Genomic DNA, 71805 nt, shown 5'->3' with positions numbered 1-71805 from the left:
TTGTGGAATTGGCAAAGTGATATTTGGAAGCCCATAGAGGGCTATGGTGAAAAAGGAAATATCCTCAGATGAAATCTGGAAAGAAGCTTTCTGAGAAACTGCTTAGTGTTCTGTTAATTCATCTCACAGAGTTACATCTGTATTTCGTGGATCTCTTTGCTAGCCTTATTTCTGTGGAATCTGAGAACAGATATTTCGGATACCTTTGGAGACTATAGGGCCAAAGGAAATATCCTCCGATAACAAAGAGAAAGAAGCTTTCTGAGAAACTCCTTTGTGTTCTGTGAAATCATCTCACAGAGTTACAGCTTTCCCCTCAAGAAGCCTTTCGCTAAGACAGTTCTTGTGGAATTGGCAAAGTGATATGTGGATGCCCATAGAGGGCTATGGTGAAAAAGGAAATATCCTCAGATGAAATCTGGAAAGAAGCTTTCTGAGATACTGCTTAGTGTTCTGTTAATTCATCTCACAGAGTTACATCTGTATTTCGTGGATCTCTTTGCTAGCCTTATTTCTGTGGAATCTGAGAACAGATATTTCGGATCCCTTTGGAGACTATATGGCCAAAGTAAATATCCTCCGATAACAAAGAGAAAGAAGCTTTCTGAGAAACTTCTTTGTGTTCTGTGAAATCATCTCACAGAGTTACAGCTTTCCCCTCAAGAAGCCTTTCGCTAAGACAGTTCTTGTGGAATTGGCAAAGTGATATTTGGAAGCCCATAGAGGGCTATGGTGAAAAAGGAAATATCCTCAGATGAAATCTGGAAAGAAGCTTTCTGAGAAACTGCTTAGTGTTCTGTTAATTCATCTCACAGAGTTACATCTGTATTTCGTGGATCTCTTTGCTACCCTTATTTCGGTGGAATCTGAGAACAGGTATTTCGGTTCCTTTTGGAGACTATAGGGCCAAAGGAAATATCCTCCGATAACAAAGAGAAAGAAGCTTTCTGAGAAACTTCTTTGTGTTCTGTGAAATCATCTCACAGAGTTACAGCTTTCCCCTCAAGAAGCCTTTCGCTAAGACAGTTCTTGTGGAATTGGCAAAGTGATATTTGGAAGCCCATAGAGTTCTATGGTGAAAAGGGAAATATCCTCAGATGAAATCTGGAAAGAAGCTTTCTGAGAAACTGCTTTGTGTTCTGTTAATTCATCTCACAGAGTTACATCTGTATTTCGTGGATCTCTTTGCTAGCCTTATTTCTGTGGAATCTGAGAACAGATATTTCGGATCCCTTTGGAGACTATAGGGCCAAAGGAAATATCCTCCGATAACAAAGAGAAAGAAGCTTTCTGAGAAACTTCTTTGTGTTCTGTGAAATCATCTCACAGAGTTACAGCTTTCCCCTCAAGAAGCCTTTCGCTAAGACAGTTCTTGTGGAATTGGCAAAGTGATATTTGGAAGCCCAAGGAGGGCTATGGTGAAAAAGGAAATATCCTCAGATGAAATCTGGAAAGAAGCTTTCTGAGAAACTGCTTAGTGTTCTGTTAATTCATCTCACAGAGTTACATCTGTATTTCGTGGATCTCTTTGCTAGCCTTATTTCTGTGGAATCTGAGAACAGATATTTCGGATCCCTTTGGAGACTATAGGGCCAAAGGAAATATCCTCCGACAACAAAGAGAAAGAAGCTTTCTGAGAAACTACTTTGTGTTCTGTGAAATCATCTCACAGAGTTACAGCTTTCCCCTCAAGAAGCCTTTCGCTAAGACAGTTCTTGTGGAATTGGCAAAGTGATATTTGGAAGCCCATAGAGGGCTAGGGTGAAAAAGGAAATATCCTCAGATGAAATCTGGAAAGAAGCTTTCTGAGAAACTGCTTAGTGTTCCGTTAATTCATCTTCCAGAGTTACATCTGTATTTCGTGGATCTCTTTGCTAGCCTTATTTCTGTGGAATCTGAGAACAGATAATTCGGATCCCTTTGGAGACTATAGGGCCAAAGGAAATATCCTCCGATAACAAAGAGAAAGAAGCTTTCTGAGAAACTTCTTTGTGTTCTGTGAAATCATCTCACAGATTTACAGCTTTCCCCTCAAGAAGCCATTCGCTAAGTCAGTTCTTGTAGATTTGGCAAAGTGATATTTGGAAGCCCATAGAGGGCTATGGAGAAAAAGGAAATATCCTCAGATGAAATCTGGAAAGAAGCTTTCTGAGAAACTGCTTAGTGTTCTGTTAATTCATCTCACAGAGTTACATCTGTATTTCGTGGATCTCTTTGCTAGCCTTATTTCTGTGGAATCTGAGAACAGATATTTCGGATCCCTTTGGAGACTATAGGGCCAAAGGAAATATCCTCCGATAACAAACAGAAAGAAGCTTTCTGAGAAACTTCTTTGTGTTCTGTGAAATCATCTCACAGAGTTACAGCTTTCCCCTCAAGAAGCCTTTCGCTAAGACAGTTCTTGTGGAATTGGCAAAGTGATATTTGGAAGCCCTTAGAGGGCTATGGTGAAAAAGGAAATATCCTCAGATGAAATCTGGAAAGAAACTTTCTGAGAAACTGCTAAGTGTTCTGTTAATTCATCTCACAGAGTTACATCTGTATTTCGTGGATCTCTTTGCTAGCCTTATTTCTGTGGAATCTGAGAACAGATATTTCGGTTCCCTTTGGAGACTATAGGGCCAAAGGAAATATCCTCCGATAACAAAGAGAAAGAAGCTTTCTGAGAAACTTCTTTGTGTTCTGTGAAATCATCTCACAGAGTTACAGCTTTCCCCTCAAGAAGCCTTTCGCTAAGACAGTTCTTGTGGAATTGGCAAAGTGATATTTGGAAGCCCATAGAGGGCTATGGTGAAAAAGGAAATATCCTCAGATGAAATCTGGAAAGAAGTTTCTGAGAAACTGCTTAGTGTTCTGTTAATTCATCTCACAGAGTTACATCTGTATTTCGTGGATATCTTTGCTAGCCTTATTTCTGTGGAATCTGAGAACAGATATTTCGGTTCCCTTTGGAGACTATAGGGCCAAAGGAAATATCCTCCGATAACAAAGAGAAAGAAGCTTTCTGAGAAACTTCTTTGTGTTCTGTGAAATCATCTCACAGAGTTACAGCTTTCCCCTCAAGAAGCCTTTCGCTAAGACAGTTCTTGTGGAATTGGCAAAGTGATATTTGGAAGCCCATAGAGGGCTATGGTGAAAAAGGAAATATCCTCAGATGAAATCTGGAAAGAAGCTTTCTGAGAAACTGCTTAGTGTTCTGTTAATTCATCTCACAGAGTTACATCTGTATTTCGTGGATCTCTTTGCTAGCCTTATTTCTGTGGAATCTGAGAACAGGTATTTCGGTTCCTTTTGGAGACTATAGGGCCAAAGGAAATATCCTCCGATAACAAAGAGAAAGAAGCTTTCTGAGAAACTTCTTTGTGTTCTGTGAAATCATCTCACAGAGTTACAGCTTTCCCCTCAAGAAGCCTTTCGCTAAGACAGTTCTTGTGGAATTGGCAAAGTGATATTTGGAAGCCCAAGGAGGGCTATGGTGAAAAAAGAAATATCCTGAGATGAAATCTGGAAAGAAGCTTTCTGAGAAACTGCTTAGTGTTCTGTTAATTCATCTCACAGAGTTACATCTGTATTTCGTGGATCTCTTTGCTAGCCTTATTTCTGTGGAATCTGAGAACAGATATTTCGGATCCCTTTGGAGACTATAGGGCCAAAGGAAATATCCTCCGACAACAAAGAGAAAGAAGCTTACTGAGAAACTTCTTTGTGTTCTGTGAAATCATCTCACAGAGTTACAGCTTTCCCCTCAAGAAGCCTTTCGCTAAGACAGTTCTTGTGGAATTGGCAAAGTGATATTTGGAAGCCCATAGAGGGCTATGGTGAAAAAGGAAATATCCTCAGATGAAATCTGGAAAGAAGCTTTCTGAGAAACTGCTTAGTGTTCCGTTAATTCATCTTCCAGAGTTACATCTGTATTTCGTGGATCTCTTTGCTAGCCTTATTTCTGTGGAATCTGAGAACAGATAATTCGGATCCCTTTGGAGACTATAGGGCCAAAGGAAATATCCTCCGATAACAAAGAGAAAGAAGCTTTCTGAGAAACTTCTTTGTGTTCTGTGAAATCATCTCACAGATTTACAGCTTTCCCCTCAAGAAGCCATTCGCTAAGTCAGTTCTTGTAGATTTGGCAAAGTGATATTTGGAAGCCCATAGAGGGCTATGGTGCAAAAGGAAATATCCTCAGATGAAATCTGGAAGGAAGCTTTCTGAGAAACTGCTTAGTGTTCTGTTAATTCATCTCACAGAGTTACATCTGTATTTCGTGGATCTCTTTGCTAGCCTTACTTCTGTGGAATCTGAGAACAGATATTTGGGATCCCTTTGGAGACTACAGGGCCAAAGGAAATATCCTCCGATAACAAAGAGAAAGAAGCTTTCTGAGAAACTTCTTTGTGTTCTGTGAAATCATCTCACAGAGTTACAGCTTTCCCCTCAAGAAGCCTTTCGCTAAGACAGTTCTTGTGGAATTGGCAAAGTGATATTTGGAAGCCCTTAGAGGGCTATGGTGAAAAAGGAAATATCCTCAGATGAAATCTGGAAAGAAACTTTCTGAGAAACTGCTAAGTGTTCTGTTAATTCATCTCACAGAGTTACATCTGTATTTCGTGGATCTCTTTGCTAGCCTTATTTCTGTGGAATCTGAGAACAGATATTTCGGTTCCCTTTGGAGACTATAGGGCCAAAGGAAATATCCTCCGATAACAAAGAGAAAGAAGCTTTCTGAGAAACTTCTTTGTGTTCTGTGAAATCATCTCACAGAGTTACAGCTTTCCCCTCAAGAAGCCTTTCGCTAAGACAGTTCTTGTGGAATTGGCAAAGTGATATTTGGAAGCCCATAGAGGGCTATGGTGAAAAAAAAATATCCTCAGATGAAATCTGGAAAGAAGTTTCTGAGAAACTGCTTAGTGTTCTGTTAATTCATCTCACAGAGTTACATCTGTATTTCGTGGATATCTTTGCTAGCCTTATTTCTGTGGAATCTGAGAACAGATATTTCGGATCCCTTTGGAGACTATAGGGCCAAAGGAAATATCCTCCGATAACAAAGAGAAAGAAGCTTTCTGAGAAACTTCTTTGTGTTCTGTGAAATCATCTCACAGAGTTACAGCTTTCCCCTCAAGAAGCCTTTCGCTAAGACAGTTCTTGTGGAATTGGCAAAGTGATATTTGGAAGCCCATAGAGGGCTATGGTGAAAAAGGAAATATCCTCAGATGAAATCTGGAAAGAAGCTTTCTGAGAAACTGCTTAGTGTTCTGTTAATTCATCTCACAGAGTTACATCTGTATTTCGTGGATCTCTTTGCTAGCCTTATTTCTGTGGAATCTGAGAACAGGTATTTCGGTTCCTTTTGGAGACTATAGGGCCAAAGGAAATATCCTCCGATAACAAAGAGAAAGAAGCTTTCTGAGAAACTTCTTTGTGTTCTGTGAAATCATCTCACAGAGTTACAGCTTTCCCCTCAAGAAGCCTTTCGCTAAGACAGTTCTTGTGGAATTGGCAAAGTGATATTTGGAAGCCCAAGGAGGGCTATGGTGAAAAAAGAAATATCCTGAGATGAAATCTGGAAAGAAGCTTTCTGAGAAACTGCTTAGTGTTCTGTTAATTCATCTCACAGAGTTACATCTGTATTTCGTGGATCTCTTTGCTAGCCTTATTTCTGTGGAATCTGAGAACAGATATTTCGGATCCCTTTGGAGACTATAGGGCCAAAGGAAATATCCTCCGACAACAAAGAGAAAGAAGCTTACTGAGAAACTTCTTTGTGTTCTGTGAAATCATCTCACAGAGTTACAGCTTTCCCCTCAAGAAGCCTTTCGCTAAGACAGTTCTTGTGGAATTGGCAAAGTGATATTTGGAAGCCCATAGAGGGCTATGGTGAAAAAGGAAATATCCTCAGATGAAATCTGGAAAGAAGCTTTCTGAGAAACTGCTTAGTGTTCCGTTAATTCATCTTCCAGAGTTACATCTGTATTTCGTGGATCTCTTTGCTAGCCTTATTTCTGTGGAATCTGAGAACAGATAATTCGGATCCCTTTGGAGACTATAGGGCCAAAGGAAATATCCTCCGATAACAAAGAGAAAGAAGCTTTCTGAGAAACTTCTTTGTGTTCTGTGAAATCATCTCACAGATTTACAGCTTTCCCCTCAAGAAGCCATTCGCTAAGTCAGTTCTTGTAGATTTGGCAAAGTGATATTTGGAAGCCCATAGAGGGCTATGGTGAAAAAGGAAATATCCTCAGATGAAATCTGGAAAGAAGCTTTCTGAGAAACTGCTTAGTGTTCTGTTAATTCATCTCACAGAGTTACATCTGTATTTCGTGGATCTCTTTGCTAGCCTTACTTCTGTGGAATCTGAGAACAGATATTTGGGATCCCTTTGGAGACTACAGGGCCAAAGGAAATATCCTCCGATAACAAAGAGAAAGAAGCTTTCTGAGAAACTTCTTTGTGTTCTGTGAAATCATCTCACAGAGTTACAGCTTTCCCCTCAAGAAGCCTTTCGCTAAGACAGTTCTTGTGGAATTGGCAAAGTGATATTTGGAAGCCCATAGAGGGCTATGGTGAAAAAGGAAATATCCTCAGATGAAATCTGGAAAGAAGCTTTCTGAGAAACTGCTTAGTGTTCTGTTAATTCATCTCACAGAGTTACATCTGTATTTCGTGGATCTCTTTGCTAGCCTTATTTCTGTGGAATCTGAGAACAGATATTTCGGATACCTTTGGAGACTATAGGGCCAAAGGAAATATCCTCCGATAACAAAGAGAAAGAAGCTTTCTGAGAAACTCCTTTGTGTTCTGTGAAATCATCTCACAGAGTTACAGCTTTCCCCTCAAGAAGCCTTTCGCTAAGACAGTTCTTGTGGAATTGGCAAAGTGATATGTGGATGCCCATAGAGGGCTATGGTGAAAAAGGAAATATCCTCAGATGAAATCTGGAAAGAAGCTTTCTGAGAAACTGCTTAGTGTTCTGTTAATTCATCTCACAGAGTTACATCTGTATTTCGTGGATCTCTTTGCTAGCCTTATTTCTGTGGAATCTGAGAACAGATATTTCGGATCCCTTTGGAGACTATATGGCCAAAGTAAATATCCTCCGATAACAAAGAGAAAGAAGCTTTCTGAGAAACTTCTTTGTGTTCTGTGAAATCATCTCACAGAGTTACAGCTTTCCCCTCAAGAAGCCTTTCGCTAAGACAGTTCTTGTGGAATTGGCAAAGTGATATTTGGAAGCCCATAGAGGGCTATGGTGAAAAAGGAAATATCCTCAGATGAAATCTGGAAAGAAGCTTTCTGAGAAACTGCTTAGTGTTCTGTTAATTCATCTCACAGAGTTACATCTGTATTTCGTGGATCTCTTTGCTACCCTTATTTCGGTGGAATCTGAGAACAGGTATTTCGGTTCCTTTTGGAGACTATAGGGCCAAAGGAAATATCCTCCGATAACAAAGAGAAAGAAGCTTTCTGAGAAACTTCTTTGTGTTCTGTGAAATCATCTCACAGAGTTACAGCTTTCCCCTCAAGAAGCCTTTCGCTAAGACAGTTCTTGTGGAATTGGCAAAGTGATATTTGGAAGCCCATAGAGGGCTATGGTGAAAAGGGAAATATCCTCAGATGAAATCTGGAAAGAAGCTTTCTGAGAAACTGCTTTGTGTTCTGTTAATTCATCTCACAGAGTTACATCTGTATTTCGTGGATCTCTTTGCTAGCCTTATTTCTGTGGAATCTGAGAACAGATATTTCGGATCCCTTTGGAGACTATAGGGCCAAAGGAAATATCCTCCGATAACAAAGAGAAAGAAGCTTTCTGAGAAACTTCTTTGTGTTCTGTGAAATCATCTCACAGAGTTACAGCTTTCCCCTCAAGAAGCCTTTCGCTAAGACAGTTCTTGTGGAATTGGCAAAGTGATATTTGGAAGCCCAAGGAGGGCTATGGTGAAAAAGGAAATATCCTCAGATGAAATCTGGAAAGAAGCTTTCTGAGAAACTGCTTAGTGTTCTGTTAATTCATCTCACAGAGTTACATCTGTATTTCGTGGATCTCTTTGCTAGCCTTATTTCTGTGGAATCTGAGAACAGATATTTCGGATCCCTTTGGAGACTATAGGGCCAAAGGAAATATCCTCCGACAACAAAGAGAAAGAAGCTTTCTGAGAAACTTCTTTGTGTTCTGTGAAATCATCTCACAGAGTTACAGCTTTCCCCTCAAGAAGCCTTTCGCTAAGACAGTTCTTGTGGAATTGGCAAAGTGATATTTGGAAGCCCATAGAGGGCTATGGTGAAAAAGGAAATATCCTCAGATGAAATCTGGAAAGAAGCTTTCTGAGAAACTGCTTAGTGTTCTGTTAATTCATCTCACAGAGTTACATCTGTATTTCGTGGATCTCTTTGCTAGCCTTATTTATGTGGAATCTGAGAACAGATATTTCGGATCCCTTTGGAGACTATAGGGCCAAAGGAAATATCCTCCGATAACAAAGAGAAAGAAGATTTCTGAGAAACTTCTTTGTGTTCTGTGAAATCATCTCACAGAGTTACATCTTTCCCCTCAAGAAGCCTTTCGCTAAGACAGTTCTTGTGGAATTGGCAAAGTGATATTTGGAAGCCGATAGAGGGCTATGGTGAAAAAGGAAATATCCTCAGATGAAATCTGGAAAGAAGCTTTCTGAGAAACTGCTTAGTGTTCTGTTAATTCATCTCACAGAGTTACATCTGTATTTCGTGGATCTCTTTGCTAGCCTTATTTCTGTGGAATCTGAGAACAGATATTTCGGTTCCCTTTGGAGCCTATAGGGCCAAAGGAAATATCCTCCGATAACAAAGAGAAAGAAGCTTTCTGAGAAACTTCTTTGTGTTCTGTGAAATCATCTCACAGAGTTACAGCTTTCCCCTCAAGAAGCCTTTCGCTAAGACAGTTCTTGTGGAATTGGCAAAGTGATATTTGGAAGCCCATAGAGGGCTATGGTGAAAAAGGAAATATCCTCAGATGAAATCTGGAAAGAAGCTTTCTGAGAAACTGCTTAGTGTTCTGTTAATTCATCTCACAGAGTTACATCTGTATTTCGTGGATCTCTTTGCTAGCCTTATTTCTGTGGAATCTGAGAACAGATATTTCGGATACCTTTGGAGACTATAGGGCCAAAGGAAATATCCTCCGATAACAAAGAGAAAGAAGCTTTCTGAGAAACTCCTTTGTGTTCTGTGAAATCATCTCACAGAGTTACAGCTTTCCCCTCAAGAAGCCTTTCGCTAAGACAGTTCTTGTGGAATTGGCAAAGTGATATGTGGATGCCCATAGAGGGCTATGGTGAAAAAGGAAATATCCTCAGATGAAATCTGGAAAGAAGCTTTCTGAGAAACTGCTTAGTGTTCTGTTAATTCATCTCACAGAGTTACATCTGTATTTCGTGGATCTCTTTGCTAGCCTTATTTCTGTGGAATCTGAGAACAGATATTTCGGATCCCTTTGGAGACTATATGGCCAAAGTAAATATCCTCCGATAACAAAGAGAAAGAAGCTTTCTGAGAAACTTCTTTGTGTTCTGTGAAATCATCTCACAGAGTTACAGCTTTCCCCTCAAGAAGCCTTTCGCTAAGACAGTTCTTGTGGAATTGGCAAAGTGATATTTGGAAGCCCATAGAGGGCTATGGTGAAAAAGGAAATATCCTCAGATGAAATCTGGAAAGAAGCTTTCTGAGAAACTGCTTAGTGTTCTGTTAATTCATCTCACAGAGTTACATCTGTATTTCGTGGATCTCTTTGCTACCCTTATTTCGGTGGAATCTGAGAACAGGTATTTCGGTTCCTTTTGGAGACTATAGGGCCAAAGGAAATATCCTCCGATAACAAAGAGAAAGAAGCTTTCTGAGAAACTTCTTTGTGTTCTGTGAAATCATCTCACAGAGTTACAGCTTTCCCCTCAAGAAGCCTTTCGCTAAGACAGTTCTTGTGGAATTGGCAAAGTGATATTTGGAAGCCCATAGAGTTCTATGGTGAAAAGGGAAATATCCTCAGATGAAATCTGGAAAGAATCTTTCTGAGAAACTGCTTTGTGTTCTGTTAATTCATCTCACAGAGTTACATCTGTATTTCGTGGATCTCTTTGCTAGCCTTATTTCTGTGGAATCTGAGAACAGATATTTCGGATCCCTTTGGAGACTATAGGGCCAAAGGAAATATCCTCCGATAACAAAGAGAAAGAAGCTTTCTGAGAAACTTCTTTGTGTTCTGTGAAATCATCTCACAGAGTTACAGCTTTCCCCTCAAGAAGCCTTTCGCTAAGACAGTTCTTGTGGAATTGGCAAAGTGATATTTGGAAGCCCAAGGAGGGCTATGGTGAAAAAGGAAATATCCTCAGATGAAATCTGGAAAGAAGCTTTCTGAGAAACTGCTTAGTGTTCTGTTAATTCATCTCACAGAGTTACATCTGTATTTCGTGGATCTCTTTGCTAGCCTTATTTCTGTGGAAACTGAGAACAGATATTTCGGATCCCTTTGGAGACTATAGGGCCAAAGGAAATATCCTCCAACAACAAAGAGAAAGAAGCTTTCTGAGAAACTTCTTTGTGTTCTGTGAAATCATCTCACAGAGTTACAGCTTTCCCCTCAAGAAGCCTTTCGCTAAGACAGTTCTTGTGGAATTGGCAAAGTGATATTTGGAAGCCCATAGAGGGCTAGGGTGAAAAAGGAAATATCCTCAGATGAAATCTGGAAAGAAGCTTTCTGAGAAACTGCTTAGTGTTCCGTTAATTCATCTTCCAGAGTTACATCTGTATTTCGTGGATCTCTTTGCTAGCCTTATTTCTGTGGAATCTGAGAACAGATAATTCGGATCCCTTTGGAGACTATAGGGCCAAAGGAAATATCCTCCGATAACAAAGAGAAAGAAGCTTTCTGAGAAACTTCTTTGTGTTCTGTGAAATCATCTCACAGATTTACAGCTTTCCCCTCAAGAAGCCATTCGCTAAGTCAGTTCTTGTAGATTTGGCAAAGTGATATTTGGAAGCCCATAGAGGGCTATGGAGAAAAAGGAAATATCCTCAGATGAAATCTGGAAAGAAGCTTTCTGAGAAACTGCTTAGTGTTCTGTTAATTCATCTCACAGAGTTACATCTGTATTTCGTGGATCTCTTTGCTAGCCTTATTTCTGTGGAATCTGAGAACAGATATTTCGGTTCCCTTTGGAGACTATAGGGCCAAAGGAAATATCCTCCGATAACAAAGAGAAAGAAGCTTTCTGAGAAACTTCTTTGTGTTCTGTGAAATCATCTCACAGAGTTACAGCTTTCCCCTCAAGAAGCCTTTCGCTAAGACAGTTCTTGTGGAATTGGCAAAGTGATATTTGGAAGCCCATAGAGGGCTATGGTGAAAAAGGAAATATCCTCAGATGAAATCTGGAAAGAAGTTTCTGAGAAACTGCTTAGTGTTCTGTTAATTCATCTCACAGAGTTACATCTGTATTTCGTGGATATCTTTGCTAGCCTTATTTCTGTGGAATCTGAGAACAGATATTTCGGATCCCTTTGGAGACTATAGGGCCAAAGGAAATATCCTCCGATAACAAAGAGAAAGAAGCTTTCTGAGAAACTTCTTTGTGTTCTGTGAAATCATCTCACAGAGTTACAGCTTTCCCCTCAAGAAGCCTTTCGCTAAGACAGTTCTTGTGGAATTGGCAAAGTGATATTTGGAAGCCCATAGAGGGCTATGGTGAAAAAGGAAATATCCTCAGATGAAATCTGGAAAGAAGCTTTCTGAGAAACTGCTTAGTGTTCTGTTAATTCATCTCACAGAGTTACATCTGTATTTCGTGGATCTCTTTGCTAGCCTTATTTCTGTGGAATCTGAGAACAGGTATTTCGGTTCCTTTTGGAGACTATAGGGCCAAAGGAAATATCCTCCGATAACAAAGAGAAAGAAGCTTTCTGAGAAACTTCTTTGTGTTCTGTGAAATCATCTCACAGAGTTACAGCTTTCCCCTCAAGAAGCCTTTCGCTAAGACAGTTCTTGTGGAATTGGCAAAGTGATATTTGGAAGCCCATAGAGGGCTATGGTGAAAAAGGAAATATCCTCAGATTAAATCTGGAAAGAAGCTTTCTGAGAAACTGCTTAGTGTTCTGTTAATTCATCTCACAGAGTTACATCTGTATTTCGTGGATCTCTTTGCTAGCCTTATTTCTGTGGAATCTGAGAACAGATATTTCGGATCCCTTTGGAGACTATAGGGCCAAAGGAAATATCCTCCGATAACAAAGAGAAAGAAGCTTTTTGAGAAACTTCTTTGTGTTCTGTGAAATCATCTCACAGAGTTACAGCTTTCCCCTCAAGAAGCCTTTCGCTAAGACAGTTCTTGTGGAATTGGCAAAGTGATATTTGGAAGCCCATAGAGGGCTATGGTGAAAAAGGAAATATCCTCAGATGAAATCTGGAAAGAAGCTTTCTGAGAAACTGCTAAGTGTTCTGTTAATTCATCTCACAGAGTTACATCTGTATTTCGTGGATCTCTTTGCTAGCCTTATTTCTGTGGAATCTGAGAACAGATATTTCGGATCCCTTTGGAGACTATAGGGCCAAAGGAAATATCCTCCGATAACAAAGAGAAAGAAGCTTTCTGAGAAACTTCTTCGTGTTCTGTGCAATCATCTCACAGAGTTACAGCTTTCCCCTCAAGAAGCCTTTCGCTAAGACAGTTCTTGTGGAATTGGCAAAGTGATATTTGGAAGCCCATAGAGGGCTATGGTGAAAAAGGAAATATCCTCAGATGAAATCTGGAAAGAAACTTTCTGAGAAACTGCTAAGTGTTCTGTTAATTCATCTCACAGAGTTACATCTGTATTTCGTGGATCTCTTTGCTAGCCTTATTTCTGTGGAATCTGAGAACAGATATTTCGGTTCCCTTTGGAGACTATAGGGCCAAAGGAAATATCCTCCGATAACAAAGAGAAAGAAGCTTTCTGAGAAACTTCTTTGTGTTCTGTGAAATCATCTCACAGAGTTACAGCTTTCCCCTCAAGAAGCCTTTCGCTAAGACAGTTCTTGTGGAATTGGCAAAGTGATATTTGGAAGCCCATAGAGGGCTATGGTGAAAAAGGAAATATCCTCAGATGAAATCTGGAAAGAAGTTTCTGAGAAACTGCTTAGTGTTCTGTTAATTCATCTCACAGAATTACATCTGTATTTCGTGGATATCTTTGCTAGCCTTATTTCTGTGGAATCTGAGAACAGATATTTCGGTTCCCTTTGGAGACTATAGGGCCAAAGGAAATATCCTCCGATAACAAAGAGAAAGAAGCTTTCTGAGAAACTTCTTTGTGTTCTGTGAAATCATCTCACAGAGTTACAGCTTTCCCCTCAAGAAGCCTTTCGCTAAGACAGTTCTTGTGGAATTGGCAAAGTGATATTTGGAAGCCCATAGAGGGCTATGGTGAAAAAGGAAATATCCTCAGATGAAATCTGGAAAGAAGTTTCTGAGAAACTGCTTAGTGTTCTGTTAATTCATCTCACAGAATTACATCTGTATTTCGTGGATCTCTTTGCTAGCCTTATTTCTGTGGAATCTGAGAACAGATATTTCGGATCCCTTTGGAGACTATAGGGCCAAAGGAAATATCCTCCGATAACAAAGAGAAAGAAGCTTTCTGAGAAACTTCTTTGTGTTCTGTGAAATCATCTCACAGAGTTACAGCTTTCCCCTCAAGAAGCCTTTCGCTAAGACAGTTCTTGTGGAATTGGCAAAGTGATATTTGGAAGCCCATAGAGGGCTATGGTGAAAAAGGAAATATCCTCAGATGAAATCTGGAAAGAAGCTTTCTGAGAAACTGCTTAGTGTTCTGTTAATTCATCTCACAGAGTTACATCTGTATTTCGTGGATCTCTTTGCTAGCCTTATTTCTGTGGAATCTGAGAACAGGTATTTCGGTTCCTTTTGGAGACTATAGGGCCAAAGGAAATATCCTCCGATAACAAAGAGAAAGAAGCTTTCTGAGAAACTTCTTTGTGTTCTGTGAAATCATCTCACAGAGTTACAGCTTTCCCCTCAAGAAGCCTTTCGCTAAGACAGTTCTTGTGGAATTGGCAAAGTGATATTTGGAAGCCCATAGAGGGCTATGGTGAAAAAGGAAATATCCTCAGATGAAATCTGGAAAGAAGCTTTCTGAGAAACTGCTTAGTGTTCTGTTAATTCATCTCACAGAGTTACATCTGTATTTCGTGGATCTCTTTGCTAGCCTTATTTCTGTGGAATCTGAGAACAGATATTTCGGATCCCTTTGGAGACTATAGGGCCAAAGGAAATATCCTCCGATAACAAAGAGAAAGAAGCTTTCTGAGAAACTCCTTTGTGTTCTGTGAAATCATCTCACAGAGTTACAGCTTTCCCCTCAAGAAGCCTTTCGCTAAGACAGTTCTTGTGGAATTGGCAAAGTGATATGTGGATGCCCATAGAGGGCTATGGTGAAAAAGGAAATGTCCTCAGATGAAATCTGGAAAGAAGCTTTCTGAGAAACTGCTTAGTGTTCTGTTAATTCATCTCACAGAGTTACATCTGTATTTCGTGGATCTCTTTGCTAGCCTTATTTCTGTGGAATCTGAGAACAGATATTTCGGATCCCTTTGGAGACTATATGGCCAAAGTAAATATCCTCCGATAACAAAGAGAAAGAAGCTTTCTGAGAAACTTCTTTGTGTTCTGTGAAATCATCTCACAGAGTTACAGCTTTCCCCTCCAGAAGCCTTTCGCTAAGACAGTTCTTGTGGAATTGGCAACGTGATATTTGGAAGCCCATAGAGGGCTATGGTGAAAAAGGAAATATCCTCAGATGAAATCTGGAAAGAAGCTTTCTGAGAAACTGCTTAGTGTTCTGTTAATTCATCTCACAGAGTTACATCTGTATTTCGTGGATCTCTTTGCTAGCCTTATTTCTGTGGAATCTGAGAACAGATATTTCGGATCCCTTTGGAGACTATAGGGCCAAAGGAAATATCCTCCGATAACAAAGAGAAAGAAGCTTTCTGAGAAACTTCTTTGTGTTCTGTGAAATCATCTCACAGAGTTACAGCTTTCCCCTCAAGAAGCCTTTCGCTAAGACAGTTCTTGTGGAATTGGCAAAGTGATATTTGGAAGCCCATAGAGGGCTATGGTGAAAAAGGAAATATCCTCAGATGAAATCTGGAAAGAAGCTTTCTGAGAAACTGCTAAGTGTTCTGTTAATTCATCTCACAGAGTTACATCTGTATTTCGTGGATCTCTTTGCTAGCCTTATTTCTGTGGAATCTGAGAACAGATATTTCGGATCCCTTTGGAGACTATAGGGCCAAAGGAAATATCCTGCGATAACAAAGAGAAAGAAGCTTTCTGAGAAACTTCTTTGTGTTCTGTGAAATCATCTCACAGAGTTACAGCTTTCCCCTCAAGAAGCCTTTCGCTAAGACAGTTCTTGTGGAATTGGCAAAGTGATATTTGGAACCCCTAGAGGGTTATGGTGAAAAAGGAAATATCCTCAGATGAAATCTGGAAAGAAGCTTTCTGAGAAACTGCTAAGTGTTCTGTTAATTCATCTCACAGAGTTACATCTGTATTTCGTGGATCTCTTTGATAGCCTTATTTCTGTGGAATCTGAAAACAGATATTTCGGTTCCCTTTGGAGCCTATAGGGCGAAAGGAAATATCCTCCGATAACAAAGAGAAAGAAGCTTTCTGAGAAACTTCTTTGTGTTCTGTGAAATCATCTCACAGAGTTACAGCTTTCCCCTCAAGAAGCCTTTCGCTAAGACAGTTCTTGTGGAATTGACAAAGTGATATTTGGAAGCCCAAGGAGGGCTATGGTGAAAAAGGAAATATCCTCAGATGAAATCTGGAAAGAAGCTTTCTGAGAAACTGCTTAGTGTTCTGTTAATTCATCTCACAGAGTTACATCTGTATTTCGTGGATCTCTTTGCTAGCCTTATTTCTGTGGAATCTGAGAACAGATATTTCGGATCCCTTTGGAGACTATAGGGCCAAAGGAAATATCCTCCGACAACAAAGAGAAAGAAGCTTACTGAGAAACTTCTTTGTGTTCTGTGAAATCATCTCACAGAGTTACAGCTTTCCCCTCAAGAAGCCTTTCGCTAAGACAGTTCTTGTGGAATTGGCAAAGTGATATTTGGAAGCCCTTAGAGGGCTATGGTGAAAAAGGAAATATCCTCAGATGAAATCTGGAAAGAAGCTTTCTGAGAAACTGCTTAGTGTTCCGTTAATTCATCTTCCAGAGTTACATCTGTATTTCGTGGATCTCTTTGCTAGCCTTATTTCTGTGGAATATGAGAACAGATAATTCGGATCCCTTTGGAGACTATAGGGCCAAAGGAAATATCCTCCGATAACAAAGAGAAAGAAGCTTTCTGAGAAACTTCTTTGTGTTCTGTGAAATCATCTCACAGATTTACAGCTTTCCCCTCAAGAAGCCATTCGCTAAGTCAGTTCTTGTAGATTTGGCAAAGTGATATTTGGAAGCCCATAGAGGGCTATGGTGAAGAAGGAAATATCCTCAGATGAAATCTGGAAAGAAGCTTTCTGAGAAACTGCTTAGTGTTCTGTTAATTCATCTCACAGAGTTACATCTGTATTTCGTGGATCTCTTTGCTAGCCTTATTTCTGTGGAATCTGAGAACAGATATTTCGGATCCCTTTGGAGACTATAGGGCCAAAGGAAATATCCTCCGATAACAAACAGAAAGAAGCTTTCTGAGAAACTTCTTTGTGTTCTGTGAAATCACCTCACAGAGTTACAGCTTTCCCCTCAAGAAGCCTTTCGCTAAGACAGTTCTTGTGGAATTGGCAAAGTGATATTTGGAAGCCCAAGGAGGGCTATGGTGAAAAAGGAAATATCCTCAGATGAAATCTGGAAAGAAGCTTTCTGAGAAACTGCTTAGTGTTCTGTTAATTCATCTCACAGAGTTACATCTGTATTTCGTGGATCTCTTTGCTAGCCTTATTTCTGTGGAATCTGAGAACAGATATTTCGGATCCCTTTGGAGACTATAGGGCCAAAGGAAATATCCTCCGATAACAAAGAGAAAGAAGCTTTCTGAGAAACTTCTTTGTGTTCTGTGAAATCATCTCACAGAGTTACAGCTTTCCCCTCAAGAAGCCTTTCGCTAAGACAGTTCTTGTGGAATTGGCAAAGTGATATTTGGAAGCCCATAGAGGGCTATGGTGAAAAAGGAAATATCCTCAGATGAAATCTGGAAAGAAGCTTTCTGAGAAACTGCTAAGTGTTCTGTTAATTCATCTCACAGAGTTACATCTGTATTTCGTGGATCTCTTTGCTAGCCTTATTTCTGTGGAATCTGAGAACAGATATTTCGGATCCCTTTGGAGACTATAGGGCCAAAGGAAATATCCTGCGATAACAAAGAGAAAGAAGCTTTCTGAGAAACTTCTTTGTGTTCTGTGAAATCATCTCACAGAGTTACAGCTTTCCCCTCAAGAAGCCTTTCGCTAAGACAGTTCTTGTGGAATTGGCAAAGTGATATTTGGAAGCCCATAGAGGGCTATGGTGAAAAAGGAAATATCCTCAGATGAAATCTGGAAAGAAGCTTTCTGAGAAACTGCTAAGTGTTCTGTTAATTCATCTCACAGAGTTACATCTGTATTTCGTGGATCTCTTTGATAGCCTTCTTTCTGTTGAATCTGAAAACAGATATTTCGGTTCCCTTTGGAGCCTATAGGGCGAAAGGAAATATCCTCCGATAACAAAGAGAAAGAAGCTTTCTGAGAAACTTCTTTGTGTTCTGTGAAATCATCTCACAGAGTTACAGCTTTCCCCTCAAGAAGCCTTTCGCTAAGACAGTTCTTGTGGAATTGGCAAAGTGATATTTGGAAGCCCAAGGAGGGCTATGGTGAAAAAGGAAATATCCTCAGATGAAATCTGGAAAGAAGCTTTCTGAGAAACTGCTTAGTGTTCTGTTAATTCATCTCACAGAGTTACATCTGTATTTCGTGGATCTCTTTGCTAGCCTTATTTCTGTGGAATCTGAGAACAGATATTTCGGATCCCTTTGGAGACTATAGGGCCAAAGGAAATATCCTCCGACAACAAAGAGAAAGAAGCTTACTGAGAAACTTCTTTGTGTTCTGTGAAATCATCTCACAGAGTTACAGCTTTCCCCTCAAGAAGCCTTTCGCTAAGACAGTTCTTGTGGAATTGGCAAAGTGATATTTGGAAGCCCATAGAGGGCTATGGTGAAAAAGGAAATATCCTCAGATGAAATCTGGAAAGAAGCTTTCTGAGAAACTGCTTAGTGTTCCGTTAATTCATCTTCCAGAGTTACATCTGTATTTCGTGGATCTCTTTGCTAGCCTTATTTCTGTGGAATCTGAGAACAGATAATTCGGATCCCTTTGGAGACTATAGGGCCAAAGGAAATATCCTCCGATAACAAAGAGAAAGAAGCTTTCTGAGAAACTTCTTTGTGTTCTGTGAAATCATCTCACAGATTTACAGCTTTCCCCTCAAGAAGCCATTCGCTAAGTCAGTTCTTGTAGATTTGGCAAAGTGATATTTGGAAGCCCATAGAGGGCTATGGTGAAAAAGGAAATATCCTCAGATGAAATCTGGAAAGAAGCTTTCTGAGAAACTGCTTAGTGTTCTGTTAATTCATCTCACAGAGTCACATCTGTATTTCGTGGATCTCTTTGCTAGCCTTATTTCTGTGGAATCTGAGAACAGATATTTCGGATCCCTTTGGAGACTATAGGGCCAAAGGAAATATCCTCCGATAACAAAGAGAAAGAAGCTTTCTGAGAAACTTCTTTGTGTTCTGTGAAATCATCTCACAGAGTTACAGCTTTCCCCTCAAGAAGCCTTTCGCTAAGACAGTTCTTGTGGAATTGGCAAAGTGATATTTGGAAGCCCAAGGAGGGCTATGGTGAAAAAGGAAATATCCTGAGATGAAATCTGGAAAGAAGCTTTCTGAGAAACTGCTTAGTGTTCTGTTAATTCATCTCACAGAGTTACATCTGTATTTCGTGGATCTCTTTGCTAGCCTTATTTCTGTGGAATCTGAGAACAGATATTTCGGATCCCTTTGGAGACTATAGGGCCAAAGGAAATATCCTCCGATAACAAAGAGAAAGAAGCTTTCTGAGAAACTTCTTTGTGTTCTGTGAAATCATCTCACAGAGTTACAGCTTTCCCCTCAAGAAGCTTTTCGCTAAGACAGTTCTTGTGGAATTGGCAAAGTGATATTTGGAAGCCCATAGAGGGCTATGGTGAAAAAGGAAATATCCTCAGATGAAATCTGGAAAGAAGCTTTCTGAGAAACTGCTTAGTGTTCTGTTAATTCATCTCAGAGAGTTACATCTGTATTTCGTGGATCTCTTTGCTAGCCTTATTTCTGTGGAATCTGAGAACAGATATTTCGGATCCCTTTGGAGACTATAGGGCCAAAGGAAATATTCTCCGATAACAAAGAGAAAGAAGCTTTTTGAGAAACTTCTTTGTGTTCTGTGAAATCATCTCACAGATTTACAGCTTTCCCCTCAAGAAGACTTTCGCTAAGTCAGTTCTTGTAGATTTGGCAAAGTGATATTTGGAAGCCCATAGAGGGCTATGGTGAAAAAGGAAATATCCTCCGATGAAATCTGGAAAGAAGCTTTCTGAGAAACTGCTTAGTGTTCTGTTAATTCATCTCACAGAGTTACATCTGTATTTCGTGGATCTCTTTGCTAGCCTTATTTCTGTGGAATCTGAGAACAGATATTTCGGATCCCTTTGGAGACTATAGGGCCAAAGGAAATATCCTCCGATAACAAAGAGAAAGAAGCTCTCTGAGAAACTTCTTTGTGTTCTGTGAAATCATCTCACAGAGTTACAGCTTTCCCCTCAAGAAGCCTTTCGCTAAGACAGTTCTTGTGGAATTGGCAAAGTGATATTTGGAAGCCCATAGAGGGCTATGGTGAAAAAGGAAATATCCACAGATGAAATCTGGAAAGAAACTTTCTGAGAAACTGCTAAGTGTTCTGTTAATTCATCTCACAGAGTTACATCTGTATTTCGTGGATCCCTTTGCTAGCCTTATTTCTGTGGAATCTGAGAACAGATATTTCGGATCACTTTGGAGACGATAGGGCCAAAGGAAATATCCTCCGATAACGAAGAGAAAGAAGCTTTCTGAGAAACTTCTTTGTGTTCTGTGAAATCATCTCACAGAGTTACAGCTTTCCCCTCAAGAAGCCTTTCACTAAGACAGTTCTTGTGGAATTGGCAAAGTGATATTTGGAAGCCCATAGAGGGTATGGTGAAAAAGGAAATATCCTCAGATGAAATCTGGAAAGAAGCTTTCTGAGAAACTGCTTAGTGTTCTGTTAATTCATCTCACAGAGTTACATCTGTATTTCGTGGATCTCTTTGCTACCCTTATTTCTGTGGAATCTGAGAACAGATATTTCGGTTCCCTTTGGAGACTATAGGGCCAAAGGAAATATCCTCCGATAACAAAGAGAAAGAAGCTTTCTGAGAAACTTCTTTGTGTTCTGTGAAATCATCCCACAGAGTTACAGCTTTCCCCTCAAGAAGCCTTTCGCTAAGACAGTTCTTGTGGAATTGGCAAAGTGATATTTGGAAGCCCATAGAGGGCTATGGTGAAAAAGGAAATATCCTCAGATGAAATCTGGAAAGAAGGTTTCTGAGAAACTGCTTAGTGTTCTGTTAATTCATCTCACAGAGTTACATCTGTATTTCGTGGATCTCTTTGCTAGCCTTATTTCTGTGGAATCTGAGAACAGATATTTCTGATCCCTGTGGAGACTATATGGCCAAAGGAAATATCCTCCGATAACAAAGAGAAAGAAGCTTTCTGAGAAACTTCTTTGTGTTCTGTGAAATCATCTCACAGAGTTACAGCTTTCACCTCAAGAAGCCTTTCGCTAAGACAGTTCTTGTAGATTTGGCAAAGTGATATTTGGAAGCCCATAGAGGACTATGGTGAAAAAGGAAATATCCTCAGATGAAATCTGGAAAGAAGCTTTCTGAGAAACTGCTTAGTGTTCTGTTAATTCATCTCACAGAGTTACATCTGTATTTCGTGGATCTCTTTGCTAGCCTTATTGCTGTGGAATCTGAGAACAGATATTTCGGATCCCTTTGGAGACTATAGGGCCAAAGGAAATATCCTCCGATAACAAAGAGAAAGAAGCTCTCTGAGAAACTTCTTTGTGTTCTGTGAAATCATATCACAGATTTACAGCTTTCCCCTCAAGAAGCCTTTCGCTAAGACAGTTCTTGTGGAATTGGCAAAGTGATATTTGGAAGCCCATAGAGGGCTATGGTGAAAAAGGAAATATCCTCAGATGAAATCTGGAAAGAAGCTTTCTGAGAAACTTCTTAGTGTTCTGTTAATTCATCTCACTGAGTTACATCTGTATTTCGTGGATCTCTTTGCTAGCCTTATTTCTGTGGAATCTGAGAACAGATATTTCGGTTCCCTTTGGAGACTATAGGGCCAAAGGAAATATCCTCCGATAACAAAGAGAAAGAAGCTTTCTGAGAAACTTCTTTGTGTTCTGTGAAATCATCTCACAGAGTTACAGCTTTCCCCTCAAGAAGCCTTTCGCTAAGACAGTTCTTGTGGAATTGGCAAAGTGATATTTGGAAGCCCAAGGAGGGCTATGGTGAAAAAGGAAATATCCACAGATGAAATCTGGAAAGAAGCTTTCTGAGAAACTACTTAGTGTTCTGTTAATTCATCTCACAGAGTTACATCTGTATTTCGTGGATCTCTTTGCTAGCCTTATTTCTGTGGAATCTGAGAACAGATATTTCGGATCCCTTTGGAGACTATAGGGCCAAAGGAAATATCCTCCGACAACAAAGAGAAAGAAGCTTACTGAGAAACTTCTTTGTGTTCTGTGAAATCATCTCACAGAGTTACAGCTTTCCCCTCAAGAAGCCTTTCGCTAAGACAGTTCTTGTGGAATTGGCAAAGTGATATTTGGAAGCCCATAGAGGGCTATCGTGAAAAAGGAAATATCCTCAGATGAATTCTGGAAAGAAGCTTTCTGAGAAACTGCTTAGTGTTCCGTTAATTCATCTTCCAGAGTTACATCTGTATTTCGTGGATCTCTTTGCTAGCCTTATTTCTGTGGAATCTGAGAACAGATAATTCAGATCCCTTTGGAGACTATAGGGCCAAAGGAAATATCCTCCGATAACAAAGAGAAAGAAGCTTTCTGAGAAACTTCTTTGTGTTCTGTGAAATCATCTCACAGATTTACAGCTTTCCCCTCAAGAAGCCATTCGCTAAGTCAGTTCTTGTAGATTTGGCATAGTGATATTTGGAAGCCCATAGAGGGCTATGGTGAAAAAGGAAATATCCTCAGATGAAATCTGGAAAGAAGCTTTCTGAGAAACTGCTTAGTGTTCTGTTAATTCATCTCACAGAGTTACATCTGTATTTCGTGGATCTCTTTGCTAGCCTTATTTCTGTGGAATCTGAGAACAGATATTTCGGATCCCTTTGGAGACTATAGGGCCAAAGGAAATATCCTCCGATAACAAAGAGAAAGAAGCTTTCTGAGAAACTTCTTTGTGTTCTGTGAAATCATCTCACAGAGTTACAGCTTTCCCCTCAAGAAGCCTTTCGCTAAGACAGTTCTTGTGGAATTGGCAAAGTGATATTTGGAAGCCCAAGGAGGGCTATGGTGAAAAAGGAAATATCCTCAGATGAAATCTGGAAAGAAGCTTTCTGAGAAACTGCTTAGTGTTCTGTTAATTCATCTCACAGAGTTACATCTGTATTTCGTGGATCTCTTTGCTAGCCTTATTTCTGTGGAATCTGAGAACAGATATTTCGGATCCCTTTGGAGACTATAGGGCCAAAGGAAATATCCTCCGATAACAAAGAGAAAGAAGCTTTCTGAGAAACTCCTTTGTGTTCTGTGAAATCATCTCACAGAGTTACAGCTTTCCCCTCAAGAAGCCTTTCGCTAAGACAGTTCTTGTGGAATTGGCAAAGTGATATTTGGAAGCCCATAGAGGGCTATGGTGAAAATGGAATTATCCTCAGATGAAATCTGGAAAGAAGCTTTCTGAGAAACTGCTAAGTGTTCTGCTAATTCATCTCACAGAGTTACATCTGTATTTAGTGGATCTCTTTGCTAGCCTTATTTCTGTGGAATCTGAGAACAGATATTTCGGTTCCCTTTGGAGACTATAGGGCCAAAGGAAATATCCTCCGATAACAAAGAGAAAGAAGCTTTCTGAGAAACTTCTTTGTGTTCTGTGAAATCATCTCACAGAGTTACAGCTTTCCCCACAAGAAGACTTTCGCTAAGACAGTTCTTGTGGAATTGGCAAAGTGATATTTGGAAGCCCATAGAGGGCTATGGTGAAAAAGGAAATATCCTCAGATGAAATCTGGAAAGAAGCTTTCTGAGAAACTGCTTAGTGTTCTGTTAATTCATCTCACAGATTTACATCTGTATTTCGTGGATCTCTTTGCTAGCCTTATTTCTGTGGAATCTGAGAACAGGTATTTCGGTTCCTTTTGGAGACTATAGGGCCAAAGGAAATATCCTCCGATAACAAAGAGAAAGAAGCTTTCTGAGAAACTTCTTTGTGTTCTGTGAAATCATCTCACAGAGTTACAGCTTTCCCCTCAAGAAGCCTTTCGCTAAGACAGTTCTTGTGGAATTGGCAAAGTGATATGTGGATGCCCATAGAGGGCTATGGTGAAAAAGGAAATATCCTCAGATGAAATCTGGAAAGAAGCTTTCTGAGAAACTGCTTAGTGTTCTGTTAATTCATCTCACAGAGTTACATCTGTATTTCGTGGATCTCTTTGCTAGCCTTATTTCTGTGGAATCTGAGAACAGATATTTCGGATCCCTTTGGAGACTATATGGCCAAAGGAAATATCCTCCGATAACAAAGAGAAAGAAGCTTTCTGAGAAACTTCTTTGTGTTCTGTGAAATCATCTCACAGAGTTACAGCTTTCCCCTCAAGAAGCCTTTCGCTAAGACAGTTCTTGTGGAATTGGCAAAGTGATATTTGGAAGCCCATAGAGGGCTATGGTGAAAAAGGAAATATCCTCAGATGAAATCTGGAAAGAAGCTTTCTGAGAAACTGCTTAGTGTTCTGTTAATTCATCTCACAGTGTTACATCTGTATTTCGTCGATCTCTTTGCTACCCTTATTTCGGTGGAATCTGAGAACAGGTATTTCGGTTCCTTTTGGAGACTGTAGGGCCAAAGGAAATATCCTCCGATAACAAAGAGAAAGAAGCTTTCTGAGAAACTTCTTTGTGTTCTGTGAAATCATCTCACAGAGTTACAGCTTTCCCCTCAAGAAGCCTTTCGCTAAGACAGTTCTTGTGGAATTGGCAAAGTGATATTTGGAAGCCCATAGAGGGCTATGGTGAAAAAGGAAATATCCTCAGATGAAATCTGGAAAGAAGCTTTCTGAGAAACTGCTTAGTGTTCTGTTAATTCATCTCACAGAGTTACATCTGTATTTCGTGGATCTCTTTGCTAGCCTTATTTCTGTGGAATCTGAGAACAGATATTTCGGATCCCTTTGGAGACTATAGGGCCAAAGGAAATATCCTCCGATAACAAAGAGAAAGAAGCTTTCTGAGAAACTTCTTTGTGTTCTGTGAAATCATCTCACAGAGTTACAGCTTTCCCGTCAAGAAGCCTTTCGCTAAGACAGTTCTTGTGGAATTGGCAAAGTGATATTTGGAAGCCCATAGAGGGCTATGGTGAAAAAGGAAATATCCTCAGATGAAATCTGGAAAGAAGCTTTCTGAGAAACTGCTAAGTGTTCTGTTAATTCATCTCACAGAGTTACATCTCTATTTCGTGGATCTCTTTGCTAGCCTTATTTCTGTGGAATCTGAGAACAGATATTTCGGATCCCTTTGGAGACTATAGGGCCAAAGGAAATATCCTCCGATAACAAAGAGAAAGAAGCTTTCTGAGAAACTTCTTTGTGTTCTGTGAAATCATCTCACAGAGTTACAGCTTTCCCGTCAAGAAGCCTTTCGCTAAGACAGTTCTTGTGGAATTGGCAAAGTGATATTTGGAAGCCCATAGAGGGCTATGGTGAAAAAGGAAATATCCTCAGATGAAATCTGGAAAGAAGCTTTCTGAGAAACTGCTAAGTGTTCTGTTAATTCATCTCACAGAGTTACATCTCTATTTCGTGGATCTCTTTGCTAGCCTTATTTCTGTGGAATCTGAAAACAGATATTTCGGTTCCCTTTGGAGCCTATAGGGCGAAAGGAAATATCCTCCGATAACAAAGAGAAAGAAGCTTTCTGAGAAACTTCTTTGTGTTCTGTGAAATCATCTCACAGAGTTACAGCTTTCCCCTGAAGAAGCCTTTCGCTAAGACAGTTCTTGTGGAATTGGCAAAGTGATATTTGGAAGCCCAAGGAGGGCTATGGTGAAAAAGGAAATATCCTCAGATGAAATCTGGAAAGAAGCTTTCTGAGAAACTGCTTAGTGTTCCGTTAATTCATCTTCCAGAGTTACATCTGTATTTCGTGGATCTCTTTGCTAGCCTTATTTCTGTGGAATCTGAGAACACATAATTCGGATCCCTTTGGAGACTATAGGGCCAAAGGAAATATCCTCCGATAACAAAGAGAAAGAAGCTTTCTGAGAAACTTCTTTGTGTTCTGTGAAATCATCTCACAGAGATACAGCTTTCCCCTCAAGAAGCCTTTCGCTAAGACAGTTCTTGTGGAATTGGCAAAGTGATATTTGGAAGCCCATAGAGGGCTATGGTGAAAAAGGAAATATCCTCAGATGAAATCTGGAAAGAAGCTTTCTGAGAAACTGCTTAGTGTTCTGTTAATTCATCTCACAGAGTTACATCTGTATTTCGTGGATCTCTTTGCTAGCCTTATTTCTGTGGAATCTGAGAACAGATATTTCGGTTCCCTTTGGAGACTACAGGGCCAAAGGAAATATCCTCCGATAACAAAGAGAAAGAAGGTTTCTGAGAAACTTCTTTGTGTTCTGTGAAATCATCCCACAGAGTTACAGCTTTCCCCTCAAGAAGCCTTTCGCTAAGACAGTTCTTGTGGAAATGGCAAAGTGATATTTGGAAGCCCATAGAGGGCTATGGTGAAAAAGGAAATATCCTCAGATGAAATCTGGAAAGAAGCTTTCTGAGAAACTGCTTCGTGTTCCGTTAATTCATCTCACAGAGTTACATCTGTATTTCGTGGATCTCTTTGCTAGCCTTATTTCTGTGGAATCTGAGAACAGATATTTCGGTTCACTTTGGAGACTACAGGGCCAAAGGAAATATCCTCCGATAACAAAGAGAAAGAAGCTTTCTGAGAAACTTCTTTGTGTTCTGTGAAATCATCTCACGGAGTTACAGCTTTCCCCTCAAGAAGACTTTCGCTAAGACAGTTCTTGTGGAATTGGCAAAGTGATATTTGGAAGCCCATAGAGGGCTATGGTGAAAAAGGAAATATCCTCAGATGAAATCTGGAAAGAAGCTTTCTGAGAAACTGCTTAGTGTTCCGTTAATTCATCTCACAGAGTTACATCTGTATTTCGTGGATCTCTTTGCTAGCCTTATTTCTGTGGAATCTGAGAACAGGTATTTCGGTTCCTTTTGGAGACTATAGGGCCAAAGGAAATATCCTCCGATAACAAAGAGAAAGAAGCTTTCTGAGAAACTTCTTTGTGTTCTGTGAAATCATCTCACAGAGTTACAGCTTTCCCCTCAAGAAGCCTTTCGCTAAGACAGTTCTTGTGGAATTGGCAAAGTGATATTTGGAAGCCCATAGAGGGCTAGGGTGAAAAAGGAAATATCCTCAGATGAAATCTGGAAAGAAGCTTTCTGAGAAACTGCTTAGTGTTCTGTTAATTCATCTCACAGAGTTACATCTGTATTTCGTGGATCTCTTTGCTAGCCTTATTTCTGTGGAATCTGAGAACAGATATTTCGGATCCCTTTGGAGACTATAGGGCCAAAGGAAATATCCTCCGATAACAAAGAGAAAGAAGCTTTCTGAGAAACTCCTTTGTGTTCTGTGAAATCATCTCACAGAGTTACAGCTTTCCCCTCAAGAAGCCTTTCGCTAAGACAGTTCTTGTGGAATTGGCAAAGTGATATTTGGAAGCCCATAGAGGGCTATGGTGAAAAAGGAAATATCCTCAGATGAAATCTGGAAAGAAGCTTTCTGAGAAACTGCTAAGTGTTCTGTTAATTCATCTCACAGAGTTACATCTGCATTTCGTGGATCTCTTTGCTAGCCTTATTTCTGTGGAATCTGAGAACAGATATTTCGGATCCCTTTGGAGACTATAGGGCCAAAGGAAATATCCTCCGATAACAAAGAGAAAGAAGCTTTCTGAGAAACTTCTTTGTGTTCTGTGAAATCATCTCACAGATTTACAGCTTTCCCCTCAAGAAGCCTTTCGCTAAGTCAGTTCTTGTAGATTTGGCAAAGTGATATTTGGAAGCCCATAGAGGGCTATGGTGAAAATGGAAATATCCTCAGATGAAATCTGGAAAGAAGCTTTCTGAGAAACTGCTAAGTGTTCTGCTAATTCATCTCACAGAGTTACATCTGTATTTAGTGGATCTCTTTGCTAGCCTTATTTCTGTGGAATCTGAGAACAGATATTTCGGTTCCCTTTGGAGACTATAGGGCCAAAGGAAATATCCTCCGATAACAAAGAGAAAGAAGCTTTCTGAGAAACTTCTTTGTGTTCTGTGAAATCATCTCACAGAGTTACAGCTTTCCCCACAAGAAGACTTTCGCTAAGACAGTTCTTGTGGAATTGGCAAAGTGATATTTGGAAGCCCATAGAGGGCTATGGTGAAAAAGGAAATATCCTCAGATGAAATCTGGAAAGAAGCTTTCTGAGAAACTGCTTAGTGTTCTCTTAATTCATCTCACAGATTTACATCTGTATTTCGTGGATCTCTTTGCTAGCCTTATTTCTGTGGAATCTGAGAACAGGTATTTCGGTTCCTTTTGGAGACTAGGGCCAAAGGAAATATCCTCCGATAACAAAGAGAAAGAAGCTTTCTGAGAAACTTCTTTGTGTTCTGTGAAATCATCTCACAGAGTTACAGCTTTCCCCTCAAGAAGCCTTTCGCTAAGACAGTTCTTGTGGAATTGGCAAAGTGATATTTGGAAGCCCATAGAGGGCTATGGTGAAAAAGGAAATATCCTCAGATGAAATCTGGAAAGAAGCTTTCTGAGAAGCTGCTTAGTGTTCTGTTAATTCATCTCACAGACTTACATCTGTATTTCGTGGATCTCTTTGCTAGCCTTATTTCTGTGGAATCTGAGAACAGATATTTCGGATCCCTTTGGAGACTATAGGGCCAAAGGAAATATCCTCCGATAACAAAGAGAAAGAAGCTTTCTGAGAAACTCCTTTGTGTTCTGTGAAATCATTTCACAGAGTTACAGCTTTCCCCTCAAGAAGCCTTTCGCTAAGACAGTTCTTGTGGAATTGGCAAAGTGATATTTGGAAGCCCATAGAGGGCTATGGTGAAAAAGGAAATATCCTCAGATGAAATCTGGAAAGAAGCTTTCTGAGAAACTGCTAAGTGTTCTGTTAATTCATCTCACGGAGTTACATCTGTATTTCGTGGATCTCTCTGCTAGCCTTATTTCTGTGGAATCTGAGAACAGATATTTCGGTTCCCTTTGGAGACTATAGGGCCAAAGGAAATATCCTCCGATAACAAAGAGAAAGAAGCTTTCTGAGAAACTTCTTTGTGTTCTGTGAAATCATCTCACAGAGTTACAGCTTTCCCCTCAAGAAGCTTTTCGCTAAGACAGTTCTTGTGGAATTGGCAAAGTGATATTTGGAAGCCCATAGAGGGCTATGGTGAAAAAGGAAATATCCTCAGATGAAATCTGGAAAGAAGCTTTCTGAGAAACTGCTTAGAGTTCTGTTAATTCATCTCACAGAGTTACATCTGTATTTCGTGGATCTCTTTGCTAGCCTTATTTCTGTGGAATCTGAGAACAGATATTTCGGATCCCTTTGGAGACTGTAGGGCCAAAGGAAATATCCTCCGATAACAAAGAGAAAGAAGCTTTCTGAGAAACTTCTTTGTGTTCTGTGAAATCATCTCACAGATTTACAGCTTTCCCCTCAAGAAGCCTTTCGCTAAGTCAGTTCTTGTAGATTTGGCAAAGTGATATTTGGAAGCCCATAGAGGGCTATGGTGAAAAAGGAAATATCCTCAGATGAAATCTGGAAAGAAGATTTCTGAGAAACTGCTTAGTGTTCTGTTAATTCATCTCACAGAGTTACATCTGTATTTCGTGGATCTCTTTGCTAGCCTTATTTCTGTGGAATCTGAGAACAGATATTTCGGATCCCTTTGGAGACTATAGGGCCAAAGGAAATATCCTCCGATAACAAAGAGAAAGAAGCTTTCTGAGAAACTTCTTTGTGTTCTGTGAAATCATCTCACAGAGTTACAGCTTTCCCCTCAAGAAGCCTTTCGCTAAGACAGTTCTTGTGGAATTGGCAAAGTGATATTTGGAAGCCCATAGAGGGCTATGGTGAAAAAGGAAATATCCTCAGATGAAATCTGGAAAGAAACTTTTTGAGAAACTGCTAAGTTTTCTGTTAATTCATCTCACAGAGTTACATCTGTATTTCGTGGATCTCTTTGCTAGCCTTATTTCTGTGGAATCTGAGAACAGATATTTCGGTTCCCTTTGGAGACTATAGGGCCAAAGGAAATATCCTCCGATAACAAAGAGAAAGAAGCTTTCTGAGAAACTTCTTTGTGTTCTGTGAAATCATCTCACAGAGTTACAGCTTTCCCCTCAAGAAGACTTTCGCTAAGACAGTTCTTGTGGAATTGGCAAAGTGATATTTGGAAGCCCATAGAGGGCTATGGTGAAAAAGGAAATATCCTCAGATGAAATCTGGAAAGAAGCTTTCTGAGAAACTGCTTAGTGTTCCGTTAATTCATCTTCCAGAGTTACATCTGTATTTCGTGGGTCTCTTTGCTAGCCTTATTTCTGTGGAATCTGAGAACAGATAATTCGGATCCCTTTGGAGACTATAGGGCCAAAGGAAATATCCTCCGATAACAAAGAGAAAGAAGCTTTCTGAGAAACTTCTTTGTGTTCTGTGAAATCATCTCACAGAGATACAGCTTTCCGCTCAAGAAGCCTTTCGCTAAGACAGTTCTTGTGGAATTGGCAAAGTGATATTTGGAAGCCCATAGAGGGCTATGGTGAAAAAGGAAATATCCTCAGATGAAATCTGGAAAGAAGCTTTCTGAGAAACTGCTTAGTGTTCTGTTAATTCATCTCACAGAGTTACATCTGTATTTCGTGGATCTCTTTGCTAGCCTTATTTCTGTGGAATCTGAGAACAGATATTTCGGTTCCCTTTGGAGACTACAGGGCCAAAGGAAATATCCTCCGATAACAAAGAGAAAGAAGGTTTCTGAGAAACTTCTTTGTGTTCTGTGAAATCATCCCACAGAGTTACAGCTTTCCCCTCAAGAAGCCTTTCGCTAAGACAGTTCTTGTGGAAATGGCAAAGTGATATTTGGAAGCCCATAGAGGGCTATGGTGAAAAAGGAAATATCCTCAGATGAAATCTGGAAAGAAGCTTTCTGAGAAACTGCTTCGTGTTCTGTTAATTCATCTCACAGAGTTACATCTGTATTTCGTGGATCTCTTTGCTAGCCTTATTTCTGTGGAATCTGAGAACAGATATTTCGGTTCACTTTGGAGACTATAGGGCCAAAGGAAATATCCTCCGATAACAAAGAGAAAGAAGCTTTCTGAGAAACTTCTTTGTGTTCTGTGAAATCATCTCACGGAGTTACAGCTTTCCCCTCAAGAAGACTTTCGCTAAGACAGTTCTTGTGGAATTGGCAAAGTGATATTTGGAAGCCCATAGAGGGCTATGGTGAAAAAGGAAATATCCTCAGATGAAATCTGGAAAGAAGCTTTCTGAGAAACTGCTTAGTGTTCCGTTAATTCATCTCACAGAGTTACATCTGTATTTCGTGGATCTCTTTGCTAGCCTTATTTCTGTGGAATCTGAGAACAGATATTTCGGTTCACTTTGGAGACTATAGGGCCAAAGGAAATATCCTCCGATAACAAAGAGAAAGAAGCTTTCTGAGAAACTTCTTTGTGTTCTGTGAAATCATCTCACGGAGTTACAGCTTTCCCCTCAAGAAGACTTTCGCTAAGACAGTTCTTGTGGAATTGGCAAAGTGATATTTGGAAGCCCATAGAGGGCTATGGTGAAAAAGGAAATATCCTCAGATGAAATCTGGAAAGAAATTTCTGAGAAACTGCTAAGTTTTCTGTTAATTCATCTCACTGAGTTAGATCTGTATTTCGTGGATCTCTTTGCTAGCCTTATTTCTGTGGAATCTGAGAACAGATATTTCGGTTCCCTTTGGAGACTATAGGGCCAAAGGAAATATCCTCCGATAACAAAGAGAAAGAAGATTTCTGAGAAACTTCTTTGTGTTCTGTGAAATCATCTCACAGAGTTACAGCTTTCCCCTCAAGAAGCCTTTCGCTAAGACAGTTCTTGTGGAATTGGCAAAGTGATATTTGGAATCCCATAGAGGGCTATGGTGAAAAAGGAAATATCCTCAGATGAAATCTGGAAAGAAGCTTTCTGAGAAACTGCTTAGTGTTCTGTTAATTCATCTCACAGAGTTACATCTGTATTTCGTGGATCTCTTTGCTAGCCTTATTTCTGTGGAATCTGAGAACAGATATTTCGGATCCCTTTGGAGACTATATGGCCAAAGGAAATATCCTCCGATAACAAAGAGAAAGAAGCTTTCTGAGAAACTTCTTTGTGTTCTGTGAAATCATCTCACAAAGTTACAGCTTTCCCCTGAAGAAGCCTTTCGCTAAGACAGTTCTTGTGGAATTGGCAAAGTGATATTTGGAAGCCCATAGAGGGCTATGGTGAAAAAGGAAATATCCTCAGATGAAATCTGGAAAGAAGCTTTCTGAGAAACTGCTTAGTGTTCTGTTAATTCATCTCACAGAGTTACATCTGTATTTCGTGGATCTCTTTGCTACCCTTATTTCGGTGGAAACTGAGAACAGGTATTTCGGTTCCTTTTGGAGACTATAGGGCCAAAGGAAATATCCTCCGATAACAAAGAGAAAGAAGCTTTCTGAGAAACTTCTTTGTGTTCTGTGAAATCATCTCACAGAGTTACAGCTTTCCCCTCAAGAAGCCTTTCGCTAAGACAGTTCTTGTGGAATTGGCAAAGTGATATTTGGAAGCCCATAGAGGGCTATGGTGAAAAAGGAAATATCCTCAGATGAAATCTGGAAAGAAGCTTTCTGAGAAACTGCTTAGTGTTCTGTTAATTCATCTCACAGTGTTACATCTGTATTTCGTGGATCTCTTTGTTACCCTTATTTCTGTGGAATCTGAGAACAGATATTTCGGATCCCTTTGGAGACTATAGGGCCAAAGGAAATATCCTCCGACAACAAAGAGAAAGAAGCTTACTGAGAAACTTCTTTGTGTTCTGTGAAATCATCTCACAGAGTTACAGCTTTCCCCTCAAGAAGCCTTTCGCTAAGACAGTTCTTGTGGAATTGGCAAAGTGATATTTGGAAGCCCCTAGAGGGCTATGGTGAAAAAGGAAATATCCTCAGATGAAATCTGGAAAGAAGCTTTCTGAGAAACTGCTTAGTGTTCTGTTAATTCATCTCACAGAGTTACATCTGTATTTCGTGGATCTCTTTGCTAGCCTTATTTCTGTGGAATATGAGAACAGATATTTCGGATCCCTTTGAAGACTATAGGGCCAAAGGAAATATCCTGCGATAACAAAGAGAAAGAAGCTTTCTGAGAAACTTCTTCGTGTTCTGTGCAATCATCTCACAGAGTTACAGCTTTCCCCTCAAGAAGCCTTTCGCTAAGACAGTTCTTGTGGAATTGGCAAAGTGATATTTGGAAGCCCATAGAGGGCTATGGTGAAAAAGGAAATATCCTCAGATGAAATCTGGAAAGAAACTTTCTGAGAAACTGCTAAGTGTTCTGTTAATTCATCTCACAGAGTTACATCTGTATTTCGTGGATCTCTTTGCTAGCCTTATTTCTGTGGAATCTGAGAACAGATATTTCGGTTCCCTTTGGAGACTATAGGGCCAAAGGAAATATCCTCCGATAACAAAGAGAAAGAAGCTTTCTGAGAAACTTCTTTGTGTTCTGTGAAATCATCTCACAGAGTTACAGCTTTCCCCTCAAGAAGCCTTTCGCTAAGACAGTTCTTGTGGAATTGGCAAAGTGATATTTGGAAGCCCATAGAGGGCTAGGGTGAAAAAGGAAATATCCTCAGATGAAATCTGGAAAGAAGCTTTCTGAGAAACTGCTTAGTGTTCTGTTAATTCATCTCACAGAGTTACATCTGTATTTCGTGGATCTCTTTGCTAGCCTTATTTCTGTGGAATCTGAGAACAGATATTTCGGATCCCTTTGGAGACTATAGGGCCAAAGGAAATATCCTCCGATAACAAAGAGAAAGAAGCTTTCTGAGAAACTCCTTTGTGTTCTGTGAAATCATCTCACAGAGTTACAGCTTTCCCCTCAAGAAGCCTTTCGCTAAGACAGTTCTTGTGGAATTGGCAAAGTGATATTTGGAAGCCCATAGAGGGCTATGGTGAAAAAGGAAATATCCTCAGATGAAATCTGGAAAGAAGCTTTCTGAGAAACTGCTAAGTGTTCTGTTAATTCATCTCACAGAGTTACATCTGTATTTCGTGGATCTCTTTGCTAGCCTTATTTCTGTGGAATCTGAGAACAGATATTTCGGATCCCTTTGGAGACTATAGGGCCAAAGGAAATATCCTCCGATAACAAAGAGAAAGAAGCTTTCTGAGAAACTTCTTTGTGTTCTGTGAAATCATCTCACAGATTTACAGCTTTCCCCTCAAGAAGACTTTCGCTAAGTCAGTTCTTGTAGATTTGGCAAAGTGATATTTGGAAGCCCATAGAGGGCTATGGTGAAAAAGGAAATATCCTCAGATGAAATCTGGAAAGAAGCTTTCTGAGAAACTGCTTAGTGTTCTGTTAATTCATCTCACAGAGTTACATCTGTATTTCGTGGATCTCTTTGCTAGCCTTATTTCTGTGGAATCTGAGAACAGATATTTCGGATCCCTTTGGAGACTATAGGGCCAAAGGAAATATCCTCCGATAACAAAGCGAAAGAAGCTTTCTGAGAAACTTCTTTGTGTTCTGTGAAATCATCTCACAGAGTTACAGCTTTCCCCTCAAGAAGCCTTTCGCTAAGACAGTTCTTGTGGAATTGGCAAAGTGATATTTGGAAGCCCATAGAGGGCTATGGTGAAAAAGGAAATATCCTCAGATGAAATCTGGAAAGAAATTTCTGAGAAACTGCTAAGTTTTCTGTTAATTCATCTCACTGAGTTAGATCTGTATTTCGTGGATCTCTTTGCTAGCCTTATTTCTGTGGAATCTGAGAACAGATATTTCGGTTCCCTTTGGAGACTATAGGGCCAAAGGAAATATCCTCCGATAACAAAGAGAAAGAAGATTTCTGAGAAACTTCTTTGTGTTCTGTGAAATCATCTCACAGAGTTACAGCTTTCCCCTCAAGAAGCCTTTCGCTAAGACAGTTCTTGTGGAATTGGCAAAGTGATATTTGGAAGCCCATAGAGGGCTATGGTGAAAAAGGAAATATCCTCAGATGAAATCTGGAAAGAAGCTTTCTGAGAAACTGCTTAGTGTTCTGTTAGTTCGTCTCACAGTGTTACATCTGTATTTCGTGGATCTCTTTGTTACCCTTATTTCTGTGGAATCTGAGAACAGATATTTCGGATCCCTTTGGAGACTATAGGGCCAAAGGAAATATCCTCCGACAACAAAGAGAAAGAAGCTTACTGAGAAACTTCTTTGTGTTCTGTGAAATCATCTCACAGAGTTACAGCTTTCCCCTCAAGAAGCCTTTCGCTAAGACAGTTCTTGTGGAATTGGCAAAGTGATATTTGGAAGCCCCTAGAGGGCTATGGTGAAAAAGGAAATATCCTCAGATGAAATCTGGAAAGAAGCTTTCTAGAAACTGCTTAGTGTTCCGTTAATTCATCTTCCAGAGTTACATCTGTATTTCGTGGATCTCTTTGCTAGCCTTATTTCTGTGGAATCTGAGAACAGATAATTCGGATCCCTTTGGAGACTATAGGGCCAAAGGAAATATCCTCTGATAACAAAGAGAAAGAAGCTTTCTGAGAAACTTCTTTGTGTTCTGTGAAATCATCTCACAGAGATACAGCTTTCCCCGCAAGAAGCCTTTCGCTAAGACAGTTCTTGTGGAATTGGCAAAGTGATATTTGGAAGCCCATAGAGGTCTATGGTGAGAAAGGAAATATCCTCAGATGAAATCTGGAAAGAAGCTTTCTGAGAAACTGCTTAGTGTTCTGTTAATTCATCTCACAGAGTTACATCTGTATTTCGTGGATCTCTTTGCTAGCCTTATTTCTGTGGAATCTGAGAACAGATATTTCGGTTCCCTTTGGAGACTATAGGGCCAAAGGAAATATCCTCCGATAACAAAGCGAAAGAAGCTTTCTGAGAAACTTCTTTGTGTTCTGTGAAATCATCTCACAGAGTTACAGCTTTCCCCTCAAGAAGCCTTTCGCTAAGACAGTTCTTGTGGAATTGGCAAAGTGATATTTGGAAGCCCATAGAGGGCTATGGTGAAAAAGGAAATATCCTCAGATGAAATCTGGAAAGAAGCTTTCTGAGAAACTGCTAAGTGTTCTGTTAATTCATCTCACAGAGTTACATCTGTATTTCGTGGATCTCTTTGCTACCCTTATTTCTGTGGAATCTGAGAACAGATATTTCGGTTCCCTTTGGAGCCTATAGGGCAAAAGGAAATATCCTCCGATAACCAAGAGAAAGAAGCTTTCTGAGAAACTTCTTTGTGTTCTGTGAAATCATGTCACAGAGGTACAGCTTTCCCCTCAAGAAGCCTTTCGCTAAGACAGTTCTTGTGGAATTGGCAAAGTGATATTTGGAAGCCCATACAGGGCTATGGTGAAAAAGGAAATATCCTCAGATGAAATCTGGAAAGAAGCTTTCTGAGAAACTGCTTAGTGTTCTGTTAATTCATCTCACAGAGTTACATCTGTATTTCGTGGATCTCTTTGCTAGCCTTATTTCTGTGGAATCTGAGAACAGATATTTCGGATCCCTTTGGAGACTATAGGGCCAAAGGAAATATCCTCCGACAACAAAGAGAAAGAAGCTTACTGAGAAACTTCTTTGTGTTCTGTGAAATCATCTCACAGAGTTACAGCTTTCCCATCAAGAAGCCTTTCGCTAAGATAGTTCTTGTGGAATTGGCAAAGTGATATTTGGAAGCCCATAGAGGGCTATGGTGAAAAAGGAAATATCCTCAGATGAAATCTGGAAAGAAGCTTTCTGAGAAACTGCTTAGTGTTCTGTTAATTCATCTTCCAGATTTACATCTGTATTTCGTGGATCTCTTCGCTAGCCTTATTTCTGTGGAATCTGAGAACAGATATTTCGGATCCCTTTGGAGACTATAGGGCCAAAGGAAATATCCTCCGATAACAAAGAGAAAGAAGCTTTCTGAGAAACTTCTTTGTGTTCTGTGAAATCATCTCACAGAGATACAGCTTTCCCCTCAAGAAGCCTTTCGCTAAGACAGTTCTTGTGGAATTGGCAAAGTGATATTTGGAAGCCCATAGAGGGCTATGGTGAAAAAGGAAATATCCTCAGATGAAATCTGGAAAGAAGCTTTCTGAGAAACTGCTTAGTGTTCTGTTAATTCATCTCACAGAGTTACATCTGTATTTCGTGTATCTCTTTGCTAGCCTTATTGCTGTGGAATCTGAGAACAGATATTTCTGATCCCTGAGGAGACTATATGGCCAAAGGAAATATCCTCCGATAACAAAGAGAAAGAAGCTTTCTGAGAAACTTCTTTGTGTTCTGTGAAATCATCTCACAGAGTTACAGCTTTCCCCTCAAGAAGCCTTTCGCTAAGACAGTTCTTGTAGATTTGGCAAAGTGATATTTGGAAGCCCATAGAGGGCTATGGTGAAAAAGGAAATATCCTCAGATGAAATCTGGAAAGAAGCTTTCTGAGAAACTGCTTAGTGTTCTGTTAATTCATCTCACAGAGTTACATCTGTATTTCGTGTATCTCTTTGCTAGCCTTATTGCTGTGGAATCTGAGAACAGATATTTCGGATCCCTTTGGAGACTATAGGGCCAAAGGAAATATCCTCCGATAACAAAGAGAAAGAAGCTTTCTGAGAAACTTCTTTGTGTTCTGTGAAATCATCCCACAGAGTTACAGCTTTCCCCTCAAGAAGCCTTTCGCTAAGACAGTTCTTGTGGAATTGGCAAAGTGATATTTGGAAGCCCATAGAGGGCTATGGTGAAAAAGGAAATATCCTCAGATGAAATCTGGAAAGAAGCTTTCTGAGAAACTGCTTAGTGTTCTGTTAATTCATCTCACAGAGTTACATCTGTATTTCGTGGATCTCTTTGCTAGCCTTATTTCTGTGGAATCTGAGAACAGATATTTCTGATCCCTGTGGAGACTATAGGGCCAAAGGAAATATCCTCCGATAACAAAGAGAAAGAAGCTTTCTGAGAAACTTCCTTGTGTTCTGTGAAATCATCTCACAGAGTTACAGCTTTCCCCTCAAGAAGCCTTTCGCTAAGACAGTTCTTGTGGAATTGGCAAAGTGATATTTGGAAGCCCATAGAGGGCTATGGTGAAAAAGGAAATATCCTCAGATGAAATCTGGAAAGAAGCTTTCTGAGAAACTGCTTAGTGTTCTGTTAATTCATCTCACAGAGTTACATCTGTATTTCGTGGATCTCTTTGCTAGCCTTATTTCTGTGGAATCTGAGAACAGATATTTCTGATCCCTGAGGAGACTATATGGCCAAAGGAAATATCCTCCGATAACAAAGAGAAAGAAGCTTTCTGAGAAACTTCTTTGTGTTCTGTGAAATCATCTCACAGAGTTACAGCTTTCCCCTCAGGAAGCCTTTCGCTAAGACAGTTCTTGTAGATTTGGCAAAGTGATATTTGGAAGCCCATAGAGGGCTATGGTGAAAAAGGAAATATCCTCAGATGAAATCTGGAAAGAAGCTTTCTGAGAAACTGCTTAGTGTTCTGTTAATTCATCTCACAGAGTTACATCTGTATTTCGTGGATCTCTTTGCTAGCCTTATTGCTGTGGAATCTGAGAATAGATATTTCGGATCCCTTTGGAGACTATAGGGCCAAAGGAAATATCCTCCGATAACAAAGAGAAAGAAGCTTTCTGAGAAACTTCTTTGTGTTCTGTGAAATCATCTCACAGATTTACAGCTTTCCCCTCAAGAAGCCTTTCGCTAAGTCAGTTCTTGTAGATTTGGCAAAGTGATATTTTGAAGCCCATAGAGGGCTATGGTGAAAAAGGAAATATCCTCAGATGAAATCTGGAAAGAAGCTTTCTGAGAAACTGCTTAGTGTTCTGTTAATTCATCTCACAGAGTTACATCTGTATTTCGTGGATCTCTTTGCTAGCCTTATTTCTGTGGAATCTGAGAACAGATATTTCGGATCCCTTTGGAGACTATAGGGCCAAAGGAAATATCCTCCGATAACAAAGAGAAAGAAGCTTTCTGAGAAACTTCTTTGTGTTCTGTGAAATCATCTCACAGAGTTACAGCTTTCCCCTCAAGAAGCCTTTCGCTAAGACAGTTCTTGTGGAATTGGCAAAGTGATATTTGGAAGCCCATAGTGGGCTATAGTGAAAAAGGAAATATCCTCAGATGAAATCTGGAAAGAAGCTTTCTGAGAAACTGCTTAGTGTTCTGTTAATTCATCTCACAGAGTTACATCTGTATTTCGTGGATCTCTTTGCTAGCCTTATTTCTGTGGAATCTGAGAACAGATATTTCGGATCCCTTTGGAGACTATAGGGCCAAAGGAAATATCCTCCGATAACAAAGAGAAAGAAGCTTTCTGAGAAACTTCTTTGTGTTCTGTGAAATCATCTCACAGAGTTACAGCTTTCCCCTCAAGAAGCCTTTCGCTAAGACAGTTCTTGTGGAATTGGCAAAGTGATATTTGGAAGCCCATAGAGGGCTATGGTGAAAAAGGAAATATCCTCAGATGAAATCTGGAAAGGAGCTTTCTGAGAAACTGCTTAGTGTTCTGTTAATTCATCTCACAGAGTTACATCTGTATTTCGTGGATCTCTTTGCTAGCCTTATTTCTGTGGAATCTGAGAACAGATATTTCGGATCCCTTTGGAGACTATAGGGCCAAAGGAAATATCCTCCGATAACAAAGAGAAAGAAGCTTTCTGAGAAACTTCTTTGTGTTCTGTGAAATCATCTCACAGAGTTACAGCTTTCCCCTCAAGAAGTCTTTCACTAAGACAGTTCTTGTGGAATTGGCAAAGTGATATTTGGAAGCCCATAGAGGGCTATGGTGAAAAAGGAAATATCCTCAGATGAAATCTGGAAAGAAGCTTTCTGAGAAACTGCTTAGTGTTCCGTTAATTTATCTCACAGAGTTATATCTGTATTTCGTGACCTCTTTGCTAGCCTTATTTCTGTGGAATCAGAGAACAGATATTTCGGATCCCTTTGGAGACTATATGGCCAAAGGAAATATCCTCCGATAACAAAGAGAAAGAAGCTTTCTGAGAAACTTCTTTGTGTTCTGTGAAATCATCTCACAGAGTTACAGCTTTCCCCTCAAGAAGCCTTTCGCTAAGACAGTTCTTGTGGAATTGGCAAAGTGATATTTGGAAGCCCATAGAGGGCTATGGTGAAAAAGGAAATATCCTCAGATGAAATCTGGAAAGAAGCTTTCTGATAAACTGCTTAGTGTTCTTTTAATTCATCTCATAGAGTTACAACTGTATTTCGTGGATCTCTTTGCTAGCCTTATTTCTGTGGAATCTGAGAACAGATATTTCGGATCCCTGTGGAGACTATATGGCCAAAGGAAATATCCTCCGATAACAAAGAGAAAGAAGCTTTCTGAGAAACTTCTTTGTGTTCTGTGAAATCATCTCACAGAGTTACTGCTTTCCCCTCAGGAAGCCTTTCGCTAAGACAGTTCTTGTAGATTTCGCAAAGTGATATTTGGAAGCCCTTAGAGGGCTATGGTGAAAAAGGAAATATCCTCAGATGAAATCTGGAAACAAGCTTTCTGAGAAACTGCTTAGTGTTCTGTTAATTCATCTCACAGAGTTACATCTGTATTTCGTGGATCTCTTTGCTAGCCTTATTTCTGTGGAATCTGAGAACAGATATTTCGGATCCCTTTGGAGACTATAGGGCCGAAGGAAATATCCTCCGATAACAAAGAGAAAGAAGCTTTCTGAGAAACTTCTTTGTGTTCTGTGAAATCATCTCACAGAGTTACAGCTTTCCCCTCAAGAAGCCTTTCGCTAAGACAGTTCTTGTAGATTTGGCAAAGTGATATTTGGAAGCCCATAGAGGGCTATGGTGAAAAAGGAAATATCCTCAGATGAACTCTGGAAAGAAGCTTTCTGAAAAACTGCTTAGTGTTCTGTTAATTCATCTCACAGAGTTACATCTGTATTTCGTGGATCTCTTTGCTAGCCTTATTTCTGTGGAATCTGAGAACAGATATTTCGGTTCCCTTTGGAGACTATAGGGCCAAAGGAAATATCCTCCGATAACAAAGAGAAAGAAGCTTTCTGAGAAACTTCTTTGTGTTCTCTGAAATCATCTCACAGAGTTACAGCTTTCCCCTCAAGAAGCCTTTCGCTAAGACAGTTCTTGTGGAATTGGCAAAGTGATATTTGGAAGCCCATAGAGGGCTACGGTGAAAAAGGAAATATCCTCTGATGAAATCTGGAAAGAAGCTTTCTGAGAAACTGCTTAGTGTTCTGTTAATTCATCTCACAGAGTTACATCTGTATTTCGTGGATCTCTTTGCTACCCTTATTTTTGTGGAATCTGAGAACAGATATTTCTGTTCCCTTTGGAGACTACAGGGCCAAAGGAAATATCCTCCGATAACAAAGAGAAAGAAGCTTTCTGGAAACTTCTTTGTGTTCTGTGAAATCATCTCACAGAGTTACAGCTTTCCCCTCAAGAAGCCTTTCGCTAAGACAGTTCTTGTGTAATTGGCAAAGTGATATATGGAAGCCCATAGAGGGCTAGGTGAAAAAGGAAATATCCTCAGATGAAATCTGGAAAGAAGATTTCTGAGAAACTGCTTAGTGTTCCGTTAATTCATCTCACAGAGTTACATCTGTATTTCGTGGATCACTTTGCTAGCCTTATTTCTGTGGAATCTGAGAACAGATATTTCGGTTCCCTTTGGAGATTATAGGGCCAAAGGAAATATCCTCCGATAACAAAGAGAAAGAAGCTTTCTGAGAAACTTCTTTGTGTTCTGTGAAATCATCTCACAGAGTTACAGCTTTCCCCTCAAGAAGCCTTTCGCTAAGACAGTTCTTGTGGAATTGGCAAAGTGATATTTGGAAGCCCATAGAGGGCTATGGTGAAAAAGGAAATATCCTCAGATGAAATATGGAAAGGAGCTTTCTGAGAAACTGCTTAGTGTTCTGTTAATTCATCTCACAGAGTTACATCTGTATTTCGTGGATCTCTTTGCTAGCCTTATTTCTGTGGAATCTGAGAACAGATATTTCGGATCCCTTTGGAGACTATAGGGCCAAAGGAAATATCCTCCGATAACAAAGAGAAAGAAGCTTTCTGAGAAACTTCTTTGTGTTCTGTGAAATCATCTCACAGAGTTACAGCTTTCCCCTCAAGAAGCCTTTCGCTAAGACAGTTCTTGTGGAATTGGCAAAGTGATATTTGGAAGCCCATAGAGGGCTATGGTGAAAAAGGAAATATCCTCAGATGAAATCTGGAAAGAAGCTTTCTGAGAAACTGCTTAGGGTTCCGTTAATTTATCTCACAGAGTTACATCTGTATTTCGTGGACCTCTTTGCTAGCCTTATTTCTGTGGAATCTGAGAACAGATATTTCGGATCCCTTTGGATACTATATGGCCAAAGGAAATATCCGCCGATAACAAAGAGAAAGAAGCTTTCTGAGAAACTTCTTTGTGTTCTGTGAAATCATCTCACAGAGTTACAGCTTTCCCCTCAAGAAGCCTTTCGCTAAGACAGTTCTTGTGGAATTGGCAAAGTGATATTTGGAAGCCCATAGAGGGCTATGGTGAAAAAGGAAATATCCTCAGATGAAATCTGGAAAGAAGCTTTCTGAGAAACTGCTTAGTGTTCCGTTAATTCATCTTCCAGAGTTACATCTGTATTTCGTGGATCTCTTTGCTAGCCTTATTTCTGTGGAATCTGAGAACAGATAATTCGGATCCCTTTGGAGACTATAGGGCCAAAGGAAATATCCTCTGATAACAAAGAGAAAGAAGCTTTCTGAGAAACTTCTTTGTGTTCTGTGAAATCATCTCACAGAGATACAGCTTTCCCCGCAAGAAGCCTTTCGCTAAGACAGTTCTTGTGGAATTGGCAAAGTGATATTTGGAAGCCCATAGAGGTCTATGGTGAGAAAGGAAATATCCTCAGATGAAATCTGGAAAGAAGCTTTCTGAGAAACTGCTTAGTGTTCTGTTAATTCATCTCACAGAGTTACATCTGTATTTCGTGGATCTCTTTGCTAGCCTTATTTCTGTGGAATCTGAGAACAGATATTTCGGTTCCCTTTGGAGACTATAGGGCCAAAGGAAATATCCTCCGATAACAAAGCGAAAGAAGCTTTCTGAGAAACTTCTTTGTGTTCTGTGAAATCATCTCACAGAGTTACAGCTTTCCCCTCAAGAAGCCTTTCGCTAAGACAGTTCTTGTGGAATTGGCAAAGTGATATTTGGAAGCCCATAGAGGGCTATGGTGAAAAAGGAAATATCCTCAGATGAAATCTGGAAAGAAGCTTTCTGAGAAACTGCTAAGTGTTCTGTTAATTCATCTCACAGAGTTACATCTGTATTTCGTGGATCTCTTTGCTACCCTTATTTCTGTGGAATCTGAGAACAGATATTTCGGTTCCCTTTGGAGCCTATAGGGCGAAAGGAAATATCCTCCGATAACCAAGAGAAAGAAGCTTTCTGAGAAACTTCTTTGTGTTCTGTGAAATCATGTCACAGAGGTACAGCTTTCCCCTCAAGAAGCCTTTCGCTAAGACAGTTCTTGTGGAATTGGCAAAGTGATATTTGGAAGCCCATACAGGGCTATGGTGAAAAAGGAAATATCCTCAGATGAAATCTGGAAAGAAGCTTTCTGAGAAACTGCTTAGTGTTCTGTTAATTCATCTCACAGAGTTACATCTGTATTTCGTGGATCTCTTTGCTAGCCTTATTTCTGTGGAATCTGAGAACAGATATTTCGGATCCCTTTGGAGACTATAGGGCCAAAGGAAATATCCTCCGACAACAAAGAGAAAGAAGCTTACTGAGAAACTTCTTTGTGTTCTGTGAAATCATCTCACAGAGTTACAGCTTTCCCATCAAGAAGCCTTTCGCTAAGACAGTTCTTGTGGAATTGGCAAAGTGATATTTGGAAGCCCATAGAGGGCTATGGTGAAAAAGGAAATATCCTCAGATGAAATCTGGAAAGAAGCTTTCTGAGAAACTGCTTAGTGTTCTGTTAATTCATCTTCCAGATTTACATCTGTATTTCGTGGATCTCTTCGCTAGCCTTATTTCTGTGGAATCTGAGAACAGATATTTCGGATCCCTTTGGAGACTATAGGGCCAAAGGAAATATCCTCCGATAACAAAGAGAAAGAAGCTTTCTGAGAAACTTCTTTGTGTTCTGTGAAATCATCTCACAGAGATACAGCTTTCCCCTCAAGAAGCCTTTCGCTAAGACAGTTCTTGTGGAATTGGCAAAGTGATATTTGGAAGCCCATAGAGGGCTATGGTGAAAAAGGAAATATCCTCAGATGAAATCTGGAAAGAAGCTTTCTGAGAAACTGCTTAGTGTTCTGTTAATTCATCTCACAGAGTTACATCTGTATTTCGTGTATCTCTTTGCTAGCCTTATTGCTGTGGAATCTGAGAACAGATATTTCTGATCCCTGAGGAGACTATATGGCCAAAGGAAATATCCTCCGATAACAAAGAGAAAGAAGCTTTCTGAGAAACTTCTTTGTGTTCTGTGAAATCATCTCACAGAGTTACAGCTTTCCCCTCAAGAAGCCTTTCGCTAAGACAGTTCTTGTAGATTTGGCAAAGTGATATTTGGAAGCCCATAGAGGGCTATGGTGAAAAAGGAAATATCCTCAGATGAAATCTGGAAAGAAGCTTTCTGAGAAACTGCTTAGTGTTCTGTTAATTCATCTCACAGAGTTACATCTGTATTTCGTGTATCTCTTTGCTAGCCTTATTGCTGTGGAATCTGAGAACAGATATTTCGGATCCCTTTGGAGACTATAGGGCCAAAGGAAATATCCTCCGATAACAAAGAGAAAGAAGCTTTCTGAGAAACTTCTTTGTGTTCTGTGAAATCATCCCACAGAGTTACAGCTTTCCCCTCAAGAAGCCTTTCGCTAAGACAGTTCTTGTGGAATTGGCAAAGTGATATTTGGAAGCCCATAGAGGGCTATGGTGAAAAAGGAAATATCCTCAGATGAAATCTGGAAAGAAGCTTTCTGAGAAACTGCTTAGTGTTCTGTTAATTCATCTCACAGAGTTACATCTGTATTTCGTGGATCTCTTTGCTAGCCTTATTTCTGTGGAATCTGAGAACAGATATTTCTGATCCCTGTGGAGACTATAGGGCCAAAGGAAATATCCTCCGATAACAAAGAGAAAGAAGCTTTCTGAGAAACTTCCTTGTGTTCTGTGAAATCATCTCACAGAGTTACAGCTTTCCCCTCAAGAAGCCTTTCGCTAAGACAGTTCTTGTGGAATTGGCAAAGTGATATTTGGAAGCCCATAGAGGGCTATGGTGAAAAAGGAAATATCCTCAGATGAAATCTGGAAAGAAGCTTTCTGAGAAACTGCTTAGTGTTCTGTTAATTCATCTCACAGAGTTACATCTGTATTTCGTGGATCTCTTTGCTAGCCTTATTTCTGTGGAATCTGAGAACAGATATTTCTGATCCCTGAGGAGACTATATGGCCAAAGGAAATATCCTCCGATAACAAAGAGAAAGAAGCTTTCTGAGAAACTTCTTTGTGTTCTGTGAAATCATCTCACAGAGTTACAGCTTTCCCCTCAGGAAGCCTTTCGCTAAGACAGTTCTTGTAGATTTGGCAAAGTGATATTTGGAAGCCCATAGAGGGCTATGGTGAAAAAGGAAATATCCTCAGATGAAATCTGGAAAGAAGCTTTCTGAGAAACTGCTTAGTGTTCTGTTAATTCATCTCACAGAGTTACATCTGTATTTCGTGGATCTCTTTGCTAGCCTTATTGCTGTGGAATCTGAGAATAGATATTTCGGATCCCTTTGGAGACTATAGGGCCAAAGGAAATATCCTCCGATAACAAAGAGAAAGAAGCTTTCTGAGAAACTTCTTTGTGTTCTGTGAAATCATCTCACAGATTTACAGCTTTCCCCTCAAGAAGCCTTTCGCTAAGTCAGTTCTTGTAGATTTGGCAAAGTGATATTTTGAAGCCCATAGAGGGCTATGGTGAAAAAGGAAATATCCTCAGATGAAATCTGGAAAGAAGCTTTCTGAGAAACTGCTTAGTGTTCTGTTAATTCATCTCACAGAGTTACATCTGTATTTCGTGGATCTCTTTGCTAGCCTTATTTCTGTGGAATCTGAGAACAGATATTTCGGATCCCTTTGGAGACTATAGGGCCAAAGGAAATATCCTCCGATAACAAAGAGAAAGAAGCTTTCTGAGAAACTTCTTTGTGTTCTGTGAAATCATCTCACAGAGTTACAGCTTTCCCCTCAAGAAGCCTTTCGCTAAGACAGTTCTTGTGGAATTGGCAAAGTGATATTTGGAAGCCCATAGTGGGCTATAGTGAAAAAGGAAATATCCTCAGATGAAATCTGGAAAGAAGCTTTCTGAGAAACTGCTTAGTGTTCTGTTAATTCATCTCACAGAGTTACATCTGTATTTCGTGGATCTCTTTGCTAGCCTTATTTCTGTGGAATCTGAGAACAGATATTTCGGTTCCCTTTGGAGAGTATAGGGCCAAAGGAAATATCCTCCGATAACAAAGAGAAAGAAGCTTTCTGAGAAACTTCTTTGTGTTCTGTGAAATCATCTCACAGAGTTACAGCTTTCCCCTCAAGAAGCCTTTCGCTAAGACAGTTCTTGTGGAATTGGCAAAGTGATATTTGGAAGCCCATAGAGGGCTATGGTGAAAAAGGAAATATCCTCAGATGAAATCTGGAAAGGAGCTTTCTGAGAAACTGCTTAGTGTTCTGTTAATTCATCTCACAGAGTTACATCTGTATTTCGTGGATCTCTTTGCTAGCCTTATTTCTGTGGAATCTGAGAACAGATATTTCGGATCCCTTTGGAGACTATAGGGCCAAAGGAAATATCCTCCGATAACAAAGAGAAAGAAGCTTTCTGAGAAACTTCTTTGTGTTCTGTGAAATCATCTCACAGAGTTACAGCTTTCCCCTCAAGAAGCCTTTCACTAAGACAGTTCTTGTGGAATTGGCAAAGTGATATTTGGAAGCCCATAGAGGGCTTTGGTGAAAAAGGAAATATCCTCAGATGAAATCTGGAAAGAAGCTTTCTGAGAAACTGCTTAGTGTTCCGTTAATTTATCTCACAGAGTTATATCTGTATTTCGTGACCTCTTTGCTAGCCTTATTTCTGTGGAATCAGAGAACAGATATTTCGGATCCCTTTGGAGACTATATGGCCAAAGGAAATATCCTCCGATAACAAAGAGAAAGAAGCTTTCTGAGAAACTTCTTTGTGTTCTGTGAAATCATCTCACAGAGTTACAGCTTTCCCCTCAAGAAGCCTTTCGCTAAGACAGTTCTTGTGGAATTGGCAAAGTGATATTTGGAAGCCCATAGAGGGCTATGGTGAAAAAGGAAATATCCTCAGATGAAATCTGGAAAGAAGCTTTCTGATAAACTGCTTAGTGTTCTTTTAATTCATCTCATAGAGTTACAACTGTATTTCGTGGATCTCTTTGCTAGCCTTATTTCTGTGGAATCTGAGAACAGATATTTCGGATCCCTGTGGAGACTATATGGCCAAAGGAAATATCCTCCGATAACAAAGAGAAAGAAGCTTTCTGAGAAACTTCTTTGTGTTCTGTGAAATCATCTCACAGAGTTACTGCTTTCCCCTCAGGAAGCCTTTCGCTAAGACAGTTCTTGTAGATTTCGCAAAGTGATATTTGGAAGCCCTTAGAGGGCTATGGTGAAAAAGGAAATATCCTCAGATGAAATCTGGAAACAAGCTTTCTGAGAAACTGCTTAGTGTTCTGTTAATTCATCTCACAGAGTTACATCTGTATTTCGTGGATCTCTTTGCTAGCCTTATTTCTGTGGAATCTGAGAACAGATATTTCGGATCCCTTTGGAGACTATAGGGCCGAAGGAAATATCCTCCGATAACAAAGAGAAAGAAGCTTTCTGAGAAACTTCTTTGTGTTCTGTGAAATCATCTCACAGAGTTACAGCTTTCCCCTCAAGAAGCCTTTCGCTAAGACAGTTCTTGTAGATTTGGCAAAGTGATATTTGGAAGCCCATAGAGGGCTATGGTGAAAAAGGAAATATCCTCAGATGAAATCTGGAAAGAAGCTTTCTGAAAAACTGCTTAGTGTTCTGTTAATTCATCTCACAGAGTTACATCTGTATTTCGTGGATCTCTTTGCTAGCCTTATTTCTGTGGAATCTGAGAACAGATATTTCGGTTCCCTTTGGAGACTATAGGGCCAAAGGAAATATCCTCCGATAACAAAGAGAAAGAAGCTTTCTGAGAAACTTCTTTGTGTTCTCTGAAATCATCTCACAGAGTTACAGCTTTCCCCTCAAGAAGCCTTTCGCTAAGACAGTTCTTGTGGAATTGGCAAAGTGATATTTGGAAGCCCATAGAGGGCTACGGTGAAAAAGGAAATATCCTCTGATGAAATCTGGAAAGAAGCTTTCTGAGAAACTGCTTAGTGTTCTGTTAATTCATCTCACAGAGTTACATCTGTATTTCGTGGATCTCTTTGCTACCCTTATTTTTGTGGAATCTGAGAACAGATATTTCTGTTCCCTTTGGAGACTACAGGGCCAAAGGAAATATCCTCCGATAACAAAGAGAAAGAAGCTTTCTGGAAACTTCTTTGTGTTCTGTGAAATCATCTCACAGAGTTACAGCTTTCCCCTCAAGAAGCCTTTCGCTAAGACAGTTCTTGTGGAATTGGCAAAGTGATATATGGAAGCCCATAGAGGGCTAGGTGAAAAAGGAAATATCCTCAGATGAAATCTGGAAAGAAGATTTCTGAGAAACTGCTTAGTGTTCCGTTAATTCATCTCACAGAGTTACATCTGTATTTCGTGGATCACTTTGCTAGCCTTATTTCTGTGGAATCTGAGAACAGATATTTCGGTTCCCTTTGGAGACTATAGGGCCAAAGGAAATATCCTCCGATAACAAAGAGAAAGAAGCTTTCTGAGAAACTTCTTTGTGTTCTGTGAAATCATCTCACAGAGTTACAGCTTTCCCCTCAAGAAGCCTTTCGCTAAGACAGTTCTTGTGGAATTGGCAAAGTGATATTTGGAAGCCCATAGAGGGCTATGGTGAAAAAGGAAATATCCTCAGATGAAATATGGAAAGGAGCTTTCTGAGAAACTGCTTAGTGTTCTGTTAATTCATCTCACAGAGTTACATCTGTATTTCGTGGATCTCTTTGCTAGCCTTATTTCTGTGGAATCTGAGAACAGATATTTCGGATCCCTTTGGAGACTATAGGGCCAAAGGAAATATCCTCCGATAACAAAGAGAAAGAAGCTTTCTGAGAAACTTCTTTGTGTTCTGTGAAATCATCTCACAGAGTTACAGCTTTCCCCTCAAGAAGCCTTTCGCTAAGACAGTTCTTGTGGAATTGGCAAAGTGATATTTGGAAGCCCATAGAGGGCTATGGTGAAAAAGGAAATATCCTCAGATGAAATCTGGAAAGAAGCTTTCTGAGAAACTGCTTAGGGTTCCGTTAATTTATCTCACAGAGTTACATCTGTATTTCGTGGACCTCTTTGCTAGCCTTATTTCTGTGGAATCTGAGAACAGATATTTCGGATCCCTTTGGATACTATATGGCCAAAGGAAATATCCGCCGATAACAAAGAGAAAGAAGCTTTCTGAGAAACTTCTTTGTGTTCTGTGAAATCATCTCACAGAGTTACAGCTTTCCCCTCAAGAAGCCTTTCGCTAAGACAGTTCTTGTGGAATTGGCAAAGTGATATTTGGAAGCCCATAGAGGGCTATGGTGAAAAAGGAAATATCCTCAGATGAAATCTGGAAAGAAGCTTTCTGATAAACTGCTTAGTGTTCTTTTAATTCATCTCATAGAGTTACATCTGTATTTCGTGGATCTCTTTGCTAGCCTTATTTCTGTGGAATCTGATAACAGATATTTCGGATCCCTGTGGAGACTATATGGCCAAAGGAAATATCCTCCGATAACAAAGAGAAAGAAGCTTTCTGAGAAACTTCTTTGTGTTCTGTGAAATCATCTCACAGAGTTACTGCTTTCCCCTTAAGAAGCCTTTCGCTAAGACAGTTCTTGTAGATTTGGCAAAGTGATATTTGGAAGCCCTTAGAGGGCTATGGTGAAAAAGGAAATATCCTCAGATGAAATCTGGAAAGAAGCTTTCTGAGAAACTGCTTAGTGTTCTGTTAATTCATCTCACAGAGTTACATCTGTATTTCGTGGATCTCTTTGCTAGCCTTATTTCTGTGGAATCTGAGAACAGATATTTCGGATCCCTGTGGAGAGAATATGGCCAAAGAAAATATCCTTCGATAACAAAGAGAAAGAAGCTTTCTGAGAAACTTCTTTGTGTTCTGTGAAATCATCTCACAGAGTTACAGCTTTCCCATCAAGAAGCCTTTCGCTAAGACAGTTCTTGTGGAATTGGCAAAGTGATATTTGGAAGCCCATAGAGGGCTACGGTGAAAAAGGAAATATCCTCAGATGAAATCTGGAAAGAAGCTTTCTGAGAAACTGCTTAGTGTTCTGTTAGTTCATCTCACAGAGTTACATCTGTATTTCGTGGATCTCTTTGCTAGCCTTATTTCTGTGGAATCTGAGAACAGATATTTCAGATCCCTTTGGAGACTCTAGGGCCAAAGGAAATATCCTCCGATAACAAAGAGAAAGAAGCTTTCTGAGAAACTTCTTTGTGTTCTGTGAAATCATCTCACAGAGTTACAGCTTTCCCCTCAAGAAGCCTTTCGCTATGACATATCTTGTGGAATTGGCAAAGTGATATTTGGAAGCCCATAGAGGGCTATGGTGAAAAAGGAAATATCCTCAGATGAAATCTGGAAAGAAGCATTCTGAGAAACTGCTTAGTGTTCTGTTAATTCATCTCACAGAGTTACATCTGTATTTCGTGGATCTCTTTGCTACCCTTATTTTTGTGGAATCTGAGAACAGATATTTCTGTTCCCTTTGGAGACTACAGGGCCAAAGGAAATATCCTCCGATAACAAAGAGAAAGAAGCTTTCGGAGAAACTTCTTTGTGTTCTGTGAAATCATCTCACAGAGTTACAGCTTTCCCCTCAAGAAGCCTTTCGCTAAGACAGTTCTTGTGTAATTGGCAAAGTGATATATGGAAGCCCATAGAGGGCTAGGTGAAAAAGGAAATATCCTCAGATGAAATCTGGAAAGAAGATTTCTGAGAAACTGCTTAGTGTTCTGTTAATTCATCTCACAGAGTTACATCTGTATTTCGTGGATCTCTTTGCTAGCCTTATTTCTGTGGAATCTGAGAACAGATATTTCGGATCCCTGTAGAGAGAATATGGCCAAAGGAAATATCCTTCGATAACAAAGAGAAAGAAGCTTTCTGAGAAACTTCTTTGTGTTCTGTGAAATCATCTCACAGAGTTACTGCTTTCCCCTCAAGAAGCCTTTCGCTAAGACAGTTCTTGTGGATTTGGCAAAGTGATATTTGGAAGCCCTTAGAGGGCTATGGTGAAAAAGGAAATATCCTCAGATGAAATCTGGAAAGAAGCTTTCTGAGAAACTGCTTAGTGTTCTGTTAGTTCATCTCACAGAGTTACATCTGTATGTCGTGGATCTCTTTGCTAGCCTTATTTCTGTGGAATCTGAGAACAGATATTTCGGATCCCTTTGGAGACTATAGGGCCAAAGGAAATATCCTCCGATAACAAAGAGAAAGAAGCTTTCTGAGAAACTTCTTTGTGTTCTGTGAAATCATCTCACAGATTTACAGCTTTCCCCTCAAGAAGCCTTTCGCTAAGACAGTTCTTGTAGATTTGGCAAAGTGATATTTGGAAGCCCATAGAGGGCTACGGTGAAAAGGGAAATATCCTCAGATGAAATCTGGAAAGAAGCTTTCTGAGAAACTGCTTAGTGTTCTGTTAATTCATCTCACAGAGTTACATCTGTATTTCGTGGATCTCTTTGCTAGCCTTATTTCTGTGGAATCTGAGAACAGATATTTCGGATCCCTTTGGAGACTATAGGGCCAAAGGAAATATCCTCCGATAACAAAGAGAAAGAAGCTTTCTGAGAAACTTCTTTGTGTTCTGTGAAATCATCTCACAGAGTTACAGCTTTCCCCTCAAGAAGCCTTTCGCTAAGACAGTTCTTGTGGAATTGGCAAAGTGATATTTGGAAGCCCATAGAGGGCTATGGTGAAAAAGGAAATATCCTCAGATGAAATCTGGAAAGAAGATTTCTGAGAAACTGCTTAGTGTTCTGTTAATTCATCTCACAGAGTTACATCTGTATTTCGTGGATCTTTTTGCTAGCCTTATTTCTGTGGAATCTGAGAACAGTTATTTCGGATCCCTGTGGAGAGAATATGGCCAAAGAAAATATCCTTCGATAACAAAGAGAAAGAAGCTTTCTGAGAAACTTCTTTGTGTTCTGTGAAATCATCTCACAGAGTTACAGCTTTCCCCTCAAGAAGCCTTTCGCTAAGACAGTTCTTGTGGAATTGGCAAAGTGATATTTGGAAGCCCATAGAGGGTTATGGTGAAAAAGGAAATATCCTCAGATGAAATCTGGAAAGAAGCTTTCTGAGAAACTGCTTAGTGTTTTGTTAGTTCATCTCACAGAGTTACATCTGTATTTCGTGGATCTCTTTGCTAGCCTTATTTGTGTGGAATCTGAGAACAGATATTTCGGATCCCTTTGGAGACTATAGGGCCAAAGGAAATATCCTCCGATAACAAAGAGAAAGAAGCTTTCTGAGAAACTTCTTTGTGTTCTGTGAAATCATCTCACAGATTTACAGCTTTCCCCTCAAGAAGCCTTTCGCTAAGACAGTTCTTATAGATTTAGCAAAGTGATATTTGGAAGCCCATAGAGGGCTACGGTGAAAAAGGAAATATCCTCAGATGAAATCTGGAAAGAAGCTTTCTGAGAAACTGCTTAGTGTTCTGTTAATTCATCTCACAGAGTTACATCTGTATTTCGTGGATCTCTTTGCTAGCCTTATTTCTGTGGAATCTGAGAACAGATATTTCGGTTCCCTTTGGGGACTATAGGGCCAAAGGAAATATCCTCCGATAACAAAGAGAAAGAAGATTTCTGAGAAACTTCTGTGTGTTCTGTGAAATCATCCCACAGAGTTAAAGCTTTCCCCTCAAGAAGCCTTTCGCTAAGACAGTTCTTGTGGAATTGGCAAAGTGATATTTGGAAGCCCATAGAGGGCTATGGTGAAAAAGGAAATATCCTGAGATGAAATCTGGAAAGAATCTTTCTGAGAAACTGCTTAGTGTTCTGTTAATTCATCTCACAGAGTTACATCTGTATTTCGTGGATCTCCTTGCTAGCCTTATTTCTGTGGAATCTGAGAACAGATATTTCTGATCCCTGTGGAGACTATAAGGCCAAAGGAAATATCCTCCGATAACAAAGAGAAAGAAGCTTTCTGAGAAACTTCTTTGTGTTCTGTGAAATCAACTGACAGAGTTACAGCTTTCCCCTCAAGAAGCCTTTCGCTAAGACAGTTCTTGCAGATTTGGCAAAGTGATATTTGGAAGCCCATAGAGGGCTATGGTGAAAAAGCAAATATCCTCAGATGAAATCTGGAAAGAAGCTTTCTGAGAAACTGCTTAGTGTTCTGTTAATTCATCTCACAGAGTTACATCTGTATTTCGTGGATCTCTTTTCTAGCATTATTGCTGTGGAATCTGAGAACAGATATTTCGGATCCCTTTGGAGACTATAGGGCCAAAGGAAATATCCTCCGATAGCAACGAGAAAGAAGCTTTCTGAGAAACTTCTTTGTGTTCTGTGAAATCATCTCACAGATTTACAGCTTTCCCCTCAAGAAGCCTTTCGCTAAGTCAGTTCTTGTAGATTTGGCAAAGTGATATTTGGAAGCCCATAGAGGGCTACGGTGAAAAAGGAAATATCCTCAGATGAAATCTGGAAAGACGCTTTCTGAGAAACTGCTTAGTGTTCTGTTAATTCATCTCACAGAGTTACATCTGTATTTCGTGGATCTCTTTGCTAGCCTTATTTCTGTGGAATCTGAGAACAGATATTTCTGTTCCCTTTGGAGACTATAGGGCCAAAGGAAATATCCTCCGATAACAAAGAGAAAGAAGCTTTCTGAGAAACTTCTTTGTGTTCTGTGAAATCATCTCACAGAGTTACAGCTTTCCCCTCAAGAAGCCTTTCGCTAAGACAGTTCTTGTGGAATTGGCAAAGTGATATTTGGAAGCCCATAGAGGGCTATGGTGAAAAAGGAAATATCCTGAGATGAAATCTGGAAAGAAGCTTTCTGAGAAACTGCTTAGTGTTCTGTTAATTCATCTCAAAGAGTTACATCTGTTTTTCGTGGATCTCTTTGCTAGCCTTATTTCTGTGGAATCTGAGAACAGATATTTCGGATCCCTTTGGAGACTATAGGGCCAAAGGAAATATCCTCCGATAACAAAGAGAAAGAAGCTTTCTGAGAAACTTCTTTGTGTTCTGTGAAATCATCTCACAGAGTTACAGCTTTCCCCTCAAGAAGCCTTTCACTAAGACAGTTCTTGTAGATTTGGCAAAGTGATATTTGGAAGCCCATAGAGGGCTATGGTGAAAAAGGAAATATCCTCAGATGAAATCTGGAAAGAAGCTTTCTGAGAAACTGCTTAGTGTTCTGTTAATTCGTCTCACAGAGTTACATCTGTATTTCGTGGATCTCTTTGCTAGCCTTATTTCTGTGGAATCTGATAACAGATATTTCGGTTCCCTTTTGAGACTATAGGGCCAAAGGAAATATCCTCCGATAACAAAGAGAAAGAAGCTTTCTGAGAAACTTCTTTGTGTTCGGTGAAATCATCTCACAGAGTTACAGCTTTCCCCTCAAGAAGCCTTTCGCTAAGACAGTTCTTGTGGAATTGGCAAAGTGATATTTGGAAGCCCATAGAGGGCTATGGTGAAAAAGGAAAAATCCTCAGATGAAATCTGGAAAGAAGCTTTCTGAGAAACTGCTTAGTGTTCCGTTAATTTATCTCACAGAGTTACATCTGTATTTCGTGGACCTCTTTGCTAGCCTTATTTCTGTGGAATCTGAGAACAGATATTTCGGTTCCCTTTGGAGACTATATGGCCAAAGGAAATATCCTCCGATAACAAAGAGAAAGAAGCTTTCTGAGAAACTTCTTTGTGTTCTGTGAAATCATCTCACAGAGTTACATCTTTCCCCTCAAGAAGCCTTTCGCTAAGACAGTTCTTGTGGAATTGGCAAAGTGATATTTGGAAGCCGATAGAGGGCTATGGTGAAAAAGGAAATATCCTCAGATGAAATCTGGAAAGAAGCTTTCTGAGAAACTGCTTAGTGTTCTGTTAATTCATCTCACAGAGTTACATCTGTATTTCGTGGATCTCTTTGCTAGCCTTATTTCTGTGGAATCTGAGAACAGATATTTCGGTTCCCTTTGGAGCCTATAGGGCCAAAGGAAATATCCTCCGATAACAAAGAGAAAGAAGCTTTCTGAGAAACTTCTTTGTGTTCTGTGAAATCATCTCACAGAGTTACAGCTTTCCCCTCAAGAAGCCTTTCGCTAAGACAGTTCTTGTGGAATTGGCAAAGTGATATTTGGAAGCCCATAGAGGGCTATGGTGAAAAAGGAAATATCCTCAGATGAAATCTGGAAAGAAGCTTTCTGAGAAACTGCTTAGTGTTCTGTTAATTCATCTCACAGAGTTACATCTGTATTTCGTGGATCTCTTTGCTAGCCTTATTTCTGTGGAATCTGAGAACAGATATTTCGGATCCCTTTGGAGACTACAGGGCCAAAGGAAATATCCTCCGATAACAAAGAGAAAGAAGCTTTCTGAGAAACTTCTTTGTGTTCTGTGAAATCATCTCACAGAGTTACAGCTTTCCCCTCAAGAAGCCTTTCGCTAAGACAGTTCTTGTGGAATTGGCAAAGTGATATTTGGAAGCCCATAGAGGGCTACGGAGAAAAAGGAAATATCCTCAGATGAAATCTGGAAAGAAGCTTTCTGAGAAACTGCTTAGTGTTCTGTTAATTCATCTCACAGAGTTACATCTGTATTTCGTGGAACTCTTTGCTAGCCTTATTTCTGTGGAATCTGAGAACAGATATTTCGGATCCCTGTGGAGACTATATGGCCAAAGGAAATATACTCCGATAACAAAGAGAAAGAAGCTTTCTGAGAAACTTCTTTGTGTTCTGTGAAATCATCTCACAGAGTTACAGCTTTCCCCTCAAGAAGCCTTTCGCTAAGACAGTTCTTGTAGATTTGGCAAAGTGATATTTGGAAGCCCATAGAGGGCTATGGTGAAAAAGGAAATATCCTCCGATGAAATCTGGTAAGAAGCTTTCTGAGAAACTGCTTAGTGTTCTGTTAATTCATCTCACAGAGTTACATCTGTATTTCGTGGATCTCTTTGCTAGCCTTATTTCTGTGGAATCTGAGAACAGATATTTCGGATCCCTTTGGAGACTATAGGGCCAAAGGAAATATCCTCCGATAACAAAGAGAAAGAAGATTTCTGAGAAACTTCTTTGTGTTCTGTGAAATCATCTCACAGAGTTACATCTTTCCCCTCAAGAAGCCTTTCGCTAAGACAGTTCTTCTGGAATTGGCAAAGTGATATTTGGAAGCCGATGGAGGGCTATGGTGAAAAAGGAAATATCCTCAGATGAAATCTGGAAAGAAGCTTTCTGAGAAACTGCTTAGTGTTCTGTTAATTCATCTCACAGAGTTACATCTGTATTTCGTGGATCTCTTTGCTAGCCTTATTTCTGTGGAATCTGAGAACAGATATTTCGGTTCCCTTTGGAGCCTATAGGGCCAAAGGAAATATCCTCCGATAACAAAGAGAAAGAAGCTTTCTGAGAAACTTCTTTGTGTTCTGTGAAATCATCTCACAGAGTTACAGCTTTCCCCTCAAGAAGCCTTTCGCTAAGACAGTTCTTGTGGAATTGGCAAAGTGATATTTGGAAGCCCATAGAGGGCTATGGTGAAAAAGGAAATATCCTCAGATGAAATCTGGAAAGAAGCTTTCTGAGAAACTGCTTAGTGTTCTGTTAATTCATCTCACAGAGTTACATCTGTATTTCGTGGATCTCTTTGCTAGCCTTATTTCTGTGGAATCTGAGAACAGATATTTCGGATCCCTTTGGAGACTATAGGGCCAAAGGAAATATCCTCCGATAACAAAGAGAAAGAAGCTTTCTGAGAAACTTCTTTGTGTTCTGTGAAATCATCTCACAGAGTTACAGCTTTCCCCTCAAGAAGCCTTTCGCTAAGACAGTTCTTGTGGAATTGGCAAAGTGATATTTGGAAGCCCATAGAGGGCTATGGTGAAAAAGGAAATATCCTCAGATGAAATCTGGAAAGAAGTTTCTGAGAAACTGCTTAGTGTTCTGTTAATTCATCTCACATAGTTACATCTGTATTTCGTGGATCTCTTTGCTAGCCTTATTTCTGTGGAATCTGAGAACAGATATTTCGGATCCCTTTGGAGACTATAGGGCCAAAGGAAATATCCTCCGATAACAAAGAGAAAGAAGCTTTCTGAGAAACTTCTTTGTGTTCTGTGAAATCATCTCACAGAGTTACAGCTTTCCCCTCAAGAAGCCTTTCGCTAAGACAGTTCTTGTGGAATTGGCAAAGTGATATTTGGAAGCCCATAGAGGGCTATGGTGAAAAAGGAAATATCCTCAGATGAAATCTGGAAAGAAGCTTTCTGAGAAACTGCTTAGTGTTCTGTTAATTCATCTCACAGAGTTACATCTGTATTTCGTGGATCTCTTTGCTAGCCTTATTTCTGTGGAATCTGAGAACAGGTATTTCGGTTCCTTTTGGAGACTATAGGGCCAAAGGAAATATCCTCCGATAACAAAGAGAAAGAAGCTTTCTGAGAAACTTCTTTGTGTTCTGTGAAATCATCTCACAGAGTTACAGCTTTCCCCTCAAGAAGCCTTTCGCTAAGACAGTTCTTGTGGAATTGGCAAAGTGATATTTGGAAGCCCATAGAGGGCTATGGTGAAAAAGGAAATATCCTCAGATGAAATCTGGAAAGAAGCTTTCTGAGAAACTGCTTAGTGTTCTGTTAATTCATCTCACAGAGTTACATCTGTATTTCGTGGATCTCTTTGCTAGCCTTATTTCTGTGGAATCTGAGAACAGATATTTCGGATCCCTTTGGAGACTATAGGGCCAAAGGAAATATCCTCCGATAACAAAGAGAAAGAAGCTTTTTGAGAAACTTCTTTGTGTTCTGTGAAATCATCTCACAGAGTTACAGCTTTCCCCTCAAGAAGCCTTTCGCTAAGACAGTTCTTGTGGAATTGGCAAAGTGATATTTGGAAGCCCATAGAGGGCTATGGTGAAAAAGGAAATATCCTCAGATGAAATCTGGAAAGAAGCTTTCTGAGAAACTTCTAAGTGTTCTGTTAATTCATCTCACAGAGTTACATCTGTATTTCGTGGATCTCTTTGCTAGCCTTATTTCTGTGGAATCTGAGAACAGATATTTCGGATCCCTTTGGAGACTATAGGGCCAAAGGAAATATCCTGCGATAACAAAGAGAAAGAAGCTTTCTGAGAAACTTCTTTGTGTTCTGTGCAATCATCTCACAGAGTTACAGCTTTCCCCTCAAGAAGCCTTTCGCTAAGACAGTTCTTGTGGAATTGGCAAAGTGATATTTGGAAGCCCATAGAGGGCTATGGTGAAAAAGGAAATATCCTCAGATGAAATCTGGAAAGAAACTTTCTGAGAAACTGCTAAGTGTTCTGTTAATTCATCTCACAGAGTTACATCTGTATTTCGTGGATCTCTTTGCTAGCCTTATTTCTGTGGAATCTGAGAACAGATATTTCGGTTCCCTTTGTAGACTATAGGGCCAAAGGAAATATCCTCCGATAACAAAGAGAAAGAAGCTTTCTGAGAAACTTCTTTGTGTTCTGTGAAATCATCTCACAGAGTTACAGCTTTCCCCTCAAGAAGCCTTTCGCTAAGACAGTTCTTGTGGAATTGGCAAAGTGATATTTCGAAGCCCATAGAGGGCTATGGTGAAAAAGGAAATATCCTCAGATGAAATCTGGAAAGAAGCTTTCTGAGAAACTGCTAAGTGTTCTGTTAATTCATCTCACAGAGTTACATCTGTATTTCGTGGATCTCTTTGATTGCCTTATTTCTGTGGAATCTGAAAACAGATATTTCGGTTCCCTTTGGAGCCTATAGGGCGAAAGGAAATATCCTCCGATAACAAAGAGAAAGAAGCTTTCTGAGAAACTTCTTTGTGTTCTGTGAAATCATCTCACAGAGTTACAGCTTTCCCCTCAAGAAGCCTTTCGCTAAGACAGTTCTTGTGGAATTGGCAAAGTGATATTTGGAAGCCCAAGGAGGGCTATGGTGAAAAAGGAAATATCCTCAGATGAAATCTGGAAAGAAGCTTTCTGAGAAACTGCTTAGTGTTCTGTTAATTCATCTCACAGAGTTACATCTGTATTTCGTGGATCTCTTTGCTAGCCTTATTTCTGTGGAATCTGAGAACAGATATTTCGGATCCCTTTGGAGACTATAGGGCCAAAGGAAATATCCTCCGACAACAAAGAGAAAGAAGCTTACTGAGAAACTTCTTTGTGTTTTGTGAAATCATCTCACAGAGTTACAGCTTTCCCCTCAAGAAGCCTTTCGCTAAGACAGTTCTTGTGGAATTGGCAAAGTGATATTTGGAAGCCCATAGAGGGCTATGGTGAAAAAGGAAATATCCTCAGATGAAATCTGGAAAGAAGCTTTCTGAGAAACTGCTTAGTGTTCCGTTAATTCATCTTCCAGAGTTACATCTGTATTTCGTGGATCTCTTTGCTAGCCTTATTTCTGTGGAATATGAGAACAGATAATTCGGATCCCTTTGGAGACTATAGGGCCAAAGGAAATATCCTCCGATAACAAAGAGAAAGAAGCTTTCTGAGAAACTTCTTTGTGTTCTGTGAAATCATCTCACAGATTTACAGCTTTCCCCTCAAGAAGCCATTCGCTAAGTCAGTTCTTGTAGATTTGGCAAAGTGATATTTGGAAGCCCATAGAGGGCTATGGTGAAGAAGGAAATATCCTCAGATGAAATCTGGAAAGAAGCTTTCTGAGAAACTGCTTAGTGTTCTGTTAATTCATCTCACAGAGTTACATCTGTATTTCGTGGATCTCTTTGCTAGCCTTATTTCTGTGGAATCTGAGAACAGATATTTCGGATCCCTTTGGAGACTATAGGGCCAAAGGAAATATCCTCCGATAACAAAGAGAAAGAAGCTTTCTGAGAAACTTCTTTGTGTTCTGTGAAATCATCTCACAGAGTTACAGCTTTCCCCTCAAGAAGCCTTTCGCTAAGACAGTTCTTGTGGAATTGGCAAAGTGATATTTGGAAGCCCAAGGAGGGCTATGGTGAAAAAGGAAATATCCTCAGATGAAATCTGGAAAGAAGCTTTCTGAGAAACTGCTTAGTGTTCTGTTAATTCATCTCACAGAGTTACATCTGTATTTCGTGGATCTCTTTGCTAGCCTTATTTCTGTGGAATCTGAGAACAGATAATTCGGATCCCTTTGGAGACTATAGGGCCAAAGGAAATATCCTCCGATAACAAAGAGAAAGAAGCTTTCTGAGAAACTTCTTTGTGTTCTGTGAAATCATCTCACAGAGTTACAGCTTTCCCCTCAAGAAGCCTTTCGCTAAGACAGTTCTTCTGGAATTGGCAAAGTGATATTTGGAAGCCCATAGAGGGCTATGGTGAAAAAGGAAATATCCTGAGATGAAATCTGGAAAGAAGCTTTCTGAGAAACTGCTAAGTGTTCTGTTAATTCATCTCACAGAGTTACATCTGTATTTCGTGGATCTCTTTGCTAGCCTTATTTCTGTGGAATCTGAGAACAGTTATTTCGGATCCCTTTGGAGACTATAGGGCCAAAGGAAATATCCTGCGATAACAAAGAGAAAGAAGCTTTCTGAGAAACTTCTTTGTGTTCTGTGAAATCATCTCACAGAGTTACAGCTTTCCCCTCAAGAAGCCTTTCGCTAAGACAGTTCTTGTGGAATTGGCAAAGTGATGTTTGGAAGCCCATATAGGGCTATGGTGAAAAAGGAAATATCCTCAGATGAAATCTGGAAAGAAGCTTTCTGAGAAACTGCTAAGTGTTCTGTTAATTCATCTCACAGAGTTACATCTGTATTTCGTGGATCTCTTTGATAGCCTTATTTCTGTTGAATCTGAAAACAGATATTTCGGTTCCCTTTGGAGCCTATAGGGCGAAAGGAAATATCCTCCGATAACAAAGAGAAAGAAGCTTTCTGAGAAACTTCTTTGTGTTCTGTGAAATCATCTCACAGAGTTACAGCTTTCCCCTCAAGAAGCCTTTCGCTAAGACAGTTCTTGTGGAATTGGCAAAGTGATATTTGGAAGCCCAAGGAGGGCTATGGTGAAAAAGGAAATATCCTGAGATGAAATCTGGAAAGAAGCTTTCTGAGAAACTGCTTAGTGTTCTGTTAATTCATCTCACAGAGTTACATCTGTATTTCGTGGATCTCTTTGCTAGCCTTATTTCTGTGGAATCTGAGAACAGATATTTCGGATCCCTTTGGAGACTATAGGGCCAAAGGAAATATCCTCCGACAACAAAGAGAAAGAAGCTTACTGAGAAACTTCTTTGTGTTCTGTGAAATCATCTCACAGAGTTACAGCTTTCCCCTCAAGAAGCCTTTCGCTAAGACAGTTCTTGTGGAATTGGCAAAGTGATATTTGGAAGCCCATAGAGGGCTATGGTGAAAAAGGAAATATCCTCAGATGAAATCTGGAAAGAAGCTTTCTGAGAAACTGCTTAGTGTTCCGTTAATTCATCTTCCAGAGTTACATCTGTATTTCGTGGATCTCTTTGCTAGCCTTATTTCTGTGGAATCTGAGAACAGATAATTCGGATCCCTTTGGAGACTATAGGGCCAAAGGAAATATCCTCCGATAACAAAGAGAAAGAAGCTTTCTGAGAAACTTCTTTGTGTTCTGTGAAATCATCTCACAGATTTACAGCTTTCCCCTCAAGAAGCCATTCGCTAAGTCAGTTCTTGTAGATTTGGCAAAGTGATATTTGGAAGCCCATAGAGGGCTATGGTGAAAAAGGAAATATCCTCAGATGAAATCTGGAAAGAAGCTTTCTGAGAAACTGCTTAGTGTTCTGTTAATTCATCTCACAGAGTTACATCTGTATTTCGTGGATCTCTTTGCTAGCCTTACTTCTGTGGAATCTGAGAACAGATATTTGGGATCCCTTTGGAGACTACAGGGCCAAAGGAAATATCCTCCGATAACAAAGAGAAAGAAGTTTCTGAGAAACTTCTTTGTGTTCTGTGAAATCATCTCACAGAGTTACAGCTTTCCCCTCAAGAAGCCTTTCGCTAAGACAGTTCTTGTGGAATTGGCAAAGTGATATTTGGAAGCCCATAGTGGGCTACGGAGAAAAAGGAAATATCCTCAGATGAAATCTGGAAAGAAGCTTTCTGAGAAACTGCTTAGTGTTCTGTTAATTCATCTCTCAGAGTTACATCTGTATTTCGTGGAACTCTTTGCTAGCCTTATTTCTGTGGAATCTGAGAACAGATATTTCGGATCCCTGTGGAGACTATATGGCCAAAGGAAATATACTCCGATAACAAAGAGAAAGAAGCTTTCTGAGAAACTTCTTTGTGTTCTGTGAAATCATCTCACAGAGTTACAGCTTTCCCCTCAAGAAGCCTTTCGCTAAGACAGTTCTTGTGGAATTGGCAAAGTGATATTTGGAAGCCCATAGAGGGCTATGGTGAAAAAGGAAATATCCTCAGATGAAATCTGGAAAGAAGCTTTCTGAGAAACTTCTAAGTGTTCTGTTAATTCATCTCACAGAGTTACATCTGTATTTCGTGGATCTCTTTGCTAGCCTTATTTCTGTGGAATCTGAGAACAGATATTTCGGATCCCTTTGGAGACTATAGGGCCAAAGGAAATATCCTGCGATAACAAAGAGAAAGAAGCTTTCTGAGAAACTTCTTTGTGTTCTGTGCAATCATCTCACAGAGTTACAGCTTTCCCCTCAAGAAGCCTTTCGCTAAGACAGTTCTTGTGGAATTGGCAAAGTGATATTTGGAAGCCCATAGAGGGCTATGGTGAAAAAGGAAATATCCTCAGATGAAATCTGGAAAGAAACTTTCTGAGAAACTGCTAAGTGTTCTGTTAATTCATCTCACAGAGTTACATCTGTATTTCGTGGATCTCTTTGCTAGCCTTATTTCTGTGGAATCTGAGAACAGATATTTCGGTTCCCTTTGTAGACTATAGGGCCAAAGGAAATATCCTCCGATAACAAAGAGAAAGAAGCTTTCTGAGAAACTTCTTTGTGTTCTGTGAAATCATCTCACAGAGTTACAGCTTTCCCCTCAAGAAGCCTTTCGCTAAGACAGTTCTTGTGGAATTGGCAAAGTGATATTTCGAAGCCCATAGAGGGCTATGGTGAAAAAGGAAATATCCTCAGATGAAATCTGGAAAGAAGCTTTCTGAGAAACTGCTAAGTGTTCTGTTAATTCATCTCACAGAGTTACATCTGTATTTCGTGGATCTCTTTGATTGCCTTATTTCTGTGGAATCTGAAAACAGATATTTCGGTTCCCTTTGGAGCCTATAGGGCGAAAGGAAATATCCTCCGATAACAAAGAGAAAGAAGCTTTCTGAGAAACTTCTTTGTGTTCTGTGAAATCATCTCACAGAGTTACAGCTTTCCCCTCAAGAAGCCTTTCGCTAAGACAGTTCTTGTGGAATTGGCAAAGTGATATTTGGAAGCCCAAGGAGGGCTATGGTGAAAAAGGAAATATCCTCAGATGAAATCTGGAAAGAAGCTTTCTGAGAAACTGCTTAGTGTTCTGTTAATTCATCTCACAGAGTTACATCTGTATTTCGTGGATCTCTTTGCTAGCCTTATTTCTGTGGAATCTGAGAACAGATATTTCGGATCCCTTTGGAGACTATAGGGCCAAAGGAAATATCCTCCGACAACAAAGAGAAAGAAGCTTACTGAGAAACTTCTTTGTGTTTTGTGAAATCATCTCACAGAGTTACAGCTTTCCCCTCAAGAAGCCTTTCGCTAAGACAGTTCTTGTGGAATTGGCAAAGTGATATTTGGAAGCCCATAGAGGGCTATGGTGAAAAAGGAAATATCCTCAGATGAAATCTGGAAAGAAGCTTTCTGAGAAACTGCTTAGTGTTCCGTTAATTCATCTTCCAGAGTTACATCTGTATTTCGTGGATCTCTTTGCTAGCCTTATTTCTGTGGAATATGAGAACAGATAATTCGGATCCCTTTGGAGACTATAGGGCCAAAGGAAATATCCTCCGATAACAAAGAGAAAGAAGCTTTCTGAGAAACTTCTTTGTGTTCTGTGAAATCATCTCACAGATTTACAGCTTTCCCCTCAAGAAGCCATTCGCTAAGTCAGTTCTTGTAGATTTGGCAAAGTGATATTTGGAAGCCCATAGAGGGCTATGGTGAAGAAGGAAATATCCTCAGATGAAATCTGGAAAGAAGCTTTCTGAGAAACTGCTTAGTGTTCTGTTAATTCATCTCACAGAGTTACATCTGTATTTCGTGGATCTCTTTGCTAGCCTTATTTCTGTGGAATCTGAGAACAGATATTTCGGATCCCTTTGGAGACTATAGGGCCAAAGGAAATATCCTCCGATAACAAAGAGAAAGAAGCTTTCTGAGAAACTTCTTTGTGTTCTGTGAAATCATCTCACAGAGTTACAGCTTTCCCCTCAAGAAGCCTTTCGCTAAGACAGTTCTTGTGGAATTGGCAAAGTGATATTTGGAAGCCCAAGGAGGGCTATGGTGAAAAAGGAAATATCCTCAGATGAAATCTGGAAAGAAGCTTTCTGAGAAACTGCTTAGTGTTCTGTTAATTCATCTCACAGAGTTACATCTGTATTTCGTGGATCTCTTTGCTAGCCTTATTTCTGTGGAATCTGAGAACAGATAATTCGGATCCCTTTGGAGACTATAGGGCCAAAGGAAATATCCTCCGATAACAAAGAGAAAGAAGCTTTCTGAGAAACTTCTTTGTGTTCTGTGAAATCATCTCACAGAGTTACAGCTTTCCCCTCAAGAAGCCTTTCGCTAAGACAGTTCTTCTGGAATTGGCAAAGTGATATTTGGAAGCCCATAGAGGGCTATGGTGAAAAAGGAAATATCCTGAGATGAAATCTGGAAAGAAGCTTTCTGAGAAACTGCTAAGTGTTCTGTTAATTCATCTCACAGAGTTACATCTGTATTTCGTGGATCTCTTTGCTAGCCTTATTTCTGTGGAATCTGAGAACAGTTATTTCGGATCCCTTTGGAGACTATAGGGCCAAAGGAAATATCCTGCGATAACAAAGAGAAAGAAGCTTTCTGAGAAACTTCTTTGTGTTCTGTGAAATCATCTCACAGAGTTACAGCTTTCCCCTCAAGAAGCCTTTCGCTAAGACAGTTCTTGTGGAATTGGCAAAGTGATGTTTGGAAGCCCATATAGGGCTATGGTGAAAAAGGAAATATCCTCAGATGAAATCTGGAAAGAAGCTTTCTGAGAAACTGCTAAGTGTTCTGTTAATTCATCTCACAGAGTTACATCTGTATTTCGTGGATCTCTTTGATAGCCTTATTTCTGTTGAATCTGAAAACAGATATTTCGGTTCCCTTTGGAGCCTATAGGGCGAAAGGAAATATCCTCCGATAACAAAGAGAAAGAAGCTTTCTGAGAAACTTCTTTGTGTTCTGTGAAATCATCTCACAGAGTTACAGCTTTCCCCTCAAGAAGCCTTTCGCTAAGACAGTTCTTGTGGAATTGGCAAAGTGATATTTGGAAGCCCAAGGAGGGCTATGGTGAAAAAGGAAATATCCTGAGATGAAATCTGGAAAGAAGCTTTCTGAGAAACTGCTTAGTGTTCTGTTAATTCATCTCACAGAGTTACATCTGTATTTCGTGGATCTCTTTGCTAGCCTTATTTCTGTGGAATCTGAGAACAGATATTTCGGATCCCTTTGGAGACTATAGGGCCAAAGGAAATATCCTCCGACAACAAAGAGAAAGAAGCTTACTGAGAAACTTCTTTGTGTTCTGTGAAATCATCTCACAGAGTTACAGCTTTCCCCTCAAGAAGCCTTTCGCTAAGACAGTTCTTGTGGAATTGGCAAAGTGATATTTGGAAGCCCATAGAGGGCTATGGTGAAAAAGGAAATATCCTCAGATGAAATCTGGAAAGAAGCTTTCTGAGAAACTGCTTAGTGTTCCGTTAATTCATCTTCCAGAGTTACATCTGTATTTCGTGGATCTCTTTGCTAGCCTTATTTCTGTGGAATCTGAGAACAGATAATTCGGATCCCTTTGGAGACTATAGGGCCAAAGGAAATATCCTCCGATAACAAAGAGAAAGAAGCTTTCTGAGAAACTTCTTTGTGTTCTGTGAAATCATCTCACAGATTTACAGCTTTCCCCTCAAGAAGCCATTCGCTAAGTCAGTTCTTGTAGATTTGGCAAAGTGATATTTGGAAGCCCATAGAGGGCTATGGTGAAAAAGGAAATATCCTCAGATGAAATCTGGAAAGAAGCTTTCTGAGAAACTGCTTAGTGTTCTGTTAATTCATCTCACAGAGTTACATCTGTATTTCGTGGATCTCTTTGCTAGCCTTACTTCTGTGGAATCTGAGAACAGATATTTGGGATCCCTTTGGAGACTACAGGGCCAAAGGAAATATCCTCCGATAACAAAGAGAAAGAAGTTTCTGAGAAACTTCTTTGTGTTCTGTGAAATCATCTCACAGAGTTACAGCTTTCCCCTCAAGAAGCCTTTCGCTAAGACAGTTCTTGTGGAATTGGCAAAGTGATATTTGGAAGCCCATAGTGGGCTACGGAGAAAAAGGAAATATCCTCAGATGAAATCTGGAAAGAAGCTTTCTGAGAAACTGCTTAGTGTTCTGTTAATTCATCTCTCAGAGTTACATCTGTATTTCGTGGAACTCTTTGCTAGCCTTATTTCTGTGGAATCTGAGAACAGATATTTCGGATCCCTGTGGAGACTATATGGCCAAAGGAAATATACTCCGATAACAAAGAGAAAGAAGCTTTCTGAGAAACTTCTTTGTGTTCTGTGAAATCATCTCACAGAGTTACAGCTTTCCCCTCAAGAAGCCTTTCGCTAAGACAGTTCTTGTAGATTTGGCAAAGTGATATTTGGAAGCCCATAGAGGGCTATGGTGAAAAAGGAAATATCCTCCGATGAAATCTGGAAAGAAGCTTTCTGAGAAACTGCTTAGTGTTCTGTTAATTCATCTCACAGAGTTACATCTGTATTTCGTGGATCTCTTTGCTAGCCTTATTTCTGTGGAATCTGAGAACAGATATTTCGGATCCCTTTGGAGACTATAGGGCCAAAGGAAATATCCTCCGATAACAAAGAGAAAGAAGCTTTCTGAGAAACTTCTTTGTGTTCTGTGAAATCATATCACAGAGTTACATCTTTCCCCTCAAGAAGCCTTTCGCTAAGACAGTTCTTGTGGAATTGGCAAAGTGATATTTGGAAGCCCATAGAGGGCTATGGTGAAAAAGGAAATATCCTCAGATGAAATCTGGAAAGAAGCTTTCTGAGAAACTGCTTAGTGTTCTGTTAATTCATCTCACAGAGTTACATCTGTATTTCGTGGATCTCTTTGCTAGCCTTATTTCTGTGGAATCTGAGAACAGATATTTCGGATACCTTTGGAGACTATAGGGCCAAAGGAAATATCCTCCGATAACAAAGAGAAAGAAGCTTTCTGAGAAACTCCTTTGTGTTCTGTGAAATCATCTCACAGAGTTACAGCTTTCCCCTCAAGAAGCCTTTCGCTAAGACAGTTCTTGTGGAATTGGCAAAGTGATATGTGGATGCCCATAGAGGGCTATGGTGAAAAAGGAAATATCCTCAGATGAAATCTGGAAAGAAGCTTTCTGAGAAACTGCTTAGTGTTCTGTTAATTCATCTCACAGAGTTACATCTGTATTTCGTGGATCTCTTTGCTAGCCTTATTTCTGTGGAATCTGAGAACAGATATTTCGGATCCCTTTGGAGACTATATGGCCAAAGTAAATATCCTCCGATAACAAAGAGAAAGAAGCTTTCTGAGAAACTTCTTTGTGTTCTGTGAAATCATCTCACAGAGTTACAGCTTTCCCCTCAAGAAGCCTTTCGCTAAGACAGTTCTTGTGGAATTGGCAAAGTGATATTTGGAAGCCCATAGAGGGCTATGGTGAAAAAGGAAATATCCTCAGATGAAATCTGGAAAGAAGCTTTCTGAGAAACTGCTTAGTGTTCTGTTAATTCATCTCACAGAGTTACATCTGTATTTCGTGGATCTCTTTGCTACCCTTATTTCGGTGGAATCTGAGAACAGATATTTCGGATCCCTTTGGAGACTATAGGGCCAAAGGAAATATCCTCCGACAACAAAGAGAAAGAAGCTTTCTGAGAAACTTCTTTGTGTTCTGTGAAATCATCTCACAGAGTTACAGCTTTCCCCTCAAGAAGCCTTTCGCTAAGACAGTTCTTGTGGAATTGGCAAAGTGATATTTGGAAGCCCATAGAGGGCTAGGGTGAAAAAGGAAATATCCTCAGATGAAATCTGGAAAGAAACTTTCTGAGAAACTGCTTAGTGTTCCGTTAATTCATCTTCCAGAGTTACATCTGTATTTCGTGGATCTCTTTGCTAGCCTTATTTCTGTGGAATCTGAGAACAGATAATTCGGATCCCTTTGGAGACTATAGGGCCAAAGGAAATATCCTCCGATAACAAAGAGAAAGAAGCTTTCTGAGAAACTTCTTTGTGTTCTGTGAAATCATCTCACAGATTTACAGCTTTCCCCTCAAGAAGCCATTCGCTAAGTCAGTTCTTGTAGATTTGGCAAAGTGATATTTGGAAGCCCATAGAGGGCTATGGTGAAAAAGGAAATATCCTCAGATGAAATCTGGAAAGAAGCTTTCTGAGAAACTGCTTAGTGTTCTGTTAATTCGTCTCACAGAGTTACATCTGTATTTCGTGGATCTCTTTGCTAGCCTTATTTCTGTGGAATCTGATAACAGATATTTCGGTTCCCTTTTGAGACTATAGGGCCAAAGGAAATATCCTCCGATAACAAAGAGAAAGAAGCTTTCTGAGAAACTTCTTTGTGTTCGGTGAAATCATCTCACAGAGTTACAGCTTTCCCCTCAAGAAGCCTTTCGCTAAGACAGTTCTTGTGGAATTGGCAAAGTGATATTTGGAAGCCCATAGAGGGCTATGGTGAAAAAGGAAATATCCTCAGATGAAATCTGGAAAGGAGCTTTCTGAGAAACTGCTTAGTGTTCTGTTAATTCATCTCACAGAGTTATATCTGTATTTCGTGGATCTCTTTGCTAGCCTTATTTCTGTGGAATCTGAGAACAGATATTTCGGATCCCTTTGGAGACTATAGGGCCAAAGGAAATATCCTCCGATAACAAAGAGAAAGAAGCATTCTGAGAAACTTCTTTGTGTTCTGTGAAATCATCTCACAGAGTTACAGCTTTCCCCTCAAGAAGCCTTTCGCTAAGACAGTTCTTGTGGAATTGGCAAAGTGATATTTGGAAGCCCATAGAGGGCTATGGTGAAAAAGGAAAAATCCTGAGATGAAATCTGGAAAGAAGCTTTCTGAGAAACTGCTTAGTGTTCCGTTAATTTATCTCACAGAGTTACATCTGTATTTCGTGGACCTCTTTGCTAGCCTTATTTCTGTGGAATCTGAGAACAGATATTTCGGTTCCCTTTGGAGACTATATGGCCAAAGGAAATATCCTCCGATAACAAAGAGAAAGAAGCTTTCTGAGAAACTTCTTTGTGTTCTGTGAAATCATCTCACAGAGTTACATCTTTCCCCTCAAGAAGCCTTTCGCTAAGACAGTTCTTGTGGAATTGGCAAAGTGATATTTGGAAGCCGATAGAGGGCTATGGTGAAAAAGGAAATATCCTCAGATGAAATCTGGAAAGAAGCTTTCTGAGAAACTGCTTAGTGTTCTGTTAATTCATCTCACAGAGTTACATCTGTATTTCGTGGATCTCTTTGCTAGCCTTATTTCTGTGGAATCTGAGAACAGATATTTCGGTTCCCTTTGGAGCCTATAGGGCCAAAGGAAATATCCTCCGATAACAAAGAGAAAGAAGCTTTCTGAGAAACTTCTTTGTGTTCTGTGAAATCATCTCACAGAGTTACAGCTTTCCCCTCAAGAAGCCTTTCGCTAAGACAGTTCTTGTGGAATTGGCAAAGTGATATTTGGAAGCCCATAGAGGGCTATGGTGAAAAAGGAAATATCCTCAGATGAAATCTGGAAAGAAGCTTTCTGAGAAACTGCTTAGTGTTCTGTTAATTCATCTCACAGAGTTACATCTGTATTTCGTGGATCTCTTTGCTAGCCTTTTTTCTGTGGAATCTGAGAACAGATATTTCGGATCCCTTTGGAGACTACAGGGCCAAAGGAAATATCCTCCGATAACAAAGAGAAAGAAGCTTTCTGAGAAACTTCTTTGTGTTCTGTGAAATCATCTCACAGAGTTACAGCTTTCCCCTCAAGAAGCCTTTCGCTAAGACAGTTCTTGTGGAATTGGCAAAGTGATATTTGGAAGCCCATAGAGGGCTACGGAGAAAAAGGAAATATCCTCAGATGAAATCTGGAAAGAAGCTTTCTGAGAAACTGCTTAGTGTTCTGTTAATTCATCTCACAGAGTTACATCTGTATTTCGTGGAACTCTTTGCTAGCCTTATTTCTGTGGAATCTGAGAACAGATATTTCGGATCCCTGTGGAGACTATATGGCCAAAGGAAATATACTCCGATAACAAAGAGAAAGAAGCTTTCTGAGAAACTTCTTTGTGTTCTGTGAAATCATCTCACAGAGTTACAGCTTTCCCCTCAAGAAGCCTTTCGCTAAGACAGTTCTTGTAGATTTGGCAAAGTGATATTTGGAAGCCCATAGAGGGCTATGGTGAAAAAGGAAATATCCTCCGATGAAATCTGGAAAGAAGCTTTCTGAGAAACTGCTTAGTGTTCTGTTAATTCATCTCACAGAGTTACATCTGTATTTCGTGGATCTCTTTGCTAGCCTTATTTCTGTGGAATCTGAGAACAGATATTTCGGATCCCTTTGGAGACTATAGGGCCAAAGGAAATATCCTCCGATAACAAAGAGAAAGAAGATTTCTGAGAAACTTCTTTGTGTTCTGTGAAATCATCTCACAGAGTTACATCTTTCCCCTCAAGAAGCCTTTCGCTAAGACAGTTCTTCTGGAATTGGCAAAGTGATATTTGGAAGCCGATAGAGGGCTATGGTGAAAAAGGAAATATCCTCAGATGAAATCTGGAAAGAAGCTTTCTGAGAAACTGCTTAGTGTTCTGTTAATTCATCTCACAGAGTTACATCTGTATTTCGTGGATCTCTTTGCTAGCCTTATTTCTGTGGAATCTGAGAACAGATATTTCGGTTCCCTTTGGAGCCTATAGGGCCAAAGGAAATATCCTCCGATAACAAAGAGAAAGAAGCTTTCTGAGAAACTTCTTTGTGTTCTGTGAAATCATCTCACAGAGTTACAGCTTTCCCCTCAAGAAGCCTTTCGCTAAGACAGTTCTTGTGGAATTGGCAAAGTGATATTTGGAAGCCCATAGAGGGCTATGGTGAAAAAGGAAATATCCTCAGATGAAATCTGGAAAGAAGCTTTCTGAGAAACTGCTTAGTGTTCTGTTAATTCATCTCACAGAGTTACATCTGTATTTCGTGGATCTCTTTGCTAGCCTTATTTCTGTGGAATCTGAGAACAGATATTTCGGATCCCTTTGGAGACTATAGGGCCAAAGGAAATATCCTCCGATAACAAAGAGAAAGAAGCTTTCTGAGAAACTTCTTTGTGTTCTGTGAAATCATCTCACAGAGTTACAGCTTTCCCCTCAAGAAGCCTTTCGCTAAGACAGTTCTTGTGGAATTGGCAAAGTGATATTTGGAAGCCCATAGAGGGCTATGGTGAAAAAGGAAATATCCTCAGATGAAATCTGGAAAGAAGTTTCTGAGAAACTGCTTAGTGTTCTGTTAATTCATCTCACATAGTTACATCTGTA

Source organism: Macaca mulatta, chromosome 20 (assembly GCF_049350105.2).
Source record: "Macaca mulatta isolate MMU2019108-1 chromosome 20, T2T-MMU8v2.0, whole genome shotgun sequence".
Classification (NCBI taxonomy): domain Eukaryota; kingdom Metazoa; phylum Chordata; class Mammalia; order Primates; family Cercopithecidae; genus Macaca; species Macaca mulatta.
The sequence above is the reverse complement of the archived record's forward strand: the minus strand, read 5'-3'. Positions refer to the sequence as shown.